Source organism: Martes martes (genome assembly GCF_963455335.1).
Source record: "Martes martes genome assembly, chromosome: 8".
Classification (NCBI taxonomy): domain Eukaryota; kingdom Metazoa; phylum Chordata; class Mammalia; order Carnivora; family Mustelidae; genus Martes; species Martes martes.
Genome location: NC_137895.1, coordinates 10,792,786 through 10,856,909, shown reverse-complemented (window position 1 = coordinate 10,856,909; position 64,124 = coordinate 10,792,786). Strand labels below are relative to the sequence as shown.

At 55.2% G+C, this 64,124-nt stretch overlaps 1 protein-coding gene across 1 annotated transcript; it reads left to right on the top strand.

The window, feature by feature from the left end:
• The first annotated feature begins 18,707 nt into the window (after positions 1-18,707).
• CYTH4 (cytohesin 4) lies at positions 18,708-48,757 on the top strand. Its single transcript, XM_080811624.1, has 13 exons — positions 18,708-18,830; positions 27,316-27,398; positions 29,007-29,071; positions 30,549-30,615; positions 32,386-32,504; positions 33,711-33,791; positions 35,350-35,462; positions 37,134-37,282; positions 42,892-43,003; positions 44,413-44,489; positions 44,836-44,907; positions 45,423-45,577; positions 46,793-48,757. Exons 1-13 carry the CDS (start codon positions 18,812-18,814, stop codon positions 46,863-46,865), a joined length of 1,185 nt encoding a protein of 394 aa, XP_080667750.1. The 5' UTR covers positions 18,708-18,811; the 3' UTR covers positions 46,866-48,757.
• Positions 48,758-64,124: the final 15,367 nt, after the last annotated feature.

Sequence of the window (64,124 nt, the reverse complement as noted above, 5' to 3'; positions counted from 1 at the left end):
CCTGGCAGGTGTCTTCCCGGGTGTGAGTCCACTCCGAGCTCTTCTGGCTGTTAGTCTACTCGTCTTCCCTGAAGCCAACACAACATTGCTTTAATTACCGAAATCCTCTGCCAGGTCTTTATATCTGGAAGGATAAAAATTCTCCTCTCTTGAACTTCTTCAAAATGGTTATCACTGACCATTTGCTCTTTCATATAAATTTGAAAATAAGCTTGTCATGTTCCAAGAAGAACCATGTCAGGATTCTAATTAGAATCTGGTTCAATTTATAGAGGAATTTGGGGAGAATTGACATCTTTGTAATATTCAGTCTTCCTACTCATTAACATGTTATATTTCCTTTTTATATCTTTCAGTAAAGTTTTATAACTTCCCCCCAGAAAGGTCATGCACATTTTCCCACCAGATTTATTCCTTGATAACTTATTACTTTCAGTGTCATCATAACGAACACCTTTTGAAATTGCATTTTCTGTTTGTTGCTTCTATGCCGGAAAAATGTCAAATTTTGCATATTGGGCTTATATATATTATACTTATATGCCATATGGATGAAATTCTTGTTATAATTTATCTAGAGATTTTGCTACTAACAAGTCTAAGACTGTCTTTGTAGATAGCCTTCATTGGTGGACAATGACAGCTTTACTTCTTCCTTCCCAAGCTTTATAATATTAACGTCTTGGGTTGTCTGGAGCCTTTACCATGGTGTTGAACAGAATCCGTGATCCTCTTTGTTTTATTTCTGATTTCTGAAAGAGAGCTTCGAGAGTTTCACCATTAAAGACGACGTAGGCTCTTGGCAGGTATTCTTACCCATTAAAGAAGTTTCCCTGTTATTGTTAGTAACGGCAATTCTGTTCTGTTTTTATCACAAGTGTTTAATTTTATCGAATGCTTTTTTCTGTGTCTATGGAGATGTGAATAACACTAATCCATTTTGCTGGTGTTCAACTACCCATGCATTCTTGCATAAACCCAACTTAGCCACTCTGGGGAATGCTGCTGAACGTCCCTCATTAGCCACTGTCTGCTTCTTCTTTCTTCTTTTTAGTAACAATTGACGGGTGGACAGAGCAACTCCTTCCGGTTCCTGCATAGACGTACCCTGCTGCTCCACTCCATTTACCTGCTCCTAGGACGCTCTCTTGGCTTTTCTCTTCACACCCTCCGGACCATCCCAGCCACTCCAGGGTTCCCACCGCCATTCCCAGACCTGCAGAAGATGCCCTCACCTGACCCCAGACATCCATCGGCCCATTCACATCAACATCCCCCCTTTCCTCCCCTCCCAGTACAACACAACCATCCCGCTCCCCTAACCTGGTACCTAGACAGCAAACATTTTTTTTTAAGTTTTGTGGTTTTATTTTAATATTTTCACATTACCCTTGAATGAGTAATACATTCACCTGGTCCCATGCAAAAGAGCTTATCATGATAAGTCAGCCTTCTGACCCACTGCCAAGCCACCCAGTCCTTCCTAGGAGGCCACCTCCATTGCTAGTTTCTTGTATGTCCTTCCGGGGATCTTCCAGCAGGAAAAAAAAAAAAAAAACATTCTTCACTTCCTTTCTCTGACCCCAAAAAGAAGACCACGCTGCCCAGTGTCCTGCCCTTTGCTGCTTTTCCTTTACTGTTTGCCTTGAAGTTTGTTCCGTGTTCGTTCAGAAAGAGCTTCCTTCTTCATTTTTGCAGCTGAATGCCATTGCTTAGGCGTGCCAGAATTATTCTGATTAGTTCCTATGAAAGGGCAGGTAGGTTCCCCCCCTACCCGCCTTTGGCTTCTCCCACGGCGATGCCCAAGTACAACAGTGCGCCTGCGCAGTTCCACCAGGTGCGAGTATCTGAAGGCCCCGCCCCCTTGGGAGGGCTGCTGGGTGACAGGGGTGTCCTTTGTGCCAAATACCTTCGGGGGGGGGGATAGTACCTATTCATTCTCCCCCCAACAGTGCCTGAAAGCTCATCTCCCACGTTCTCACCAACAGTCTTTCAGAAGACTTTCTTATTCCTGATGCTCCTGGAGGCAGTGATACTCCAACGGAGTGTCGATTTGCATTCCTCTTAGTACGAGTGAGCGTTTCTTCCGGGGGTTAAAAGCCATTTTCAATTTCCCTTTTCCGTGAACTGTGTTTTTATACCCTTTGCTCATTTTCTTGCTTGGCGTCCGGGCTTTTCATCGATTTCCATATTAGGAAAATGAGCTCTCCGTCCGTCCCATGAGTCGTGTTTCCCTCGTTCCATCGCTGGCTTCGCTCATGGCGGTTGGAGCCGTGAAGACATTTTCCTACCGATATTGTTCAGTTCATTGGCGATTCTCAGAAAGGCCTCTGCCACTCTGAAATCACATTTAAAAAACGCTCTCCCGCAGCGTATCTGCTTGCAGTGTTAAAGTTTAAATTTTCACGTTTGGGCAGTTGCTACACCGCACACAGCAGATGCAATTTGTTTTCCAGGTGGCGACCCGGTGACCAGCGGCATTTACCTGGACAGTGTTATTTTCTCCCGGCTCCCTGCGAAGCTGCCTTTACCTTCTACACATTCGTTCATGCGTTTGACTATTCCTGGGTGGGTCATGGTTCCCTCTGCTCAGTCTCCGTCCCCAGGCCCCCCTCAGGGCCCCCACGGTCCCTCCCTCCTACTGTTTGTCCACTTAAGCTCCCACTTCCAGCCCGCAGCTTTAGCTAAGAAGGCAGGCAGGGGAGTGTCGGTGCTGGGGGCTGTGGGAGGGGAGCTGGGAGCCTTCCCACCTGTGAATGGGATCCTGTTCGCCCTCGGTGTGAGGCTCACTCTCGTTCAGGGAGGGAGGGTCCCCATCCTGGTCCCCACCCCCGCACTTCTGTCCGTCTATCAGCCCTGGGCAGACCCCTGGAAGCTTCAGAGCCGCACTCAGCCTGGCCGTGCACCTGCCGTTCCCTCTGCCCCAAATCCCTGTCCTCCACGTCTGCCTGACCAGATCTTATTTCTCCCCATTGGGTGTCCCCCTCCCCGGCCCCCAGCACCCTCTGCTTACCTCCCCATTCCTTAGCCTTCTCGTGGAAGGGTAGGAACAGAGACCCCGATCCCAGCCTGTCTGGCAGCCTTCAGGCACGCACACCAAGGGCACAGAACCAGTCAAGGTGTGGACGCACCGTTGCTCTAGACAGAGCGAGGCAAGGAGTCTTGGAACCGCTTCTCCACTCCATGCATGGTGTCCTCCCCATCTTATCCAATGGGTGGGTCTTGGGTTTTGACTCTCAAAGTCCCCTTCCTCCTCCTTGGACCCAGGCCATCTGACCCCTTCGCTCCTGCCTTTCTGCCAGCTTCACTGCTGGGCGGCCCAGGGGACTCTGATGCTGAGCGGGGAGGGGAAGACACTTCCAATCCTGCGGAGGGGGCGGGGGGAGGACAGCCTCCTGCCAGCGAGTCCCCCGGGGCGGGTTAGGTTGACACGTACCTCGCATCACACCGCACATATGTAACAAGCTCGTCCTGGGTGCGAGGCCCCCGTGGACATGGCAGAGGTCAAAGCCAAGTGCCTGCCCCAGGGAGCTCACGGGCTGCTAGGGACACAAACAATACACAAGTTAATACATATAATGAGAATACAGGTGGTGAAACGTGCCGCGAAAAGCTAACAAGAGAGACGAGGAAGAAGAGAAAGAGAAGGGGAAAAGTCGACGTGATTAGAAGCCAGACTGAGCTCTGCAAAGATGGGGGAAGGGTACTGTGGGCGGACGGACCCGCCGAGGGCAAAGGCGGGAAGGAGTTCGAAGTGTTTTCAAGGGCAGCAAGAAGGCAGGTGGGGCTCAGTGAAGGGCACGCGCAGGCCGCTGGAAGGGCCTGGAAGCCCCCGTGACCACCTCGCCTTCCTTCCGTGAGCGGGGAAACGGATCCGCATCGCGAAGACGCCCCCTGGCGGCCACGTGAGGAAGAGCCCCTAGCGGGACCAGGGCAGAAGCTGGGAGAGTTTGCCCTCCCCTAGATGCTCAATCGAGAGGGCCAAAAGCCAGGACCAGGGAGGTGATGATGGAGGACAGGAGAAGTGGCAGAACCTAGGATGTATTCTGTGGGGTCTGTAGGATTTGCTGATGCAGTCAAGGATGGCACCAGTTTCATTGCGAAGATGGACGCGCCCTTTAACCAGAAAGCAGTGACTGGGAGGAGAGGGTTTGCAGGGTCAGCAATCAAGGCTTCTATTCTGGATATTTCGGTCGAGAAGCCTGTCAGACAAAGGCAGGTCGAGTGCGTTGCCTGATGAGTCTGGAGCGAGGGGAAAGATCCAAGGTAGCCATGAGCATGGAGTTGTCCCCATGTAGAGATACTCAAAGCCGCAGGAGGTCTCCTGAGGAGAAGTCCCGCTCAAGACAGGCAGGACCACCTGAAGGACGATGGGGCTGCCTCCTTCTCTGCCTTGAGCTGCATGACCAGAAGCTCCCTTCCATTGCCGGCCTCCCCATACCAGACAGAGGAACTGGGAGAAGGTAGGAGGCAGGAAAATCCCTTCTACCACACATGTCCATCTGGGGCATATCTGTGTCCCCTCCAGGTCTCCCGGCCCCGCCCTCAGCCCCTCCCTCGCCAGCTGCCCTGTCCTCTCTTTGGCCACTTGCCCAGACCCCCATCCCCCTGCACTCCCAGCCAGCAGCCCATTCTTAGATCTCTCGCCCTACTGGTCCCCACCCAGTAGCCTAGACCTCCTGATCCACCCCATCTACCCCTGTGGACACCACTTCAGGCTCAGCAAAGACCCCATGGGCTCAGCCACCCTCTTGCTGAGCCCCGAGTGCTTTCCTACACACACCCCCCTCCCCTTACCACATTCTGGAACCACTAACCTCTCCTTCAGATGAGCTCATCTTCTACCCCACCAAACCCGTCCTGAGACAGCCCTTGTCCCCCTGCACCTTCCATCTCCCGCTGGAGGCACCTGTGTGTTCACGGCCACCTCTGCTACAACCGCTCCTCAATGTGCAGCCGCCAAGAGCGGCAGGTAGACAACCCCCCTTCCCGACCTCAGTCCGCAGAGTCAAAGGCAAACCCACAACCACAGCTGGAAGGGACCCGGGAGAAATGGCGTTCTGAGCTTTCTAGGCTCTTCGGTTCAAGGTAGCACAGCAGAGGGGGAAGGGCAGAAGGCAAAGTGAGCCAACCCACAGCTTCATCTCAGGCCCCATTCTCCCAGATTCTCGGCATCGCCCGCCTAGGGGCTACGGACCCCCTTTTAAGTACTTTCAAAACTCTCATCTTGCATTGCTTTGGGTCCCTTTGCCCGGCTCTGGGTATCCGCTGACTCTCGGTCATGGCAGAATCCTGGCAGCAGAGGCCTGAACACACACTGGGTTATTGTCTCGTTCAGCAAAATGTCAGGAGGAGGCAGCCCAGGCCCGGAGCCGCAGCCCCGTGATGCCATCAGGAGCCCAGGCTCATCTTGTTTTTTGGCCCCAGCATTCCTAGCATTTGTCCCGCCTCTCACGCTTGCTGTCTTCGCTGCAAGATGGCGGCTGTGCCTCTGGGCCTCCCGCCCACGTGCCAAGTGGCAAGAAAGGGGAGGGGAAGGGGGCCCAAAGGCCTTCCCCTGAGAGAATTCCCTTCTGTTCAGGAAAGGATGACCTCCCCAGGGACTTCCTCCTTAGCCAGAATCACATGGCCACCTTGGCCACAAAGGACACTGGGAAATGATGTGGCTTTCCAGACTCTGTCGCAGAGGAAGGAAATTGGGAGACTTGAGGGAGTCAATCTTTAATATTTGTCGCAGCCATAACGGGAATTCATCGCCTTATATAATCGAGTTGCCCAGGCTTCAGGCCTTGGTGGATCCAGAAGCTCATTCAGACTCCATTTCCTGCTCTCCATCTGCCCACTCACGTCCTGTCAGGATCCCTCGGTGGTACCAGGAGCCCCAGATTTGCATCATCCTCCCCGCCGGAAGTCGCAGCTGGAAAGGAGTCTCATTTTACTGGTTGTTCCAGCAAAACCCCCACGGTTGAATCCCATTGGCCCTACCTTGGTCACTGGCCCCCCTCTTGAACCAATCACCACAGTCAGGAGATGGAATGTTACGAGCTGGATGTCCGTCTTGTCTTTCCCACCCCCTTCCTGGATCTAGGGATGGAGTTAACAACCTCATATATCCTGTGGACTGGAAGCGGAGGGGTGGCGGTCCCAAAAGACCTACCTCTGAATAAGGTAGAGGTAGATGCCCCGATGAGCATCAATGACCACCTCGAGCTCCCACCCTTGCCTTCCCTGACTAGTCTCCTCCTATCCTTCTACCTCCCCGACCTCATCTTCAGGTCTGGGTCCTTCTCGAAGCTTGGACCCCACAAGGCTGGTTTCTGTGGGGATCTGAACTTGACCATCCAAAGCTCCCATGAACAAGCACTTGCAGTCCTGTGACCTCACGGTCACCCTCACGTTGATGACCCCAGATACATTTCTCCAACCTAGATCTTGCCTTGGAGCTCCAGATCTGCCAAAGGAGCTCATTTTTACTATTTGCTGCAGCCATAAAATCACGTGACATCAAAGTTCCCGTTCTACCCATGTTACGCGGACAGTTCTTCGGTATTCGATGGAGTCATAATGTCATACAACAGGCACCGCCCTCCGTCCCCAAAGCCCTCGCCATCTTGTCAGACTGGAACTCTGTTATGACACACTAACTTCTCACTCCCTCTTTCCTCCAGCCCCTGTCACCCACCTTCCTATTTTCTGCCTCTGTGATTTTGACTAGTCTAAATATGTCATGTAAGTAGAATCATACGGTGTTGGTCGTTTTGTGGCTTCCTTCACTGAGCACCAAGAACTCCAGGTCCGTCCATGTTGTAGTGTATGGCAGGATCTCCTTCCTTTTCAAGCCTGAATAATATTCCAGTGTGAGGAGGCTGCACATTTGCTTATCCATTCGTTCACCTGTCAGGGGCACCGGGGTGGTTGGTGCATTTTAACTACCTTGGATATTGCTGTGGTGAACATGGGTGTACAGCTATCTCTCCAAGACCCCACTTTCCATTCTTTGGGGTGTAGCCCCAGAAATGGAGTTGCCAAACCATCTGGTGATTCTATTTTTCATTATTGGAGGAGCCGCCATACTGTTTCCCACAGCAGCTCCGCCATTTTACCTTCCTGCCAACAGTGCCCACAGGTTGCAATTTCTCCACATGCTTGCCAACACTTGTTTTTGGTTTGTTTGTTTGGTTTTCTTTTAAGATTTTTATTTATTTATTTGACAGACAGATCACAAGTAGGCAGACAGGCAGGCAGAGAGAGGAGGAAAGGCTCCCCGCTGAGCAGAGAGCCCGATGCAGGGCTCGATCCCAGGACCCTGGGATCATGACCTGAGCCGAAGGCAGAGGCTTTAACCCACTGAGCCACCCAGGTGCCCCAGTTTGTTTGTTTAATAAAAGTCATCCTAATGAGTGTGAGGTGGTATCTCATGGGAGTTTGGATCGGCATCTCCCTATGGTGAGCGATATTGAGCATCCCTGCATGTCCTTGTTGGCCATTTGTAGGTCTTCTCTGGAGAAACCTCTATTCAAGTCCTTTGCCCATTTTTCAATCAGGTTGGATTTGGTTTGTTTTGTTTTGAGTAGGCTCTAAGCTGGGAGCCCAACATGGGGCTTGAACTCATGACCCTGAGATCAACCTTGAGATCAAGATCTGAACTGAGATCAAGAGTCAGACACTTAACCAACTGAGCTAACCAGGTGTCCCTGTTTGTTTTTTTTTTTTTTTTAGAAGTTTTGGGTGTTCTCTGTATGTTCTAGGTGTTAATCTCTTATCAGATAAAGGATTTGTAAATATTTTCTCACATGTGGGCTGCCCTTTCACTCTGTTGATGCTGGTTGTTGTTTTTTTTTAAAGATTTTATTTATTTATTTGACAGAGAGAGAGACAGAGATGACAAGTAGGCAGAGAGGCAGGCAGAGGCAGAGAGAGAAGCAGGTTCCCCACTGAGCAAGGAGCCCCATGCGGGGCTCGATCCCAGGACCCCGAGATCATGACCCGAGCCGAAGGCAGTGGCTTAACCCACTGAGCCACCCAGGCGCCCCGATGCTGGTTTTTGATGCAGAAAATTTTTAATTTTCAGAGGTCCCCCAGGATGGGCAGCCAGGATGCAAACTCAGGCCATCTGAATGCAGAATGCAAGTTCTTAACTATGGACAAATGGACAGATGGACATGTGATGAAGGGACGGATGGTGGATGATGGAGGGAGGCTGGGAGGGGGGGACAAAGGAATAGTCAGGGGGATTCCATGAGAGCCTTCTGGAATTCCAGCTACTACCCAGCCACACCCCACCTGCCCCCTCCCCCCAACACGCTTGAGGGAGGATGAGGCGTGGAATCCCATCACCTCAGGCACAGAATCAAAGGGGAACCCAAAACTTCATGAATCAAGTGAAATAATATTTGTGAAATAATATTTTGTGATCTTTTTATAAGTCAAAGTCAAAGCAATAAATCATGGTGGACAAAATACCCACCACTTAAATAAAGATAGGATCTAAACCAGCCTTTGTGTGACCTCACCCACCTCCCCTTGGTCAGGGCCCTACCTACCAACCCTCCCCCTCCCCACCACTTCACCTCCACCCCTGCCCTGAGGCCAGCAATGGAGGGTCATGAGGGACAGAGTGGACAGGGAAAGGGAAGACAGCGTCAGGGCTGCTGGGCTCTGCTCAGCCTCCAGTCCCCGCCACAGTCACTGCCCAAAGACACCCCCCACCACCACCATCCACCCCCCACTCCCCCCCGCCCAAGGCCCAGGCTGTGGCTTCTCTGGGTGTCATCCCTGCAGCCACCACAGGGAGGAGCCCGCGAGCTGCCTTTGGTCTCCGGGTCTCCGAGGAAAGCCGAGGAAGGGGGCGACCAAAAGGACACTTACCATGCCACCCTAGGCCCCCTACCACACCCCCCAGCTGACCCCCAGAAGCTGAGGACCCAAGCCAGGCCCTCCCAGTGCCCCACGGCCAGGCCAACGCCAGCTGCCTTTAGTGTATTCCTCCATGAAACCCCTCACACCCATCCCCATAGGAAATGTCATTTCCTCCAGTTTTGTGGAAAAGGAAACCGAAGCCCAGAGAAGGTAGAGGACAAGCATTCTGGGCATGTCTAAGGGCTAAGGGAGCAAAAGTCCCACCTTGCAGAGTTGGAGATCAAGGCTGAGCATGGCCAAGTGACCCAGCTCCCATCACGTGGCCAGGAGGGACAGAGCCAGGGAGGGAAGGCTGGCTTAGCCTGAGAGCAAGCCCCGTGCTCTTTCTGTGCCCTCACGCTCCCCAGTGGGACCCCCACCTGCAAGGCCCCAAGTCTTGGCCTCAAAAGTCAGGTCCAAATAGAAGGCTCTAGCAAGTGGAAGTCAGGAGTCCTTTCTCTCCCCTCCCCCCAGGTGCTGACACTGGGCAAGGTGCGTCCCCCATCTGTGCCAGGCCTGTCTCAGGACCCCCACAGACTTGGGGTCACACGGAGAAACCAGACGTGGCCTCCTCCCCAGCACACGGAGCCTGAGGAGCCGCTGGGGGGATAGAAAAGGCAGTAGGAAAAAGAATGAAAATGACCCTCAGAGTGCTCGGGCTTCCAGCCTCCCGCCCCTGCCACGGTTTTCTCTTCATTGGGGGAGAGACCTCAGACACCCCTGAGGACCTTCCAGCAGAATGTTTGGGGACTCAGGGGTCACGAGCTCACAAGCTGGGCTATGTCACCCAGCTTCTGGACAACTAACAGTTCGATGAAGAGTTGCCCTGCCCATATGGGAAGGGCCGACCTCAGAGCAAAGATGAGGGCCCCAGCTCAACGCTGGAAATGGCTGGAAACTGCTGATAGACTCTGCTCTCACTTTTTTCCAGAGCTGCGCTGGGAGGGAGTGTTACCACCTGACTCAGGTCAGCAGTGGGGAAGACACCCCGACCCCAGCCTGCTGGGCAGCTGGCTGCCTTAGTTAGATGGCACTTGACTGCCGCTGGCCATTGTCAGTCAGGGATCCACAGGCCCTTAGAGCTGATGTGAGATATCCCTGGCCCCCCACCCCTGCTATTATTCATTCAACAATGGCACCGCAGGCCCATCAGACAGACCCAGCCTCATCCTTCAGGGTGTTCATGCTCCAGTGATGAAAACCAATTTTAAGCAGGCAGTTAGGGTGCTGGGTTCTAGGATTCTGGCAGAGTATACAGGAGCCATGAGCATTTGGGTTAGGACACAATGCCCAGAGAAAGCACAGTTTAAGCCAAAACCTAAAGCGTGGGTAAGAGTTGGCCAGAGATGGGGAGGAGATGGGTAAGTCAGGTGGAAGGAGTAGCATATACAAAGGCCCTGGGGCATGAGAACATGGACTGATCAAGACAAAGGAGGATGGTCCCTAGTGCTGCAGCACAGGGCAGCGGGCAGCAATCGACTTCCAGAGGGTTTTGCCGGTCATGTTGTGAAGTCTCGATGCCATCTGGAGGGTGGCAGGAAACCCCTGATGGTCTTTAAGCAGAATAATGTGACCAGTTGGCTTTCAAAGCAGGATGTCCCAGGGAGCCCCAGCACTACCCAGAGATGACCCCAAAGTGGCAGGAAGTATCAACAGATCATTTTGTTAAAGTCTATAATCGCACTTTCGAGCAAAAAAAAAAAAAAAAAAATCCTCCGAGGTAGACTGAACCTGCCATAAGTTTAAATCCTCACATATCAGATTCCAATCTTTGAAGGACTGACAAAAACTCTAGAGAAGTGGCTTCCCAAATAACTCGAATTGTTGTCCCAGAAATATGACTCAGCCGTAACCACAAGAACACACAAGTCAGAACCAAGGCTGGGCCGGTTGGCACAGCTGCGTGTTTGCACAGCCCCTCTGACCTTCTGCGTCTAAGTCTGTAAAGACACTGGAGATGCCCTTGGGCCAGGAGAATCTTCTGGCCTTTCCTGTTGGGCTGACCACCCCCCGCTCCGGGCCCTCCACCCCTCCTGCCAGCGGCCCTTGACTCCAGGAGAGTCGCTCCTTCTTAAGAACACCCTGCCCACCGCCACCCCCGCTCCTGGGGACCCCACCTTTTGATCTGTTCTCAACATCGCATCTCTCTGCCTCCACTTCCTCAGCTCCCCCTGCCTTACCACCTCCCACCCCGAGCTGCTAACGTACCGGACGCCCAGACACCTTCACTTCCCCAACACCCACCGGAGGCACGGCTGACCACTTCTTCAAAGGTCCTCATCTCGGGGTCTCCGACCTGCTTGGTTTCCTCCTGGGCCTCCACCTTCTCCCTCCTCCCCACCCCCATCCCCTCACCCTGTCCCTGCGGTAGCATTTCCTTCCAGGGCCCCATAGGCTAACACCTTGGTTGCCACCAGCCGCCCCCTCCATCCCCCCTCCCTGGCTGGGGAAGCGCGCCTCCCACCTGCTGCTGCAAATGCCAGATGCTCCGTTTCCCAGGATCCCTGGCCTCCAGGTGTCAGCAGGGACCTGCCTGGGCCAAGGGGGACGAGGAGCAGCAGAGCCCTGGTGGGTGTTGCCATCTGGCAACTGGGAGGGGAGCCCAGTGCAGGGAGACGCTGTCCCCTGTTTGCCCCACCTTGGCCCCATCCCACCCCACAGCACAGACCTGGACCTTTCTGTGGTCCTGGAGGGAAATAGGAAAGGGCCAGGACTTGGCCCCATCCCACCCCACAGCACAGACCTGCTTTCTGTGGCCCCAAAGCTCAGAATTCCTCACCTGCTGGACATAGTTGACTTGAGGGCAAGAGAGCTGGAAAGAGCTTAGGGAAGGTCTAAATCAATGTCCTGGACCTTTCCAGACCACCTCCACCGAGGCGCACTGGAGGCTTCTGCTTCTTCCGGGCCCCACTTCAGTGAGCTTTCGAGGAGGGAGAGCCCGGGGCCACCTCCTGTGTGCACGTGACATGCACGTGTACATATGCTTGATGTGCAAATGTGTATTCCTGTCCCCAGCAGAAACTACAGTCCCAGCCCAAAACGCCTGCCGCCTGTGTTGGAAAGGGGAAGTGGGAGTCAGGGAGCCGCTGAGTGGAGGGTAGAGTCGGGGGAGGGGGAGACCTGAGGCAGAACTAGGGCCTGGTATCTGGATTCCTCCCAATCCCACCCTTCTCCCCATCTCAAGCCTCTGAGCCTTTTCTCATGCTGTTCCTTCAACTTGGAACCCTTCCCACCTCCCACCTCCCCTGAAGCACATGCTCTGGCTTGACCTTCCATAGGATTTTTTTCCTTTCTTTAACAGATATCCAAGACTCTGCATGGGCATCCCTGCTCCGGGAGGCCTCACTGAATGGGCCGGCCATGGCTGTTGAGTTTTCTGTCCCCAACACCCAGCGCTCGGGGTCACACTCAGGAAATCCTGGCCGCCTACTCAGTGTGAAAGGATGACTCTCACCTAACATCTCCCCTCTCCTCGAAATTCCATCCTGCAAGTCCCATGCTCAGACTCAAACATTTGGGGAGGGCCCACATTCTCAGACAGCTGAGCTGGGGGGGCACCGCTAGATATAGGCTGGTGCTTTATCCCAAATACACCTGTACTCTGAATCCTGCCCCACGACCCTTACGCGTTTTGCTTTTGCAATCTCCTCCTCCACACAGAAGGAGGAGGCATTCTTACCTTCCCTTTGCCTGTAAGGAAGCTGACTCGCAGGGTCAGGTCACGTGCCCCGGACCACCCCAGGCTAGAGCTGGGATCTGAGTTCAAGCCTCAGACAAACACAAAATGCACAGAAAGTTCAAACCACCTTAAATCCCACAACCCAGAGGCAATCTATCTGTTAACATTTTGGTGAATATCTCCATCATGTGTTGGTAGCCAAGGCATCAAACAGGTAAGCCATGAGTCAGAGACACCCGTTGGGTTGGCTTTCACCTTGCTCTCCAGCTCAGCATTTTGTAAAATTTTTTTTAAAGATTTTTTATTTATTTAGTTGACAGACAGAGATCACGAGTAGGCAGAGAGGCAGACAGAGAGAGAGGGAGAAGCAGGCTCCCTGCTAAGCAGAGAGTCCAATGCGGGGCTTGATCCCAGGACCCTGGGATCATGACCTGAGCAGAAGGCAGAGGCTTTAACCCACTGAGCCACCCAGGTGCCCCTTGTAAATTTTTTAAAAAACTAATTGCTTATTAATATCACACCCAAATTTATAAATCCTGTGATCCTTGAAAACAGAGATCCGGTCATCCCAGGCTCTTATCTTTTCAAGGCAACAGCTGGCTGGTCCTAAGGACCAGCTGCCCACTTCATATGGGACAAACCTCTCTATTTTGCCACAAGCCCCACCATTCCCTGTTGTGCCCTCATTTAGCTTGCCATCCTGCCCCTTGTCAGGCTGACAACCTCTCTCTAGGCATCTACAACAGCTAACATTTATTGAAAACCTACAACAGGCCAATCCACCTCTCAAATGCACTTGACATGGGTTAACTTCTTTCATTCTCAAAGTGATGACATGAAGTAGGCATTATTATTATGCCCATTTTGCAGATGAGGCAACTGGGGATGAATTGCCCAAGACCACGGTGAGAGCCAGGCATCCTGGCTCCAGAGTCTGCCGCTGACCCCCGTTCTATCTGTAAACACTCCCACACTCAGCCCTAGGTTGTTCCATAGCAATCCGTATAGTCTAGGATCATCTGTATCATAAAAAACAAGAGAAACTAAAAAGTCTAAACTTTTTTGAGTGGACATTTGTTGCCTTTTCTATCCAGTTTTCCTTCCTTCAAGGAACTGCCCTTCTTCTGGCAGTTCTGGTGGGACTATCCTCCCCCTCTCACCTCCCTCCTTACCGGGAGGCTGGGCATGTGACCCAGCCCTGGCCAATCATGGCATTCCTCCTATGATATTACAGGAATTGGTCCAGAGATGGGCACGTGACCCAGGTCTAGCCAAACAGAGACTTTCCCTGTTGTTTTTTTGTTTTGTTTTGTTTTTTTGTTTTTTTGTAAGCTGTCTTTCCAAAGTCAAAGGTGATCTGATGTGAGCCTGGCACTGTTTTTGGCTGGGCTGGCTGCCCTATGGACAAAACCCATCTTAGAAGGAAATAGCTCAGACAGACTGAAAGAATTGGAAGAGAATGAGAGAGAGAGAGGGAGACATCTTAAGTCTCTGATGTCTATATCTGCAAGGTCATCCACATCCCTGACTCTCCAGGAATTGAGCCAGTAAATCCCAGTTTAAGCCAGACTGAGTTACATTTACTGAAAACCAAAAGATGCTTGAATTCTACATCCTCATTATTCTCTTCAATGACTCACACAGGCCCATCATCTGGACTCAGCACAATTTATTAACCATTCAGTCCCTGATGAGTGTTTGACTCTTCCCAAATTCCCCTGTCACCAATGGATTGCTGGGAAGAACCTTCATGGGCTCATCCTCTTCCACATGTGTGCAATTATCTTGCTAGGGGCAATTTCTAGATATGAACTTGGACATCAAAGTGTGTTCTTCTGCCCTTGACCTTCACTCCTGCCTTTGACTTACTGAGCCATGGACCATTCCCCAGATCCAGCTTCCTCCTGTCCCTCTGCGCTACAGGCTCCCAGTAAGTCTTGTGGCCAAACCTAGACAAGGAATGACAGGTCAGGGGGATATCAGGTATGTTTGGAAAGCTCCCTCCAAAGCCCCACGTGCAGCTGGGGTCTCACAGCCCAGAGCCTCAATAGTCCCAAGATTCAGGGGTGCTCCATCTGCCAGGCAGAACTAGAGAGTTCCAAGTCATGAGAAAGAATGAGAAATCAGAGAAAATTATGAAAGGGAGGGACTTGAGAGATGATTCATCCCAGACACACACCCTACCCACTACCTGCCACGTCCCACCCAGCCCAGATGACTCAACCATGTGCCCCATGTGGCCCAAGATTTTTGTCTATCTTGTGCTAATGCCAAGAACAGCACGTGGCACGTAGTGGATGTACATACATCTACTGAATGGATGGATGGATGATGGGATCGATGGAAGGTTTACTCCAACTGTGCAGCCAGTTGTGGGTTCAAGGGCAGGTTCTGCCCCTTACTCACTCTGTTAAGACCCTCTCTCTGCAGATCTCCTGACCCACATGTAAAGGAGGTCATTGATTTAGACCTTCCCTAAGCTCTTTCCAGCTCTCTTGCCCTCAAGTCAACTATGTCCAGCAGATGAGGAATTCTGAGCTTTGGGGCCACAGAAAGCAATACCTACGCGGTTTTACTACAGTTGAATCCAAGTCCTGGACCTTTCCTATTTCTCACCCGAAGGGTGGGCAGGTCATTAAACTTCTTTCCAAATATTTGAAATGATGCTTGCCTAAGTTTAGAGTGGGAATGAAGTCAGACAATGCAGAATCTGAGCTTGCCTCTTCCTGGCTGTGTGATCTTGAGCAAGTAACTTAACCCCTCTGAATTCAGCTTCCACATCTGTAAAACAGGGATAGTAATACACATTGTGCGGCTCTGGAAAAGGTTCAATGAAAGGATGTGCAAGCACTTAGCACAGTGCCTGGCATGTAGTGAGCGCTCCATGAATGCTGGTGGTGGAGGTTGTCTAAAGACCTCCCAGATCCCATGTCTGGAGACTGCTGTGTCTGGTCCCATAAGCAACTACGGACTCCACATAGTTCACATGGAAGAAGCAGAGACCCATTTCAGGGAAAAGGGCTGACCTCAGGCCAGAAAGAGCCTCAGGGAGAAGGCTTTTAAAGAAGCTCTTCCCATCTTCATCCTTCTTCCTACCCAAAATTCAGGCACAATGGCTGTAGATCAGGCAGCCACTTTGGGCCATGAGGAGACCTTGAGGATAGAAGCAAAAAGTTAGAGGGAGCCTGGATCCCTGATTCCCAGGCTTCTGTGAAAACAGTCCTATATTACCTACCTCGAGCTTCTTTCTCATAAGAGATAAATATATCTCTAATTTCTTTAAACCACTGTTATTTGGGTTTTCTCTTTCTTATAAAGAAATACAATTTTATCTGTCCCCATTCTGCAGATGACCAAAAAACAAAAAATCAAAAACAAAAAACAAAAACACCAGGCTCAGATGGGAGAAATTCATAGAGTTAGCCAGTACTGACTTGGGATTTGAATCCAGGGCCTCATGGATCCTCTCCTATTAAATCTACCAAACCCATTGCCACCCACAATGAGAGGGTCCTTCCTTCCCAGACTACTTGTATACAAGCTGTTAGACATGAACAGGGCTGGAGCGGCAGAGGATGGAGAGATGCAGCCACAGAAGGCTTCACAGAGAAAGTAGTGTTTGAGTTGAGTCTTAGAGAATGAGTTAGTCATAATAACTGAACCATTCAGCCAGCCCTTCAGACAGAACGAGAAGCCCCAGATGCCAGCCTGTGTCCCAAGGCAAGGTACATCCACTGAGGCTGGCTGCAGCATTAGGACACATTTCAGGGGTCCCCAAGACCACCCTCAGTGTCAGTCATTCACGTGGAGGACTCACAGAACTCCGCACGAAGTCCTACCTACAGCTCCGATCTATGACACCGAAAGGGTAGATGGCAAACCCAGCAAAAGTGCCTGGGGTGAGGTCCGCAGGAAGCTGGCACGAGGGTCCAAGAGACCCCTCCCGATGGAGTCACACAGGAGACACCAAATCCTCCAGTAGCAAAGCGTGCAAACGCATGGGGGATGCCGTCAACCCGGGAGGCTCAGAAGAAACTCAGCCCCCCAGGTTTTCACTGGGGGCTGGTCATGTAGGCACCCTCTGCCCAACATACACCCAACTTGCAAACTCCCAGAAGGAAAGCAGGTGTTTGCCATAACCCACGGTGTCTGCACAGTTTAGGTTCAGCGAGCCTCTCTCCTCAGGGAACAGCAGGAACCCTCCAGAAACCCAAGTTCCCAGACAGCAGCCAAAGGCCAAACCTGCAAGCGGGACTTGTAATGGATCACAGTCCCGGTCCTGCTGTGTTAACTCTTCTACATGGGGAATGACACCTTCCTTCCCATTTCTGTTTTTGAAGTGACCCAGGAAATGAGTTTTCATGTCTCAGACCCAGACGTGGAGAGAAAAATCTAGTTTCCTATGGAGACTGTTTCAACAAGTTTCTTCAAGAATGACCTTGAGTTAGGCATGAGCCCAAGGGTAGTAGGGGGATTGGTTCCAAGAGCCAGGTGAGAGCACAGGACTGGCGGGTCTGGTCCTGAGCAGGCCACTAATTCAAGTTCCAACTCAGTCAAGCATATCCAAAAATGAGCCTCAGTTTCCACCTCAATAAAATGAAGGCATTGAATCTCACCTGTATCAGTGAGCTTTTGCTGTATAACAAACCACCCCAAGAGTTGGGGGTTCAGAACAGCAAACGACTGTTATTTCTCACAGTGCTACAGGACAACCCTGCCTGAGGGCTGGGCTCCACTCAGCGGTCCTTCTCCCAGTGTTGGCCAGGCTCACTCATGAGGCTGCAACCAGACAGCAGTCCGGACAGCTGGGCCATTCTCCGCCTGGCCTCCCATCCTCCAGCGAGGTAGCCCAGGCTGGTTCCCATAGCAGCCAGGCAGGCAGGTGGCCAGAGAGAGACACAGCCCAGATTCAAGGGAAAGAGAAACAGACCCTACCCCATGACGGGAAGAGTGTCACATGCGAAGTAGCCTTGCAGAGGGGGGTGCACACAGGGAAGGGTAGAAAGGGTAGCCAACTTTGGCATCAACCACACTGTCTCCCCTATGTTCTTTTCACTCATTCATTCATTCATTCATCTGTTCATTCATTGCTCTTACCAGACACAGAGACATGGAGGTGACCTTGTCCTCATGGGACCTCCAGCCTCGTAGGGAAACAGATGAATGAATCTATGGGTGCCACAAAGTTACACCATGTGAGCATTTATTTTATAGATATTTCTTCACAGAAACTTTGTTCCATCAAGAAGTTGAATCAACCTGCCAGAAAGGCACAAGAAATAAAGTTGGGAATTTTAACCAGAAAGGAAAAGGAAACCAAAAGGAAAGGGAGACCATGCTCATGGAGTACCCACTCTGTCCCAAGTGTCTTATGCACATTCTCTCCTACCATCTTTTCTATAACCCCGAGGTGAGGATTTTTATTCCCCCTTTACATGGAAGTAAACTGAGGCTCACGGCAGATAAGTGACCTTGCCTAAGTCCTCACTGGTCCCAAGTGGCCAAACTGAGAGTCACACAGCTGAGTCTGGCCCCAAAGTCGAACAGCTGTAAAGGAGCTTCAGATTTGACTTTGAGTTTCCTAGCAGCCTGAGGGAAGAGGGAAACTTCCAGTTGGTCACTGGACAGGAAAAAGCCAGACGTGTCCTTGAGGGGAAGCAAAGCTCTTCTTAGCTCTGAATCCATTTTCCTTTTCCCAGGGGAGAGCAGACAAAAGAGCTTGTAGAGTAGAATTTGGGGGGCCCAGCTGTCCAAAGGTGACCCTTCAGCTTCTATCTAGGGAAGATGCTAAGTAAACGGCCCATTGTTCCCCTGGAGAAGACTGTATCCCCCAACAGTCAGCAGCCACGATGTGCGCATGTGTGCGCATGCGTGTGTGTGTGTGTGTGTGTGTGTGTGTGTGTGTGGTCTGTCTCTCTCACTTTCTCTTTTTATCCCCCAACCCCTCCCTTTGTTTGTCTCCACTGTCTCTAAATCTCCCTTGCCCACACCCAAAAATGCAAAGAGTCCCAGCAACACGAAACTCGGTTGGTTTTAGGAAGTGCTGCTGCGTCAAGAGCCTACAGACCAGATCATAGCAGACGGGACTGACTTCCTCCCCACGCGGCTCTGGGCGGGGCCTCCCGGAAGGGGCCTGCTGTGAGCCGAGGTGACACATCTCTGCCCGGCCAGCTCCAACGGCAGCTGGGTCAGCAGGCAGCGGCAGCACGGGCCACCCCTCCTGAGGACCTCAGAATGGACCTGTGCCACCCAGGTAAGCACCTGGGTCCAACCTCTCTGGGCCTCAGTTTCCTCCTCTGTAAGATGGGGACAATCGTGCCTGCTTTCACAGGATCCTGGAAGGAATCGGTATAGAAATAGATCTAAGACAGGTGGGAAACTCAGAAGCAAGCCACAAATGTTTATGAGCTCAGGCTGGCTGCCTAGCTGTGCTCCAGGAGCTGGGGATCGGGTGAACAAAGCGGGCCGGGCCCCTGCCCGCCTGAGCTCATGCTATAGGGGGGCAGACAGACAGTAAAGGTATTTATGGAATATGTCAGGAGGAGACAAGCAAGAGAAGGAAGAGCCAAGTAGGGGAAGGACGATGGGAGAAGGTGGTCGAGAAGGTCAGGAGGACATAGCATTTGGGCAGAGACCTGGAGGAAGGAAGGAGTGACCCATATGGGTTTCTGGGGAAGGAATATTCCAGGGGGAAAGGAACCGTCAGTGCAAGAAAGATTGCTCAAGTTGCAGATGACGGCGTTGGTGACAATGGCTTTCTGGGCAGCACAAGGGCCCTGAAGTTCCCGTTTGGCCTCTAGGAGTTGGGGGTAAGGACAGCCTTTGGGGAGGCTGAGACCACCGCATAGATCGCCGCTGAAGGGGGCCTGGGGAGGAGCCGCAGAGAAACCTGGCTGAGACCCTCCCCAGTGAGCAGGACCGTGTGTCAGGGGGAAAGAGGAGAGGCACAGTCTGCACAGTCAGTGGGGGAGACAACAGGTGGTGCTGGGTTTCTGCAAGGCAGGGAGAAGGAACGGGACAATGCGTCCGTGCCCTGTACTCAGAATACCCCAGCATTGCCTGGAAGTCCGGAGGACGAGGGTTGCCAGGAGCTGTCCAGTCCCCGGGTTCAGAGGACATCTACCCTGTGAGCAATAGAACCATTTTTCTTCAAACAAAACCTCACAGAGCGGGGCCTGACCCCGCCCACCGGGCCTCCCGCGGGCTCTGGGGAGCACAGTGAGGGAAGCACACATCCCTTTCAACAGTCCCTGGGCTTTGGGTGTCATGTGGCTCACAGACTGGACAGGCTCCTGGGCATATGTCTTAGGTCGCGCCTAGAAGACAAGCGGGGACACAGGGAGGAGGCGTGGGGCTCCAGGTCACTCAGCAGTTAGGAGGCCGTCAGAGGCAGGGAGGTCACGCCCGCACACACGGCCCATCACCCCGCCATTAGCACTTTGTTCTTTGAGGGCTTCACAGACTGAGATCCTTCAGAACAGGGACGGCTGTCTCTCTAAGGGGGAAACGGAGGCTCCGGACATGAACTGGAGGGGAGGGCTGACTTGCTCGAAGTCAGGCGGCCAGAGCGGGGACAAGACCCTGAGAGGAGACAGAGCCACCGGTTCGCCTGGGCTGTGAGAGGCGGGAGGCCAGAAGCTATTCTCTTGAGGCTGGCCCTGGGTGGAGAGAGGATTGAGTAAAGTCAGTGCGGGCGGCGCGCTGACGGGTTTGAGATCTCCGTGGACTGTTGGTTCATTCACTCATTCACGCCATCCGCAGTCCTCCCGTGTGCAGGGCCTGTGCTGGGCAGTGCTAGGGACAGTGACCGGCCGTGGGGAAGCTGCTGGTCCAGGAGGTGGGGGAGGAGGGGGACAGATCCTGCAGTTCAATGACCCAGGGCAGATGAGGAAGCGACTCCTTCCACCTGGGAGCGGGGAGATCTGGGAAAACTTCCTGGAGGAGTCAGAGGGAGGGAAGGAAGGTCATCCTCCCTTACCCAGAGTGGGTCTTAATCAATGCCCCTCCACAGCCGGGTGACTTCCCCTCTCCGAGCTCAGATTCATCATCTGTCAGTGGACACCGTCCCCCCACCCCAGCCTGAGCTGGGAAAGTGAATAAGTAGGGATTGGGGGTCAGCCCCACCCAGCTCGGGTCCCAGCTCTGCACCCACCCGCCGGTGGTTGTGATGGGCCTTTTCCTTCTGTGGGCTCCAGTTCCCCGTCTGCACCATTGACAGGATGGTGGCCAAGGTCCCCCAGGACAGCCTCCCCCCCTGCCCTGTGTTCTGCCCAGAAGCAGATCAGTCCCCCTTCGCCAGGACCTGCTGGGAAGGTGAGAGGTCCAGGCAGCTAAAGCCTCTACGTGACCAAAGACAGCACCTTTGGGCTGGTGCAGGGAGGCCGGGTGCAATTAAAAATAGACACAGCTTGGCCCGGGGGTGGGGAGGAAGCCACACGACACCCACAAAGCCTCGGGGGCTGGGCCGGGGAGCAGCGCCACCGGACACCCCCTTCTGCCCCAGTGCCCCTCACGCCGAGACTCTGAGAAGCCTCTGCCCTCGGGGGGCCCCAGGATCGCACCCTCCTCTTGCCCTGGAAAGGGGAAGCAAGGCCAGCTGTCCTGGAAGAGGGTCTGCAAGCAGAACGATTTCTAAAAATACGATGGGAAAGAGGAAGGACAAAGGGGAAGTTGGGAGGAGCTGGGGAACGGGTTGGGGTGGGCACCGGGGCACCCCCAACTGGCCTAGGCGCGGGCACAGAGGGCGGCCCCAGCCTGCAGCATCGGTGGGGCCCATCCTCCAAGGGCAGCCCTGGGGAGGTATGAAACTCAGAGCCAAGGGAGGAGCCAACGGAGGTCATGGTGATGGCTATGGTCCTTCTTTCATTATCTGTTTGTTTTATTACTACTGTTAGCAAATTGCACCTCCATGAGCTGCTCCGGTGTTCGAAACTCTAGCATCACTGGGCTCTCGCTCTATGTCCTTGTCACCCTCCCCCAAATATCTCTGCCCTCAGCTCTGAAATGCAGAGAAGTCCCCGCTTTGAAACACAGAGCTGAAGGGTTGGAAGGTTGGGTGCTTCCCGTGGCCATTGGGACAGCACAGGTGTCAGAATCCTGTTGGGGTCAGAATCCTGCCAGGAGGGGACAGGGGACGGAGAGGATCCAGGAGCTTGCCCGTCAAACCACAGAAGAGGCTCTGTGAGGAAAAAATGCACAACACCCCACCTCTCAGGCCCTCCCACAGTCCCGAGAACTTTCTACCCATACCTGTGTCTCAGTCTCCCCAGCTCGAAGAAGTTGGCTGGCCTTCTGTCTCAGCCCTCCCAGAAGGGGAAAGAGGAACAAAGTGTGGGCATCTCTGAGCATCTGGCCTTCATTCTCGAACAAGTCGTCATGGTCAGCATTTCCAAGTCGGAACCACCGGGGCTGGGGTCGGCTGGGGTTTTGATGATTTGCATGAAAACATCTGGCGTCAGAGGATCCAAATCAAGGCGGTGGCCTCGGAGTCCCAGCTGGGCCTGGGTGTGACCATCTTCCAGCTGGGTCTCCTCGAGCGGGTCACTGGACCTCTCTGAGCCCCAGGCGCCTCATCTCTAGAGTGAGAGCAGACAGACCTTCCTCCAGAGCTGTCATGAGGACCCCCTGGGATAGAGGACGGTGAGAGCCCAGAGCCCACAGGGCCTGGCACGTAGTAGGTGCCCCCGCAGCATGCCGCCCCCCAACAGACGGCTCCGCTTGTTTATTGAGCAAGACCTCAGAGCGGTCCACGCAGATCCTGGAACTGCTGTGGGGACAGGAGGAACAGACACCGCATAGGAGGGCCCCTGAGAGGGGAGAGGATGAGTGGGAGCTGCCAGGCAGAGGGGAGAAGGACGGGCATTGCTGGTGTGGGGAAGAGCCAGCACACAGGTCCGTGGGGAAGGCACACGTGGAAGCAAGCCAAGGACGTCCGGGTCAGGGGCGGCGCAGTGTGAGCTGGGGATGGGGGCATGTGTGTGGGACTGGTGGGCCTGAGCCAGATTCGGGGTCTTCTCTCCAGGACACGGGGATGCTTTAGGAGACTGGATTGGAGGTGCAGAGTGGAGGCAGGGAGACACAGGGAGGTCCTGCCGTTATCCGGTGCGGAGCCTATGGTCGGCGTGGGGTCGGGTGGGGCCGTGGGAACAAAGGAGATGCACAGGGCGTGGGGGTGGGGAGACTTGAGGGTGAGAGAAGGAGCTGCATGTCAACGTGCCTCTTGGGGTCCTGGCCTCTTCCAGGGGCTCTAAGGATTAAAAGGCATAATTTATACAGAGCTGCTGGCCTACAGTAGGTGTTTTTGAGCTGAAGGTTAATGGGACGCTTGCTTCGTCCCCTGGTATAAGGGCCACCTCCCCCCCTCCTCTCTGGAAACCAGGGTCTCTAGGCCTGTGGAGCTCAGAGTTGCAAGGATGGAAAGGAAGGCTCCCCGGTGGGGGTCACCAGGAGGAGGGTACGTGGAGTCACTCCTCCTCTTTGGGCCTGGATCCGTGTCGGTGACCTGTTGGGGACAGAGCACCTTCTAACGGTGCATCCAGGTGGATAGTGCCCATCCAAGCAGGATGTCGGCTCCAAGCTGACACCTCAGCTGCACCTTCGAAAAGCCACGCCATTGGTCCACTGGGCCGGCAGCTGCTGGTGGCGAACTGGTGGAGAGGACCAGCGGGCCCCGGGCCATACGCACCTCCCACACCTGCTTCACTGTAAAGAGAATCCTTTGGTCCAGTGTGATGTTGGGCGGTACTCGGAGTGAGTGGGCTGATCAAGCAGTCTGGAAGCCTCCAGAAAGGGGCCCGGACTGAGTATCTGTGGGAAGGAAGGGCCACTGCGTGACCAGGGCATGTGTGGCTTTCGGTCAAGACAGACTGCTGGCCTTTGAGAGTAGAAGGGATCCGACGTTATCAACCTGTCGCCAAGTTGCGGGTTGGCCTTCCCGGGAAACCATCGGGAACATGCAGCAGTGGCCGGAGCTGGGGAAGCCTGGGTCAGTGGCTCCAGACGCAGCCTCCGCCCGGGCCCTGTGGCGGCGTCACCCACGGACAGTTGTACCAGCATGGGGTTGGCTTGTCAGAGACAGGCTGATGTCACTGGCCGATCATGCTGTCTGCTTGGTGGTGCAGGCTTTCTTCTGTGCTGGATGGTTGCCAGGGAGCATTAGGGTGTCTCGAAAAAGCCCTCACCCTCGGGGCGCCTGGGTGGCTCAGTCCGGTAAGCATCCGACTCTTGATTTCTGCTCAGGTCATGATCTCAGGGTTTGGGGATCGAGCCCCGCATTAGGCTCATACTCTGTGGGGAGTCTGCTTGAGGTTCCCTCTCCCACTCTCTCCCCTTCCACCACCCCCCACTTGCACTCTTTCTCTTTCTCTCTCTCTCTCTCAAATAAATAAATAAAATCTTTAAAAAAAAAAAATCCTCACCCTCCGTGTCCACTCCTAGGGGACCATCCTTTCTCTTCCTCAGATCTCTCTGTTCCCAATCTTCCAACCTTCCCTCTTTCCAGCCTCAGACCAAGCCATCCTCTCCTGGTCATTGTTAACCTTAAAAAATAAAACTGCCAGTTACTTAACCAGCAAAGAGGGGTTTATTCCAGAATAGTGTAGAACTACAATCCACGACAAGCGAGCTAGGGCCAAACCCTGGGCAAGTGCGCAGGACAAAGGACAGGAGGCTCTTTTATAGAGGAGAGGGGAGTCGGAAAATGAATCCCCAGTTACCTGGGAGCTCAAGAGAAGGTGGCTTTTCATCACTGAGTTGTAACTTTCTCATCCACTGGGCTGTTGCTAAGGGAAGAGAAAAGCCTCCTTCCTCCTGCTGGGAGAGTGAAGGAGGAGCTAAAATCTTTCCCACTTGCAAGGGTGTGTCTCCTCCAGTGGGGTCTGCAATTGAGGAGGGGGTGAGAGCTCCCCCTGCTGGCCTCCTGACTCCAGTCTAGATTTCCTCTTGGGAATTTTCACACTCTATCTGCATGTGTATTCCTGCTTCGTGCCCCTGCTCTTTGCCCATGAAACGATGACCAGGAGCCCTGCCGCAGTTCTGTCCACTGGGAGGACTTCTCACACTGTCTCTCCCGGACACCTTTGAGCAGGGCTATATAGTTCAACAGTTATCTAGTTTTTAACGGGTCCCCAGACACTAAGCCACCCATTCTGGAACCAAGTTCAGGTGTTTTGCTCCAATTGCCAGAAAGATCTCGAGGGACCCACCCAAGCAGACATAGTGTGACCCACCCAAGCAGACATAGTGTGCAACCACAGTGGGTGACCCGGGGACCTGGGTGACCTGTCCATGGAGCTTACTGGAGCCCTCTGTTCACTGAAGGAACCACTTATGAAGGGCAGTCATTATCAGTGCATTATTATCATATGTAATTGACCCAGCGTTGTAGGACCCTTCCTTCTGGGGACCTTCTCCTCAGTCAGCAGAGTCTAGGTCTGAATACTGGTTCAGGTCCAGAAACTAGGCAAAAGGTCTTGGCTTTTTATGCAGTGGCTGTACCTTGGGAGGGACAGCTCCATCCGGCTGAGTTGGGCTCCTGGGGAGGAACACAGCTGGGACAGCAATAGGCTATGCCCCCACCCCACCCCTGTGGCCACTGAGAAAATGGGTGCCCTGGTCCCGCAGGAGGGAGCAGATGGCACAATGTAGCACCCATTATACATGTGTTGGACACTTGCCCTATATTGACTACTTGCTTGGTGCCTCCCCATCCCAGTACCCAGTTGCCATCTCAAAGTCCAAGATGGCTGCTCAGTCAATGGGAGGGAGAGATAAGGAAAGGGATCCCTTAATATTCTCTCTGCTTGCCAAACTATGGAAAGAGCATAGATGTCCTTTTTTTTTTTAAAGGATTTTATTTATTTATTTGACAGACAGAGATCACAAGTAGGCAGAGAGGCAGGCAGAGAGAGAGGAGGAAGCAGGCTCCCTGCTGAGCAGAGAGCCCGATGTGGGGCTTGATCCCAGGCCCCTGGGATCATGACCTGAGCTGAAAGCAGAGGCTTTAACCCAGTGAGCCACCCAGGTGCCCCCAGATGTCCTTTGATAGATGAATGGATAAAGATGTGAGATACACTTACAATGGAACGTTACTCAGCCATTAAAAAAATGAAATCTTGCCATTTGCAATGATGTGGACAGAACTAGAGGGTGTTATGCTAAGCAAAATAAGCCCATCAGAAAAAGACAATTCTCATATGATTTCACTCGTATGTGGAATTTAAGAAACAAAACAGAGGAGCACAGAGGAAGGGAGGGAAAAATAGAACAAGGCGAAACTAGAAAGGGAGACAAGCCATAAGAAACTCTTAACCATAGGAAACAGACTGAGGGTTGCTGGAGGGGCGGGGGTTGGGAGATGGGGTAACTGGGTGATGGGCATTAAGAAGGGCACGTGATGTCCTGAGCGCTGGGTGTTCTATGCAACTGGTGAATCACTGAGCTCTACCTCTGAAACCAATTGTACACAATATGTTCATTGAATTTTTTAAAATTTTTAAAATATTCTCTCTGCTTTCATTTGGGAGATATAATGACTGTCCTTGCAAAACCTTAAAGAAAGGTGACCCCCCCCAAAAAAAGAAAGAAAGAAAGGAAAAGAAAAGTGACCAGGTTCCCTAAAAGAGTCCAGGAGTGTATGGGCAGGAGGACAGGAAATGGCAACCCAGGGTGGAGGAGCTTCATGGGCAAAAGTGGGGAAGTAAGACCGAGAGACAGGTTGGGGACAGTGAGGAGCTGGCAGGCGGGACTGCCAGACTCTTACTGAGAATAGTGGGGAATAAGGCTGGCGGGGGAGGCCAGGACCAGGATGAGAAGTTTTCTCTCTGAGTAATGAGGAGCCTGTGGAGATTTTGACAAGGCAAGTGCTGTGGATGGAACAGGATGCACAACGTGTTGAGGAGGGGGGAGTCGCTGACGCCGATGTGGCACCTGGCACAGAATACCAGCACACACATGTCTCCCTTCATTCATTTCCAGGTGAGGAGGAAGGAACTCAGGCTTTGTAGCCAGCCCAATCCAAGTCCCACTCTGGCTCAGCGGCTTCTCCCTATGGAACCGTGGCCAGGTCACCTCATCTCTCTGAGCCTCAGTATCTAGAGCAAGGACTGTGAATTGTACCCCAAAACCCCGTCACCCCATCTTACATAGCAAGGGCATCAGGACCGCCACACTAAAGACTCATTTCCCAGCTTCCCTTGTGGCTAGGTGTGGTCATGTGACTGCTTCTGGCCAATGGCATGTGAGGCTAAAGGATACACCACTTCCTGGTTGCCCAAATAAGTAAGGGGTTGAGTGATAAACCCGGGATATGGGAAAGGGGTAAATGAAAGTTCTGAGGAAGGACAAAGGTATTCGGCAAGTGTTCTGAGTACCTGCTATGTGTCAAGCTCTTTCTGGGGGCTAAGGATGCAACAGTGAGCAAAATTCTTGACGTGTCTGCTCTCCCGGTGCTGGGAGTATGAGCAGAACAGAAAACATGCAAATCAACAAAATGACTTCAGGGAGTCTGTACCAAGAGGGTACAAAGCTGGGTCGGAAGGGACAGTGGAGTGTGTAGTCACTGCTTTAGAGTGTGTAGTCAGGGAAGGCCTCCTGGAGGAGGTGACATCAGGGCTAAAGCCCTGAGTGACCCTGGAAGAAAGAGGGCCCTGGGGAAGCAAGAGCTAGCCTGTGTGGCTGAGCGGAGTGATGGAAGGGATGGTGGTGATTGGGCCAGTGACCGCTGGTTCTTCTCTGTCCAGACCCAGCAGAGCTGAGCAGCGGGGAGACCCAGGAGCTGCAGCAGATCAAGTGGCACCGAAAGCAGCTTCTGGAAGACATCCAGGTGTGTGCACACTCACACTCACACACGCGCATGCACATGTCCACACACACGCTCGTGCTGACACACCCTCCAAGCCCACTCACCCACAAGCAGACCCTCGCACACTCACTCCTGACCTCAGCCTGGTCAGACGGCGGGGCTGGACTCCAGCCCACGCATGGCCTCGGCCCTGGCCCCCAGGAGTGGGGTGACCAGAATCCCAGAGGGACTCCCCATTGCCAGTCCCCAGCTGCCAGGACTCAGAGGAGCCAGGAGCGTGGGGGAGGAAAGAGGGGACAATCAGCTAAGCACTTACTGTGTGCCGTGCTCTCCACACTTCATGGGACGGCAGGCTCTACTCCCATCCATGTGGCTCTCATCAGGTCTCATCTCCACGCTGAGCCTCAATTTCAGCCCCTCTAAAACTTAAACCATTTCGGGGCACCTGGGTGGCTCAGTGGGTTAAAGCCTCTGCCTTCGGCTCAGGTCATGATCCTAGGGTCCTGGGATCGAGCCCCGCATCGGGCTCTCTGCTCAGCAGGGAACCTACTTCCACCTCTCTCTCTGCCTGCCTCTCTGCCTACTTGTGATCTCTGTCTGTCAAATAAATAAATAAAATCTTAAAAAAAAAAAAAAACTTAAACCATTTCATCAAGATAACACCAGTGTGTGCCCGGCACTCGCCAATGAACCAGTTCCTCAGCCGTTCACTCCTCTGATTTTAGGCTACTTCTGAGGCAGGCCCTGGTTCTGTTCCTGGAATGTGCCAGGCTCCATCCTGCCCCTGGGCCTTTGCACTCACAGTTCCCGCAGACTGGGACTCTCCCAAGCTCTCCTCGTGGCACCTCCTTCTCGTTACATTAATTAGGGAGTCCTCTACCCCCGGGTACCTCCTGCAGGGTCAAGACGAAAAAGGCTGTAGGGGAGCGGGGAAAGCACAGACTTGGAATCGGGACTTGGACATGTCACACCACCTCTCTGCACCTCAGTGTCCTCTTCTGTAAATTCCACTGGGATTACTAGGTCCTTGAGAAGAGGGCTTGCACTTTCTGGTACCCTGGTGTACCTGTAACTCCTGGCCCATAGTAGGCACAGAGTCAAGGACGAATGACAAAGTCAATGGATGGGTGACGGAAGCCAGAGAGGAGTCGGGGCCTGGTCCTAGGGTGGGAATTCATGCTTCATGCTGGGAGGCAGTAGGGAGCCACAAAAGGTGTTGGGGGAAGGTAGGTGCCAGGTTGTCCTTCAGGAAGCTGGCAGCTGGGTGAAGGAGGGCTTTCGGGTAGGCTTGGCTAAAAGGCAGGAGATGCCACAGCTGCAGAGGGGAGATGGGAAGGCTGAAAATAGAATGGGGTGAAGGGTGGGAACTTGGGGACTGCCTCCCCCAAGACAGGAGCCCTTGGGGAATTGGGCATCAACGGGCAATAGGTTGGCTTGGGATTGTGAGGATAAGAAGCATCTGGGAAAGGGATCTGGTCAGGGGTCGGGACCCTCAGTGGCGGCTCAGCGGAGTCAGGGGTCACACCCAGGGGTGAAAGTGGTTGTGGAAGGAGGGGGTTCAGGAATCTTTTTCCATCCCAGCCTCCGTCCCTGACTTTGCACCCTGTCACACCCCCTACCACCCTCCAGAAGCTGAAAGATGAGATCGCAGATGTGTTTGCCCAGATTGACTGCTTCGAGACCGCGGAGGAGAGGTGAGGGGCCGGGCCAGGGGACACTGAGAAGCTGCCGGGGTGGCTTCCCAAGGATGTCACACCCCAGGAATGAGCATGAGGGAGCAGGGGCCATGCCTGGGTCTGAGGTCCTTGTGAAATCAGGGGGTCTGCCTGGAGGAAGCAGCAGTGGAGGTGAGATAGGAACAGGGAGGACCCTAGACTCCATCGTGTGGTGTGGTCTGGTCCTTACTTCCAACAGACCTCTCTTGAGAGACACCCCTACCCTCAGCCCCCTCCACCAAAGTCTCCCCAACCTACCCTGACCCAGCCCCTGATCATTCGCTGGCCAGGAGCATCATGGGATGGGCCGGGAGAAGGAGAGTTCAGCCCCAAGGAGGAGGACCAGGAACCAAGGACCTCACAAGTACAAGAGCCTGACCAGGGCAAGGCCAAGGCTGGCCCACCTCACCCCTCCCACAGGGTGTCATCCACCCGCACCTCCTATGGGAAGACCCCCACTGGCTTTGTGACCTGGGGCTGGTCCCTGCCCCTCCCTGGGCCTCAGTTTCGCCACTTGTGGTGAATAAGAATCTTGGTTCCAGGGCGCCTGGGTGGCTCAGTCTGTTTAGCGTCTGCCTTCAGCTCAGGACATGATCCCAGAATCCAGGGATTGAGCCCCAGTTTGAGGCTCCCTGCTCAGTAGGGAGTTTGCGTCTCCCTGTCCCTCTCCCTCTGCCCATTCTACCCCCACCCCCACTGCTCATGATTGAGAGTGTTGGTCCCTACAAAATCCCCTAGGGCCTCAGGCAGGGACACCGACATCTGTGTCCCAGGAAATCCTCACCCTCCCCCCGCCACCCCTTGGTCTCTGATGCCTCTAGTCACCATTCTAGCCCCACACACAAGTCACACGGGCAAGCATGGGCACATACGCGTCTACCCTGGGTCTCCAGGCGCCCTGTTCCAGCTCCAACAATAGCATCCCATTCACAGAGCACCTACCACTGAGCTATTTTGAACATTTCCCCCTCTCCACAGTGCTGGGAGGCAGGTGATGGTGTCATCCCCATTTTACAGATGAGAAAACTGAGTCCCAGAGAGATAAAGTGATTCAGCTTCTGTGGCTCAGCCAACAAAACAGTGGTGGGATTTGCACCAGGAGCCTGTGCCCTCACCTCCAGCCTCCCTGCTGTCCTGCCCCCACTTTGATCACAGTACCCCACCCCCACCCCGCCACCAACGCTCTCCCTGGAGCAACTCTGGGCTCTCAAGGCCATGGCTCCAGAGCTGGTTAAAATGCTGATGCTGGGCCCATCAGAAGAACCTCCTTTAGCAGGTCTGGAAGGGGCCCAGACCCTGTGTTTCTCACGCTCTCCCAGGTGACTCCAGGCAGAGTGTGAGAACCTCACTGGAGGCTCTTGGGAAATATTGGCTCTAGTGAGCAAAGCATCCTTGGGGCTTGGAGGGACGGCCCTGGGGGCCCAGGGTGGTCCCGCTGACATCCTTGTGTCTACAGCCGGTTGGCCCAGAAAGAGAAGGAGCTATGCATCGGGCGTAAGAAGTTCAACATGGACCCCGTGAAGGTAGGCATTTGTGGGGGGCTCAGGTGGTCACGGGGCCAGGGGTGCTGTATGCCAGACACCTTCACAATGTCCTTTTGTTCCCCTCAACTGACAATTACTCACCGTACAGAGGAGGAAGCAGGCCCAGCAGAGCTCAGCACCTTGCCCAACATCCCACGGCCCATCGAGGCTGAAGGGGTCTGTCACCCCACAGCATAGCATGAGGGGGGAGCCGTGGCGGAGGATGTGGGGACCTTGCGTGAGGTCCACGGGCCTGGACTCTGCTGCTTCCTCCTTTGTGAGACAGTGGGGCCCTTAGATCTCGGGGCTCAGTCTCCAGAAGTGTCTTCCAGCCTCTCCGTCTGGGGGCACTGGCACGGAGAAACCCAGGGCTCAGGGACCGGCCACGCTCTCGCCCCTTCCCCCCCATCCCCCACCCCTCCGCCCAACCTCCTAGCAACCCCAGCCCCACCTCTCACCCAGCTAGGTGGCAGCGGGTTCCCTTCCTGCTTGAACAAAGGCGGGAGGAAGCCACAGGCTGACAGACGGAGGTGGGGTCAGGCAGCCCAGGCGTCCCTGGAAATTTCCCGCTCACCCTGAGAAGGCTGCTCTATCCCATCACAGGGACACAGGCTCACAGTGTTACACACCCATGCACCTCCTGCAGCCACAGGAATTGGACCCCAGCCCCATCCACACGGGACACACACACACACACACACACACACACACACACACAGACGTACACGTGCACACAAGTGCACTAATTCATCCTCCCACCAGAGCACAGGGAGGGACCCCCGAGGGAGTCCCATGACCCTCTGCCGGTCAGTGAGAACCTCCCCGCAGCCTGACCCCCCATCTTCCAGCAAACTCTTCCCCGACAGGAACAGGGACAGGAAGGAGCCCTCCCGGAAAACCAGAGACAGACCCTTCAAACTCCCCAAATTAGAAGGACGAATTCTGAGTGCTGGGGGGTGGGGGAAGAGGTGTGTGTGACATCGTCAGATCAGAAAAAGCAGTTTCATGTAGAAAGGGAAGGAAAGGCACCACAATGGACAGTGTCTCCCTCTGAGTGCTGGGACTTGGCAATTTCCTCTTCTTTTGATTTAGCTGGTTTTTTCTAATTTTTATACAATGAACATAAATTACTTGTGAGAAAAAAAATGAAACACTATTTTTATTTTTTTTTTTATATTTTTTTAAGATTATTTATTTATTTATTTATTTGACAGACAGAGATCACGAGTAGGCAGAGAGGCAGGCAGAGAGAGAGGGAGAAGCAGGCTCCCCGCTGAGCAGAGAGCCCGATGCGGGGCTCGATCCCAGGACCCTGGGATCATGACCTGAGCCGAAGGCAGAGGCTTTAACCCACTGAGCCACCCAGGCGCCCCTGAAACACTATTTTTAAATAAATGAGTTTTAAGGGGACAAAAGGAAAGTCTGAATCATGGAATCTTAAAGTTATAAATTCATAGAATCATTGAAGCCTATAATCCAAGAGTTCAGACTGAAGGGAACCTGAGGAGCCCATGGCGTGAACCTGGTTCATTGCAGGAATGCTATCTCTCTTTGTATGCCTCCGGTGATGGCAGACTCACCACCTGATAAAGGCAGCTTCTCTTAAGGAAGGACAGAGCTTCGCAGGACAGTCTGTGCCTACATCAGAATGCCAGGCCCCAATGCCCCACCACCTGTCTTGCAGTCTGGTCACAGGCCATCCCCTTCCCTTCCTCCTCTCCGGCTGACAACTGTGTCGGGGCTGATCATGGTTCTGTGTACCCCCCACAGGGCATCCAGTATCTCATTGAGCACAAATTGCTGACCCCCAACGTCCAGGACATCGCCCAGTTCCTGTACAAAGGCGAGGGCCTCAACAAGACAGCTATTGGCACCTACCTGGGAGAGAGGTAAGGTGGGGTATGGACTTAGGGAGATAGGGAGTGTGGGTGTGCAGGTGTGCATAGGTGTGTGCGTATGTGGGCAGGTAAATGAGGGAGTGAATTATGTTAGGGAAGTCATGACTTTTGGGCTTGAAAGGGCTAACTGATCACTTCTCCCCAACTTCTGAACCCAAGCCTGGGTTCCTTCCTTCCTTCATTCACTTATTTGTTCAATAAATAGATATTTTTTAGTATTTACCGTGTGCCAGGCAGTGTCAAACTGCTGGATTTAGCCTAGTGAACAAGACAAACAAAAATCCTGTCCTTAGGGAGATACATTCTAGCGCAAAAGACAGATCCCAAAATACGTAAAATATGTTAGAAAATTGTAAGTTCTTTGGAATGCAAATAAAGCAGGGACAGGAGATGAGAACCACTGAGAACCACGGGTCAAAGGCTGTGACGTCAGATATTGTGGATGGCAAAAGTCTTGTGGAGGAAGTGTCTCATGGAGAAATTGATGCTTGACACTTAAAGGGGTTGAGCAGTGAAGACATCTGGGGGAGGAGCATTCCAGACAAAGGGAACAGCACGTGCCAAGGTCCTGGGGCAGAAGCATGTTCAAGCAGGCTGGTGACATTAGAAGAGACCAAGGGAGAAAAGAAGTAGGAGGTGACAAGGCAGAGCTCCGTGGGAGGGTTCAGGGCAGAGGAGTGGTGAGAAGAGACCCCTCTGGCTGTTGGGGGTGGCAGGTGGGCTGTAAGTGACAAGCGGGGAGCTAGACCAGCAATGCTTCTCCCAGATTCCCCGGTGAACACGTTCCTTCTCCTAAGAGAGCAGAGGATGCAGATGGCAGAAAGGGCAGAGCTTCCAGTTTTGAGCTGGGAAGAGGGAAGAAATAGGAGTAGGCATGGTTCTCTCTATTTTACAGATGGGGACACGGGGGCTTGGGAAGGTCCAGTGGCTTAAGTAGGGTCATCCAGGCAGGAAATGACAGAGGAAGGACTTGACCCAGGGCAGGCTGCTCTGAAGCCAGAACTCCCCTCCCAGGCAAACACCGGAGGGGATGTGGGGGGGGATGATGTGGGCTTAGACAGAGGTGAGCAGAGCAGAAGGTGGCTGGATCCGGAAGGACGCGGGTCCCCTCCTCTCCCTCCCCCGCCTCAACCCCCTCTGGGAGGTGGATGCCCACAAGTTCCCAAGTGCGTGTGCCCTCCTTCCTGCCCTCTCCAGGGATCCCTTCAACCTGCAGGTCCTCCAGGCCTTCGTGGACTGCCACGAGTTTGCCAACCTTAACCTCGTGCAGGCCCTCAGGTGAGTGGTCCGAAGAGTGGGGCTCAGCCCCCGGGGGTAGCCCAGCCTGGGGGGCGGGGAGGGGGTCCAGGAGCCACACTAATGGCACAAACACAGCCTTGCCCTTGGTCTCTGATGCCTCTGATCACCTTCCTGTGCCTCCACGACTCCTCATGCTCACACATTACATTATTACAGCTGTATTTCAATATCATGATGACTGTTACCATTACTTCTGCCATCCCCGCTACCTTTGAGATTAGTGTTTCATTTGTTTTATTAATACAGCATAGTAGGTACTCCCTCTGTCATCTATATGAAACTCTGGAACCAGACTGCCCGGTTTGTATCCCAGCTCTGCCACTCACCCCCAGGGCAAGTCTCTGTGCCTAAGTTTCTTCTACAAAATGGGAATAATAATAGTACCAATTAGGGGTGCCTGGGTGACGCTGTTGGTTGGGCATCCAACTCTTGGTGTCAACTCAGGTCATGATCTCGGGGTCCTGGGATGGAGCCCCACGTCAGGTTCGGCCCTCAACAGGAAACTGGCTTGAGATTTTTTCCCTCTCACTTTCTGTCCCACCACCCACTCGCTCCCTCTGTCAAATAAACAAATAAATCTTTAGAAAAATGATAATAATATGGGCACCTAGGTGGCTCAGTCCATTAAGGGTCTGTCTTCGGCTAAGGTCATGATCCCAGCGTCCTGGGATCAGGACCTGTGTCTGGCTCCCGGCGCAGCAGAGAGTCTGCTTCTCCCTCTGCCTCTGCCCACCCCCTCCTGCTTGTGCTCTCTCTCGCTCTCTTTCTTGCTCTCTCTCAAATTAATTCATTATTTAATTAATGATTTAAAAATAAATAAGTATAATAATAATAGTACCAAATTCATAGGGCTACAACAAGTAAACAGAAAGTACTTAGAATTGGCTTAGTAAGTCTTGCTGCTTTGGGTAATGCTGGGAAATCGGCTCCTGAATGGGGGCATTTGATCGGGGCTTTGAAGGATGATTAGGAGTTTGTGAGGCAGAAAAGGAAGAAGCCACTACCATCCAAGCAATGTGGCCTTCCCTTCGATTCCCGTGCTCTTTAAGGGAGTGGGGTAGGTGGTTGGGAGTCTCCAATATTCATTCCTTCCTTCTTTCATTCGTTACTGAACAGTTCCTGGGCATTCAGGCCAAGGTGAGGCCCAGGGGGCGGTGTGAGAGGAGCAGCACAGACAGCCCTTGACCTTGGGGAACTAAGTTTGAGGCTCTGGAAGGACTTAGGTTCAAAGAACAGGAAGCCCGGCCAAGAGAATGCACCTGCCCAGGGGTCCCCTGTCCGATCCCAGGGCAGACAGAGCCCCCCCACCCCAGGCTGAGGCGGAGGAGGCCACAAAGTGTTCTGGAACCAGAAGGGCAGAGGGGAGCACACACTCTGCTCCTGTACTTTGAGAGAAAACCATCTCCCCCTGAGCCTAAAGGACAGGGGCAGACACTTCCATTTACAGGATAAAGACTTAGGTAAGACAGGCAGAGCAGCCTCTCCGGGGTCCCCAGCCATCCCCACCCACCCACCCACAGCCCCATTCCTCCCCCAGACAGTTTCTGTGGAGCTTCCGGCTGCCAGGCGAGGCCCAGAAGATCGACAGGATGATGGAGACGTTTGCCACCCGATACTGTCTCTGCAACCCAGGCGTCTTCCAGTCCACAGGTGCCCGCGTGGGAGAGGATCTGGGGCTGTGGGACCCCTCCATGACTGCAGGCGCATGGCCGCCTCACCCCCTAAGTTCCCCTCCACCCCCCACCCCGAGCATCCGGGCCCTGGGAGTCCAGACTTCTTCACTGAGTGCCAACTCTGGGCCAGGCCCTCTGCTGGGCGCTTGTCGGCCAGAGCTGCCTCGGGGCCCAGTCCTTGGGAGAGGACGCAGGAAATAATGCACAGTTCCCCTGGCTGAGGGCAGCGATGGCAGAGTCAGCCTATCCAGGACGGCTTCCCAGAGGCAGTGAGGTCTGAAAAGGGCTTTAAAGGATGAGTAAGAGTTCTCCAGGAGGTCAAGGTGGAGAAAGGACTTTTCAGGCAGGAGTTTTCATCAGAGCAAAGGCCAGTGGCAAGAAACACACTGGGCAGGAAGCCAGGGGTGAGGGGGTCTAGAAAGATCTCAGCGAAGATCAGTACTGCAACCGACCATCCCGCCCCTAGCAGGGCGGACAAGAAGTCATCGCGGCAAGCTTGTCCTGGCTCCTCTGTACCTGAAGTTCCCGCAACAACAATAACGAGTTCGATTTCTTGAGCCTTACCTGGGCAACATCAGGTGATCCTGGTGTCCGCTCTCTGAAGTCAGCAGTGTTCTCCTTTCTGCATCAAATACAGATACAGTCTGTCCTCTGTCACCTCCACTAGTCTAAGTATTCTACGGTGGGGGCATGTCAGATTTATTCACCAGCGAATCCCCCGTCCACAGCACTGGTGGGTGCACACTACATACTTGCAGGAAGGATGGAATTTTAAAGCCCCAGACTTGAATCTAACAGTCTAACCGCTTCGTTTTGTGACGGTGCATGTAACTGGCCCCCCTTGTGCCTCAGTTTCCTGCTCTGTGCAGTGGGGTTAGTAAGGGTACGTGCCTCACGGGGCTGTAATGGGGACGGGCAGTCACTAGTTGGTTCTGCGGGGTGCAGCTGTTTTCAGAGGTGAAATCCTCAGTGTTCCAGAGCATGAAGACACTTCGGTTTAAACCTCCCGATGTCACAGATGGAGAAGGGGAGGAGGTCAGGCACATCCCTAAGGTCCACCAGGGCACTGGGGACACAGCTGGACGGCCCTGGCTCAGGACCCGGGGCTTCAAAACGCCCCAGAGGAGCAAACACCTCCCTCCCAAATGCTTAGCCCCTGAAAGTCTGAAGAATGGAACAGCAGCTGGGGCGTCAGGAGCCCCGCCGTGCCGGCAAGCCGGCCAAGCAGCCCATGACTAAGCCTTGAACCGCGTAGCCAACAATAAGTGTTCTCCGGGTTCCGAGGAGGCAGAGAACAGAGTGGGCAGGGGGGCTGGAAGGGCTCAGGGAGAGGCTGGAGCTGGAGTTGAAAGGGGAGGGTTGAAATGGGTAGCAAAGGGAAGGGGAGGGCGTGCCCGGCAGGGCCCCACCCCACCTCCCTTCGGGAGCCCAAGCGCAGGGGTGGGAAGGTGTGGGAGGGGCTCAGCCGCTGAAGTTTGGAGCAGGGAGGCCCGCAAGAGTGGGGAGGAGGCCGGGCCTCGAATGCCAAGCTAGGACAGCGTGGGCCTTGGGGCGTTGAGACGGGTGATGCTTGGCCCCTCGAAGAGGTCAGGGCAGAGGAGGGGTGAGTGACCGGGGCCAGGACTGTAACCACTGTCCCATCTCGCAGATACCTGCTATGTCCTGTCCTTCTCCATCATCATGCTCAACACCAGCCTCCACAACCCCAATGTCCGGGACAAGCCACCCTTCGAGCGCTTCGTGTCCATGAACCGCGGCATCAATGGCGGCGGTGACTTGCCCGAGGAGCAGCTGCGGGTAAGAGGGGTGCGGCACCCTCTTGGGTCCCCAGGCACCCAAGAAGGGCCCACCCCTGGATGGATAGCCCAAGAGGGGGCTCCTCTGAGATGGACCCCCCCCACCTTGGCATCTCTCTTGAGATGGGCCACCATGAAAGGGGTCAGTCCTGAGATGGGCACGTTCAAGGGGCCCCTTTCTTAAGAAGGATGTCTGCTATAGACCACCCAGGAGGTCCTCCCAGACCCCATCCTTTGGGGGACCCTGGGCACCCATCATTCATTCGCACTTTCTAGAAAGGGTGCTTCACACAACGCAGCTGTATTGCTTGGAATCCCAGATTCTTAGACTCTCAGCATGTCAGAGCTAAAAAATCTGTCTCAGCTCAAAGCCTTCCCTCCTCCAGAGAGGGGGAAACTGAGGTCTTCCATAAGGCAGCTTGCGAGCCAAGCAGAATGCGGGCCTCCTCTCTCTTCCTCAAACAGACCCCACCCCAGCCACACTGCACCAGGCCCTGTGCCAAGCACGGGGCACCCAGGGGTGAATCAGCCACAGACCAAGCCTAGGCCAAGTTCAGGGTCTGGTGGGAAGATGATGCATATATGAATTATAGCCCTGTGAATTAGTATTCATGCTGTACTAACTACAGGAACATAGCTACAGAGACACAGAGGACACTACTGTCCCTCTCCTGGGGGCAGAGGAAGGGGGTCATCCTGGAAGACTTCACAGAGGAGGTGACTTTTGAACTGGGCCTTGAAGGTTGAATGGGAGTTTTCACAGAGGGAAACAGAGAAAGGACAGTCCAGAAAGGGGAAACTGCCAGAACCCAGGCCTCACCTGGCTAGGAACGGGAGAAGGGTCCAGAGTGGCTGGCTGGGGTGGTGGGTGTGAATGGACAGGGACAGGTGGCAAGGTGGGGCCAGAGCCCCTCGGAAGGAGGCTTCGAATGACAGCCTCAGGGGTTTGCCAGGGAGTTATGGGCAACATGGTGCTGGGAACAACCATGTCGTAAACACAGAAGTGAGCTTCAGAGCCTGGTGCAGCAAAAACGAACTGACAGCTAATTTCCAAGACCAAGGATGCCCCAGAGCTCAATAAAGTTCCCGTCGCCTCCCGGTGACAGCCTGGCAGGAGGGGAGGAGAAGGTGCGAACCTTCCCTCCCAGCTTAGCACCCTGCCAAGTCTGGGGCGAAGCCTGAGTCTGGAAGGACTTGGGTGCCCCTCCCTGTTTGAAAGCTACCTTGCCCTTAGCCCACCACCCTCCTTGGTCCTCAAAGGGGAAAGTTTATCATGAGGGCAAGGGTTGGGGGGGGGACCCCAACCAGGATGAGGCCTTGAGAGCTGGTTTGAGCTCAAGTCAAATCCCGTCTCCCCCATTTGCCGGTCTGTGACCTTGGGGAATGACTCACCACCGCCCCCCTCCAAGCCACCATTCTTTCAACCAGGATAATGATGCCTGCGTCACCCAGCTGCTGGGAGTAGCAATTTGTAAAGATGTAAAGGCCAGAGCCCCTGCCAGGTACAGAGCATAGGTTCTAAATGGTGGCTTAGGTCGCGATGAAGAAGAATTAATAATAACTTTAAAACCCCAGCACTTAGTGAAATGTCCGAAATCTCAAAGGCATTTGGGAATCGGTAAGTCATCTCATTGTGGTACCAGTGGCAGGAGGCTGGGCGCACCTGGTCTGGCAGATAATGAGTTAATGACATGCCAGCATTATTGCCTCAGCCCCCTAACGGCCCCCCTAGAGCCTTCTTGAGCACCTCCTTCTGGCATTTTTCCCAATTCAAGCCTTTTGTTAATAACAATGAGCTACATTTGTACAGAGCTTGTAACTTTCTCCTCCTAGGGCTTGAGGGTCTAGTACCTCAATTTAGCTTCACACTCTGCCTGGGAGGTCTGGGAAGGGTTTATTATCCTCCTCTGCAGCCAAGAGAAGCAAGCCCAGAGGGGAGGGGGGAGGAAGAGAGTGTTGGAGTCACAGCCTCATCCCGGTCCCTGCTCCCCCACTCTCTGGTTGTGCGACATTTGGTAAGTGGCTTGACCTCTCTGAGCTCCCAGCTCGTGGGATTTGTGTAGAAATGTAAGGTATTTAGCCCAAGTGCCTGAGTCGTTCCAGTCGCTAATGAATCCAGAGGCTTCCCTGGATTAAAAAAGGGAAACCACACAAGGGAATCCACACAAAGGGAGCCACACAAGCCTGGTCCTCGCTGTTCAAGGGCTTTTATTGCAAAATTCTGGGGAGGGGGGCGGCGGGAGCCCCGGGTGCTGTGCGGTTTGGGGGGCATCTGCCTGCCTTCTCTCTGGGCCTCATCTTCCCTATGTGTAAAAGCAAGAACTCACCTTTAATACCGTCAAATAGTCAAAGGCTGCCACTTTGTGGAAGGAGTACCCCATCATGGTCCAGGGGCTTGGGCCCTGCTGAAGACACAGAATGCTTTTAAGCTGGGCAAGGCTTCAGAGGGGTGCACTATGGGAGGCGGGGGACAGGCGACAGGAGCATGTCTTGCCCTGGCTATACTGATAGGGTTGAAGCAGAATGACTAAGAGACTCAGGGTGTGGACTCAGGATAGGAGATCAAATGCCAGCTCTGCCCTTTATGGCTATGTGACCTTGAGTGTAAGCCTCAGTTTCTTTGTCCGCAAAGTGGGCAGATGGTGGTGCCCTCAGGTGGCTCTCCTGAGAAGCAGGGTTAATACACTTCAAGCTCGGGGCGCCTGGGTGGCTCACTGGGTTAAAGCCTCTGCCTTCAGCTCAGGTCATGATCCTAGGGTCCTGGGATCGAGCCCCGCATCGGGCTCTCTGCTCAGTGGGGAGCCTGCTTCCTCCTCTCTCTCCGCCTGCCTCTCTGCCTACTTGTGATCTCTGTCTGTCAAATAAATAAAATCCTAAAAAACAACAACAAAAACACTTCAAGCTCCTGGCCCTTGGTAGGTACCCAAGAAATGCCAAGAAGGGGACCACTCCCCTGAGAGAGCTGCCCAGAGAGGGAGCTTAGGTGGGAGAGGGGGAGAAGGAGGGCTCTCCAGCCTCTGGTGTTATAGGTGGAGATACTGAGGCTCAGGCAGGGGAACAATCTCCCAGTTCAGGGCATCCTCTGCTGGACCTCCTGGGTCCTTGTCCAAACATCTCCATCTCCATTAGAACTGACCATATACCAGGCCTAGTTCTGGTCCATCTATGTTCTCATTAACTTCTCCTGACACCCTTAAGCAGTGGGCACCCTTCCCAGTTTACAGCAAAGAAAACCGAACTCCAAGAGTGGTAGCTGGCCAGGGGTCTCATAGTTTGTGAGGACACCAGATTCGAACCCATGTCTGTCTGACTCTAGGGCCCTTCCTTCTGCAGAGACCAGAAGGCAGGATTTGGGGATGAAGGACTTGGCTGTGCTACCCAGCTACCAGTTGCTTCCTGGCTAAAGGAATCTCAGTTCATGTAATGGAAAAGATCGAGGATCGATTTGGCTTCAGATTTGTCAGCTTCAGGCTCGGCTAGATCCAGGTGCTCAGTGAGGTCAGGACTCAATCTGGTCTCCCCATCTCTCGGCAGCCTTCTCCTCTATGTTAGCTTCCCTCCTAAACAGCCTCTCTTCAAGTCGCGGCAGAGTTGGCAGAGATGGCCCAGGCAGCTTCAGTGTTCGTTCTGGCTTAGCAGTTAAAACTAAAGTCCCAGAATTAAGGGTTATTGGCTGACTTGGGTCACATGTCCTCCCTAAAAACCAGTCACGGTGGCCAGATCGGAGTCAGTCCCTCCTTCCTGGAGCCTGGGGCGGGAGAAGGGTATCAACCCCCCTCAGCAACCTGGACAGAGTGTTTCTGGGCAGGGGAGGCCCCAGAGGAAAGCCAGGGGCAGAGAGAGAAGAGACAAGACCAGCAGAGCCTCTGGAATGTGGCAGTTCTCTTTCTAATCAGGTCTATCCAGCCAGGTCTGGTGGCCGCCTCTGCTGTGCAGGGGTGTTTACTTATGGGGGAGGGCTGGTGTTTACAAGGTGCTGGGACAGTAGATGAACCCAGCCGTTTCCTCTGCGGGGACAGAATGTGCAAGCTGACAGGCCACCCGCAGAAGCTGCCAGGGGCCCCTTGTGGGTATCACACAAGGAGGATGAGGCCCCCCTGTCTGGCCCCCTGCTTGGTCTTGGGCCTCCCAAATGTTTGTCTGTGCTGACAGCTTTGCTGAAGAGGCCTTTCTGCCACTGGCCTTTGTTCGATCAGCCAGCACCACCGCTCAAATTCCCAGGGCTGGGCCTGGGCAGGAGGGGCAACAGAGCTGCCCAGCTGCTCTAGAGGTGCGGAGGTTCCAAAAAAGGGCGGATGGTCCCTGCTCCTCCCTTCACCCACCAGCACAGCCAGGCTGAGCCAAGGACTCTGGAGACAGTCCAAAGCCACCTCCATCAAGCCTAGGAAAAGCTGTTTCTGGCAGGATTATAACCCCAGAACTATCAGGTCAGCAAAGACCTTTTAAAAACCAGAAAACACCATTTCTAAAACTTTGGGGGAATCAGACAGTACTTATGAAATTTTTCATTTAAAATCTCAAGGAAACCATCAGAACAGCACCATACACAAAGGCAACAGAAGGAAGTGATTTAATTATCTTCAAGATGGAGATCCAGCCCTGTGTCTGGTTTTAATAAGCAGAAACAGTCGAGAATGTTTTTCCAAACACTTGGAAATAAGGGCAGGTTGATTATAGAACACAAGTTCAAAACACACTGAGAAGATCCACTGCAGACATCCACAACTCCCCCACGGGGAGGTCTCAGCCCTGGCTTGCATACCTCCAGTGACGAGGAACTCATTATCATACCAGGTTGCTCCATCCATATTCCAGCAGCTCTAGCTGCTAGAAGGTCCTGCGTGGAGAACTGAAATCTGTTTTCGGGGAACTCCCACCAGGTCCCTGCCCTTGAGAGCCAAGTTGGGCATCCTACCTTAAGCGTGTCCTTGGGCCGGGCCTCCCGACAGGGACAGTCAAACTCCAACCCTTTGGTCGCTCCTCTGTGTCCCCCTAACTAAGGTACACCTGGAAGTCTCTGCTACAGCAGCTAAGCAAAAAGGGGGCCCCCTCCCCTCTTGGATGTTACCTAAGGAGGCCCTGCCCCTGGCTGCTGTCCCCTCAGTCGTATGCGAGTGTGTCTGAGCATTTATATGTGTGCATGCACAGGTGGACATGTGTAGGGGTCTACAGGTCCCAGCTGAGTGTCCTTGTCTGCAATGGGGGCCAGGGTGGGGATGCTGGGAGAGGTGGGGGGGGGGGACCATTAACCACCTGATTGGTAAAGAGTGGCCAAGTGGTTTGAGGCCAGGCCCTGGAGAAGTCCTAGGGGTTGTGACACCCAGGTGTGCTCTGGGGGAGCACCCCACCCAGTGGGGGAGACCCAGCCCAGCAAGCAGACAGGCACGGGCGAGGCAGCTGGGCCCGATCTCTCTGGGGAGCAGCCTCCACACGTGCTGCTCTGGCCCCAGAGCCCAGGGCGGGGGGACCTGGCAGGCAGTGGGGTTTGGGGGCCCCAGCCATCTGGGGGAAGCAGGGAGGGTTTCCAGGCCACAGGGGCCCAGCAGGGTCCAGGCTCCGGACTGGGATGGACATCACAGCATGCTCTTTGCCTCCCTTCTCTGGGGACAGAACCTCTTTGACAGCATCAAGAGCGAACCCTTCTCCATCCCTGAGGACGACGGTAACGACCTCACTCATACCTTCTTCAACCCCGACCGCGAGGGCTGGCTGCTCAAACTGGGTGAGGCGCACACTCGGGCACACTAGGGCACACTCGGGCACGTGGCAGGCACACTCAGGCACACACCGGACACATGCACACATTGACATGAAGCCTCAGGGGTGTAGTCAGGGAACCCAGCCCGCCAGCCATCCACCTGCCCCATCCCTCCATCTGTCTGTCCTGGGACAGTGGGGACCGGGGAGGACGAGCAGGAAGAGGAGGCGAGAGGCCAACAGACCCCTAGACACCAACCGCACGCCTGTCTCTCTTCCTGGAGGGCTTCTGAGGAAGCCACGCCCAGAGAGGTTACGGGACCTGTCTGAGGCCACACAGCCAACAAGTGGGTGCGCAGAGGGTTGGGTGTCCCTGAAGGATGGGGGAGTAAGTGGGACAGGATGTGGCTCAGGGGAGCTTCCCTTCAGCATAACGAGGAGGCTGGGAGGACCTCCAGCCCGCAGAGAGGAGCCACAGGTGAGGGCTGGGGGGAAAGGCTGCTGCAGCCCAGACAGGCTGCCGAACCTGGTAAGGCCCAGCCCCTGGCCCCAGGCACACTCCCGGATGCGTCCCCAGCAGAGACAGCCCAGCCAGGGACAGTGGCGTTTGGAGGCAGGTAAGGACAGACCCCTCGTGTTGGAGCAGAGACCTGGGCTGGGGGGTGCCTGCCCAAGCCCTCCATGTCCCCATACCCAGATTCCAGCCCTTCTGCAGACCACAGGGAATCTTTCCTTGCCCACTGGACCCCTCCCAGCCCTAAGGAGACTCTGAGTCACAGATCCCAGCTCCTTCACGCATGTGCCAGTGGTCGGGTTCCTCAGCCTCCATTTCCACCACTGTGAAATGGGGGTCACCCCCATTTCACCCATCACCAAGAGGGTTCAATGTGCGGCAAAATGGCCAAGCACTTGGGCTCTGGAGCTAGGACACCGGGCTTGAATCTGAGCTCTGCTGCAGGACTTTGAGCCCACGACTGAGCCTCCCTGTGCCTTGGCCTCTTCATCTGTAAAATGGGCTTAATTACAGGTCCTCCCGCTAGGTGGTTCTAGGGATTAATAAGCAAATATTTTCTAAAAACATCTAGGACATTGTCTGGCAAGTGAAAGATGAAATGCTTAGCCGGGTGCCAGTCAGGGAGTAGGCCAAGGGATGAACTGAGGGGGAAGGGCGACCGCTGGTCCTGGGGCCTGATTGTGGAGGAGCCTTGAATGCCCAGTCAAGTGGCCAGGGCTAGCCTGGAGTGATGAGCGCCACTAGGGTATTTGAGAGACAAAGCGATGGGTCTGGGGGAAAGTGTGGTGAGCTGGGGTTTGGGAGGTTTGAGGGGAGGGGACAGAGGAAAGCTCTCTAGGCCCCGCTCCCATGCAAGGACCTGTCCGTGGAAGAGAACAGGGAGAGGAAGTCTGGCTGACTGTGCCATTGGCTTCTTGCAGGAGGCCGCGTGAAGACGTGGAAACGGCGATGGTTCATCCTGACGGACAACTGTCTCTACTACTTCGAGTTCACCACGGTGAGCCGGGGTCTCCTGAGCCTGCCCCTGCCCCTTCCCCTCCTCCCACTAAGCGGTCCACTCACAGAGCGTGGGGCCCCTTTGAGATCATTCACCCCTCTCTGTACCCATTTCACAGGGGGGGAAACTGAGCCAAGGCCAGACCAAGCTTACAGTCCAGCCTCCTAACTCCCAGCCCAGGCTCTCCATGCGTTGCTCCCCGCCCCGCCCCCCCCCCAGGGCTGGACTGAATCTGGGAAGATAAGTGCGCTCCTCTATGAGTTTGGGGAGCCCCACAAGTTCACTCCCTGCCCTGGGTGTCAAGGCTGCATTTGCTGATCCTGGCCTTCCCCCGCCCCTCCTGCAGGACAAGGAGCCCCGGGGAATCATACCTCTTGAGAACCTCTCCGTGCAGAAGGTGGATGACCCCAAGAAGCCAGTAGGTGGCGCAGTGGGGTCCTGAGAGCCCCAGCCGCGCGGGGAATTCCTGAACCCCGGGTGGGAGGAGAGGGCGGCCGGCCTGGGCCCTCCAGCAGGCCCTCGGTGGGGTTTGGGGTTGCCTCAGGCTCCCTCCTGAGGCCGTGGATCCTGGGGGCAGGTCAATGGCATCAAGAAGGCATGGGTTCATTGTCTCTCCGAGCCTGCTTCTGACACTAGCTGATGACTTCGAGTAAGCTTTGCTGCTTCCTGAGCCTCAGTTTCCCGAGCACTGAGCTGGGTGTTTTAGGGAAAATGGTGGACTTAGGTCGAGCCTGGCACATAGTAAGTTCTCAACGTGAGAAGGAGCAGCTCTGCACCCCTGGCCTGGCCCGGGAAGCCAGCCCCGGGTGGGGTGTATCCCGCTGTCTGTCCAAGCCCCAAGTGGCTGGTCCTCGCTGAACGCCCCAGAAAGCCTGGCCCAACTGCCGTCTCCTCCCAGCCCTGCCTGGCCCTCACCCAGCCACCTCCCCGCAGTTCTGCCTGGAGCTCTACAACCCCAGCTGCCGGGGCCAGAAGATCAAGGCGTGTAAGACGGACGGCGAGGGCAAGGTGGTGGAGGGCAAGCACGAGTCGTATCGAATCTCGGCCTCCAGTGCAGAGGAGCGTGACCAATGGATCGAGGCCATCCGGTAAGGGCTGTCTGGGCCTCCTGCCCCTTCCGGAGGCTCCTGCTTCTCTCTTGGCTTTGTCTCCTTGCCTGTAAATGGGCCTAATCTGGAGTCTCCCTCCTGTCTCTGGCATACAAGATCTTCTGCCCAGATTCCGTAGCCAGGCCCCGGGGAAAAGGGAGCGAGGTCCCAGCGTCATGGGCTGGGGGGGACAATCCCGCAAGATGTTGCACGAAAAGCTCTTTGCCGGGTGCCTGGCACGTGGTCAGTGCTCTTGAATGGTGCACTCGTTAGCACCGGGACCCAGAGGGAGCCTGGAAAGACCTGGTGGAGACGGAGGGAAGGGCTCTGTAGGGGGAAGGACCGGTGCTGGTGAAGACAGAGAGCAGGTCGATGGGCGGCCTTCCTGGACAGCAGCCCGGAGTCCTGGGGGTGCTGGTGCCGGGCAGTATGGGGGATGGGGCACGTGGCTCTGCGGGGACCGGGCAGTGGGAGACCAGGCTGCGTGGAATAGCGAGACCTTGGTTGCCATGGCAACTAGTGTGGGTTTCTCCTGGGGGCACGGGAAACAGAGAAGGGGTGTGGCCAGGTGAAGCAGGCATGGTGTAGGGGCTGATTTCGAGGTTCCAAGATGGGCAGTGGAGGGACAGGTAGAAGGGAGGCAGGTGAGGGGCGGGAGCCAATGGGGAGACATGGGAGACGGTGGGTCCCATCAGCCAGAGGAAGACACCAGAGTGGTCGCTGGGCCGGGGGGGCTGTGTCCCAGGGACTTGTGGGGTCTGTGCCCTCGAGCTGTGCTGTAGTCCTGTGAAGCAACCCAGCAGGACCCACGGGGACCTCCATTTCACAGATGAGGCCCTGACCACCTCCCCCAGCCCCCTCGGGGGAGGGACCTGCTCCGCCGCACAGCCAGTGGCGGCGGCGACAGGTCTGCTGGCCCCACTTGGGCTCCTGCTACCTCCTCTGGGAGTCTGAAGAGGGGTCCAAAAAACTTGGGGGGCAGAATTCCCGAGGCTGTCCACTCTCAGCCTGACCCTCTCCCGCCTTGCCCGTGGGACTCCGGGCAGGGCTGACGCTCTAGGGCCTGGTTCTTGGTGGGGACATCGGGCCTTTCTCCCGCAGCAGGGCAGGCCTTGCTGTCCCTGGGAGACCCACCCCCTGCTACAAGCCTGGGGAGCTGCGAGCCCGCTGGCGGCCAGCTCAGCCCTGCCGTCCTCTCACCTGCTCTCATTTCAGAGCCAGCATCACCCGAGTCCCCTTCTATGACCTGGTCTCTGCTCGGAAGAAGAAGATTGCCAGCAAGCACTGAGCGACCTAGGAGGTGGTGCAGGGGGGCGGGCGTCGCAGGAACCCCGTGACCTGTGGTTCCTGGAGACATACGTCCCTCCACTGGGTACCCTTTCCTGGCCCACAGACTTCACCCCCGCCCCCATGACTTTGAGCTATCAGGAGCGGGGTGGGGGGGCAAGGCTCAGGAGGATGGGTGGGAAACCCCGAAAGGCCCCCACCCCCTGCCCCACGTCACTGCAACAAGGATCGAGGACAGCAGCTAAAGAGGCACCTGCTCCAGAACCCAGCACCCTGTCCTCCCTTTGGGCCTCAGTTTCCTCTTCTGTGAAACATCTCCTGTACTCTGAAATGCTGTTGGCCCTTGGGGGAGGAGGAGCCGCGGGGATCCTGAGGGCTTCCTGCCCTTGGCCATGGCAATGCCTCCTTCTTCTGCTCAAGGGGGTTCTCAGCCAGCCCCTCCCCTGTCTTCAGCTGAGGCTTGGCCGTCCCTGCCTGAGGGACACACACAGAGCTCAGACCCACAGACAGGACCGCTGGGGGTTGCTAGGAGTGCTGGACCAGGAGCACTGGACTCAGCACCCGCAGTCTCCGTCACAGCTCTGTCTCCAACTTGCCGTGTGTCCTCTGCCAAGTCACAGTCCTCTGGTTCTCGAGACACTGGGGGTTTGGATAGAAACTTCTCAGCCCCTCTGTGTCTGTACCTCCCACCCCAGTGATGGTAACAGCCGTGGGGCAGGTCCCGGCAGTGCTCCAGCTGCCGCCTCCCTCCTCAGGAACCACTTCCTTCAGGTGGAAGGACAAGATTATAGTGGATCCGCCCAAGGATCTGGCTGGAGATGGCTGGTCTTGTTGCCTGAGCTGGAGGGACTCTGACCGAAGGCTGCCGGGAAGCCAAGAGCAGAGTGGGCTCCAATCGCAAAGCTGTCCATTTTGGAGGAGGGACAAGTGGGACTCCTCAAGAAAATGGCAGAGAGCATCCCAGACAGACGTCTTCAAACAGGGCTGGCGGTACAGCCAAGAAGCTAAGAAGAGAGAGCCTTGTGAACTGTGGTTACCAGGAAGGCTGCCTGGAGGCAGCGCCCATGCTGCCGAGGGACATAGAAGCTTGGGGCAGAGTCCCAGCCCTGAGCAGGGGTCCTGTGAGGGGCTGCCCCAGCGGGGTCCTGGCATCTGAGACCCAAGGTAGCGCCGCCAAGAGTGGAGCTGACTTCCCCACACACAGGCAGGTAGCTCCGCCTCCAGGGAGGCCCAGTCTGGAGGAGGATTCCGTGAACAGGCTCCTTCTCAGAAGCTCTGCTCACCCCCTCACAGGGGCCCCAGGGGAGTCTCTGGAGGGAAGTTCCCTGGCAGGAAAGCCGGAGATGCCATTGCCTCTGCCCCACCGCCAGCCTGAGTGGGCGAGCCAGAGCGAGGCGCATTCCCCAGGGGAGGGAAGTCAGTCTCTCCTCCCCTCCGCCCCCACTGACACGCGCGTACACCTTTCGTGGAGTCAGGAGAGAGGAGCTGTCTTGTGAGTAGTGAGATCCCCATCTCTGGAGATGTGCGAGTGCCTGGTAATGACACGGTGCTGAAGAGGGTCTGAGTTGGGCATCTGCGGGGGGCCTTGGCGGACATTTGAGGACTTCCACAGACCCCATGGCAGCCTGGAGGCTGCCACCTCCTTTGACCCCTGAAGGGGCAGTGAGAGGTCAGAGAAGGAAGACTGGGCTGTGAGGAGCATGGGCTCCGAGGTCCTCTCCAGCCACTGGTATACGCTGGCTGTGTGGCCTCTGCCACCTCCCCCCCTTTCCCTCTCTGGTCTTCACCTGCCTCTGTCATCATCGAGAGGATGGAAGCCGTGATTTCCCAGGCATGAGCAGCTGTCCTGGGACTCATTCCGAAGACAGAATAAAGCTCATGATCCATCTCGGGAGTGGGGTCGGTCCCCTCTGTGACCCCACCTGCCGTCCTTGACGCCCCCTTTCAGGCCCTTCACCCTCGTTCCTTTCCCAGCTGAAGGCAGGAGGGTCAGACAGGGAAGAGTCGCCCCTCAGAGGGCCCTAGACCCTCGTCCTCCGGGCAGCACGGCGGCCACCCAGACAGATGTCCCCAGAGGCTGGATTTGCGACAGAGGTCCCCTCAGAGCAGGGCAGGGGTACAGCAAGCCCTGCCAAGGCCAGGAAAAAGGCAAAAGAACTTCCCAACAGGCAGTGCTGGCCGAAGAGAGAGTGAGCGATGGCATCGGGAAGCAGATGTCCAGCTGCCTCAGCACAGGGTGACACCAGCAGTCACTGCAGAGGGAGGGGGTTCCTGAGCTGGAATTCAGTAACCTCCACTTATTGGTGCTTTCCACAATGTTTAAGTAGCGACAGTGTTCCAGGCACGGGGGGAGGGGGAAACAAGCCCACATGGGGTTTACAATCAGGTGATCCTGAATTCCGGGGTTCTAGGCAGCCCCTCTGGATGTGTTGGGCACGGAAGTGGCTCCCACGCCCTTCCCACCCGCGCCCTGCCTGAGATTCCACCATCAAGTTGCTCCTTGAAGACAGAAGGTGCTGAACTGATCAATTTCTCCCTACGTTCTTTGCTCCGCCCCCAGCACCTACCACGTACCAGGGTCCATGCCTGCAACCAGGCATCCAAAGATGATGGAGAAAAAGCCATGGCCCTCAAAAGAAGCTGGGTGCTGCTGGGGGGACCCAGTGTGGAGGGGCAGGGACAGCCTAGACCAACCCGTGCTGCTGTGGCCGGGGACACGGGCCAGTGAAGGGCTGGGCTGGGCAGAGAGGCTTCTCAGAGGAGCTGTGCACGAGGGTTCATGGCCAGCCGGGTTGGGGGAAAGACACACATCTGACCTTGCAGTAAGTTCACCTCGTGTCTGCTGCACCCACCCCCACACACACCGACTGTGAACTCCTCCCAGGCCAGACTGTCCCTGCTCGGTGCCGGGCACACAGCAGGTGCACAATAATTCCTTCTTAAAATGAAACCGTCTCCAAAGGTCCTCTGGGCCTCAGCCTTGGCAGGTGCAGGTGGGTAGAGACACAGGGAACTGGGAGAAAGCTGGTGCTGCTGTGGGTGGGGGGTTTGGCCAGAGAGGTGGACAGGCAGGGGAGGGCCACATCACAATCAGGAAGGGCCAGTGGGCTGGGACTTGCTGACCCAGGCCCCTGGACCCTCCCCCCCGGGGGTCTCTGCTAATCTCCCTGCCGGCCCGCCACTTCTCGCTGCGGGCAGCAGGGGGCTCCCGCCACACAGGAATGTGAGGTTCTGCTGTGTAGCCGAGGGGCAGCGGAAGACCAGAGCTGCCCTTTGCCGGAGGGGAAGCTGCCCCGAGTAGAACTTGGGCCTGGGCATCCCGGAAGGGGAAGCAGGTGGATCTGCAGGCTCGAGCAGCCCTCAGAGGCACCGATGAGCACGGGCCTGCACTCTCCCCTGCTGCGGGACCCAGGGGCTCCTGCTGAGCCCAGGAGTCAGACACCTTGGCTCTCTCCCTCTCTGGCTCTACCGGCCTTGCCTGCCTAGATGCCATCTTCCTCCTTGAAGGGTTGAGCCACGTGAGTTCCATGACACGGACCTTTAATAAGGACTTCCCTGTACAAGGGGGTCTCAGACATGGGCACAACGCAGCCCCGGCCCTGGGATAAGTTGGGACAGTTTGGGAGGGGTGCGAGGGGCGGGGAGCGGATGAGAAGGTGCCAGAAAAGCCACTCACTGTGAAGAGCCACAGGGGGGCAGTAGTGAGAGCCACCCAGAGGCCCTAGGTTCAAGGCTTAACTCTACCCAGTGCCTGAAGCAAGTTCCTAAGCGATCCGAGTCTCAGTTTCCCATCTATAAAATGGGAATAATTCAATATGTTCAAAACACTTAGAAGAGTGTTGGGTACCTACTCGGAGTTATGTTAAGTGCTATCATTATCACTACAAAGCAAACCATGCACGTGCTTTCTTTTTTTTTTTTAAGTTTTTATTTTAATTCTCATTAGTTAATATACAATGTTATATTAGTTTCAGGTGTACAATATAGTGATTCAACATTTCCATACAACACTTATCATGCACGCGCTTTCATGGTACAAAACAGGCTGGAGCCATTGGAACAGGAAAGATCCATGGGGGAAGAGAGTTGAAGATCTGGGAAGCCTTCTTGGAAGAGGCGCCCATGAAAGATAAGCTAAGTGGAGACCAGGAGGAGCTAGAACAAGGAGGTGTGACAAGGCCAGGTACTTCTGAGATTCCCTTGGGCCCCAAACACAAGCCCCAGCAGGTCGAGAAGATACAAGTCTGAGGGAGGCTGGGCCCTAGCAGGGGCCGAGGAGCAACACAAGACTCCCTCGAGTCTCTGAGACCATAGTGCCCCTCGTCATGAAGCTCTGACTGGGGATCCGGGGACGTGGCTGCTGAACAGAGGCCATCCCCGAGCAAGGGAGGACAGGCTTGGCACAGGACGCCCTGGGATGGAGTGGGAAAAAGCAAGGGGGCTCTGGGAAGTAAGGAGGGGTCTGCCCCATGCCTGGGGAGTGGGAGCCCTTCTGGCCTGGTAGCCTGGAACTGGCCCTGGGGGCCTGGGCCCGGATGCCAGCAGGCAGGAGATGGGGGGCGGGTAGCCAGGAGTGGAGTGGCAGGTGTGAGAGACCTGGAGAAATTGATTTATTAGGGACAACCAGAGAAGCTAAATATGTTTGCTGGCTCAGCGATGACTCAGGCGTTCCCCAGGGGTCCGCAAAGTGTGAGCATCAAAGGATCACAGAGAGGCCTCCTCCCACCCTGGCTGCCAGCTTTGAGCCCCTGCTTCCCCTCCATGAAAGGCCCACCCCCCACCCCAATGCCCCGAGGGCCTGGCCTCCAGAGGGGCAGCAGACACCCCACTATTCCACCCAGCCTGCATCCATCCCCCCACCCTGTCAGACCTCCCCAGGATGGCTGAAGAAGTAAGACACATCTAGGTCAAAGTTCCGGCCTTGCCCCAAATTTCTGTGTGATCTTGGACAAGAGGCTGACCCTCTCTGGGACGCACAGTCACCAGAGAAGACCAATCCCCAGCAACAGCCCTTCCCCCTCACCCCGTCTGGCACTGTCAGTACCGCCCCATCCAGCTTCTTCTAGGCAGCTGCGCGCACGGCCTCCTCTTCCTAAAATCCAACTTCCCTCCAGGAGAAGAGCCAGATTCCACAGAGGCTCCTTGGGGGAGAACATGCTCTTCCGGTACCTGGTTCCAGGCCAGCCCTGGGCTCTGGGAGAAACATGGATGCGTCAGAGGCTGAGGCCAGAGGCCAGGAAGAGAGAGGAGGGACAAATGACCTCTCCGAGGGGCAAAGCACTGGGAGCTGCAGGGAGGAACGGGGGAGAAGGGCCCATAGGAGTAGGGAGCGACACCTGCTAGACAGGTGGGGAGAGGACAGTCCTGATGGGTTTCTCCAAGTCCGGCCCCAGTGCTAGTGTGCGGGCTGATCACAAGGACAGTGAGCCCAGTCCAACATGTCCCCTCCACAGATGTTAGCTGACACTCTTAGATTCTTGATGGGGCTTCCTTACAAGACCGAGAGCAAGGGTACCCTTACAGGTGCCAGGAGCTGCCCATGCCCTTCTTGCAAGACCAGCTAAAGCCCTCCTCCTACAGGAAGTCCTCCCTGACCACCCCAGCTCCTTTAAGACTCCAGAGATGTCAGAAAACAGGTGTTCTAGCCCCAAGCCTCCAAAGGAGACCCAGCACCTGCGTTTGTCCTGATCTTAAGTGCTCACAGTTTTGGCTTTTGGCGTGCGGGTCTTGTGGTCTGGGGCTGCAAATCTCAAGGTGGGCGGGGGGGGGGGGGTGTTGGGTATCAGCTCAGTTCTGCTGCTGGGCTCCAAGGTCCCCAAGCCCTCTCCTCCCCATCTTCAGCTTCTGCCCAGGGACTTCCAGCCTCGTCAAGGGGATGCCTGGGCCTGTAAAACCATCTTTCTCCTTCCTCGCGAGGAAACTGAGGAAACTGAGGCTCACGGAGCTTAAGGGACATGGCCAAGGGGTACCCCACCGTGGAGGCTCCACGAGGAAGACAGAGGCAGAAGGTACCAACACGTACTGAGCATGCCTCCTCTCACTCGCTTCTCTCGGTAACCCTCGAGGTAGGCAAGGTCATTCCCATCCAACGGATGAGAATGTGGAGGCTCAGCAAGCTTGTGACTTGCCCAGAGTCACATGGCCCACAAGTAGCATCTGCTCCACTTGTTTATTGAGGCTAGGAGGACCAGTGATCCAGCAGGGAGTTTGCGGCTGCCCAAGAGGATTAACTCCTTGACCTTAACAGTCCCTTTGATCCTCTGAAGCGAAAGCTTAATTCCCTTCTCTTCCTCCTCCGGATTTTCATTTAATGAATAAGAGCCCAGAGAGGACCCCGCTTTGACCCCAAGAAAGTATTTTTTAATAAAATGTCCCCTATTTAAAAAATACTAAAACAAACTCATTATAGAAAAGTTGGATAATGCGATGATCGGGAAGACAATAACTTAGCTCAAAAATTCCTCCCCCGATCAGTCTAAACACTTCTGATTATTGCCAGGACACCTACAAGGTTTGTGTGTTACATCTGTCCAATGCTGCAGCAATTACAGGTCTGTAACATGTGTCTTCCTAAAACCACGGGCTTCACATTCCCCCCACGTGTAGCAGTCAGGGCAGGCTAGGTTATGCCACGTAACAGATAACCCAAAAATGTCAGTGGCTTCCCACGCAAGAATTTATGCCTTGCTCGCACGGTCTGCCCAGTGAGGAGATGGGGGTTGGCCAGGGACCTCTGCTTCTCAGTCACACAGGAATCAGGATGAAGTAGTCCCATCCCCGCCCAGGCTTCCAGAAGCATCAGCTGGTCATGACACATCATTTTGGCTCACATTTCACGGGCCAAAGCAAGTCATATAACCACCTAACTTCAAGGGGGATGAGAAGGACCATCCTCCTACCTGCCCTTTGAGAAGAGAGAACAGAAATTCTTTGACTGCAGAACAGGTCCCAGCTGCAACTAGGATGGCCGGCAGTCCGCAGGCCTCGGGGCCAGTGGGTTTGCTAGAATACGGGACTGTCGGCTAAAACTGAGAATGTCCTGGGCAAACCAGAACACGCCGCTTGCCCTCACTGTTCCATGCCTCCCAGGCTTCACAAACTCACTTCTCAATGACCACAGACCATCTAGCGTTGGACTCCAAGTTTTTCTCCCCTAATCCCCTACTGTTGGAGACTTACATTGTTTCCAGCTTTACACATGGTTACGTTGTCTAAAAAGCATCAGGAATGAAACCTTGTCCAATTACGGGCCATTTACAGGCTCGAAACAACTGCTGTCCATGGGTATTTCAAAAGGGTGGGGCCCGTCTAACTTGTCTTCTGTAACTGGAGCTAGTGCCCCCTTCTGGCTGCTCACCTGGAGCCCGGAGCCCAGAACACTAATTCTTTTTTTTTTTTTTTTTAAGATTTTTATTATTTATTTGACAGACAGAGATCACAAGTAGGCAGAGAGGCAGGCAGAGAGAGAGGAAGGGAAACAGGCTCCCTGCTGAGCAGAGAGCCCGATTCTCGGGGCTCGATCCCAGGACCCTGAGATCCTGACCTGTAGGCAGAGGCTAAACCCACTGAGTCACCCAGGCGCCCCAGAACACTAATTCTTGAATCACAGCATCACAATCACCTGGAGGGCTTGTTAAAATGCGAAGAGTTGGGCCCCACCCCCAAAGTCTGAGTCAGTAGCTCTGACATGAGGCCTGAACCCCAGCATTTGTACTAAGTCCCCAGGTAATACCAATGCCTCTGACCTGGGACCGCACTCTGAGAACCCCTGGCCTGGGGGTTAAATGTCCCTGCTTGGCAGTGGGACAGGGGATTCTGCTCAGCTACTCTGCAGCTGTGTAACCAGGGCAAATTACCTAATGGACTGCTCTCACCCTCAGTTTCCTCCTCTGTGAGGACTGAGCTCAGCTAACATTCGCAGAGCTCTGAAAGGCGCGACACTAGAGTTCGGTTAAAGAGAGTTTGATTCGGCGGGGGATTCAATAACTTCATGTTTCAAAATATTGGTGAATTTGAATGGAATTGCATTTATTAAAGTTTGCATGCCTCTCATGTCTCTGAGTGGGAATGGATTTCTTTCCATGCGATGGTTAAGCACCTGTGTTTCTTTTGGGTGTGAATTGTCTGCTCCTGCCCTTAGCCCGTGTACCTGTGGGTTTCTCCACCTCATTACAGAGTGAGACAGCAGACGCCATAGCTGTTCTTCTTTGCTACAACGATTTTTCCAAGGCTGCTGCCTGCCTTTCTACAGGGGTCATTTTTCTGGCGTACAGAGTGGCCAAATCCATCTGACTTTCCTAGTTTTATTTCTCCGTCACTTTTAAGCCGAGATGGGCTCCCTTCTCCAGAATGTGAAACATATAAAGGAATTGGATTTTGAGTGATGGGAGGAGGATGTCCTCCCCGCTCACCTCAAACCCTCTGCTCACCGCACAGGGCATAGGCAGGAACTGGGGGCCTCAGCACTACCTATCCGGCCCCCAGCCTCAGCCCTGCCCCGCAGACACATAGGCAGAGTGTCTGTCTCCCCATCCACAGAGGCCCCCACTGGAGAGACGTGGGGAGTTCAGGATGGGAAGGGGTCCCTGGAAGTTCAAGTGACCCATCCCCACCCCACCCCCACCCCGCCGGAGACAGAAGGACCAAGGGCGAGATGACCGGCCCCAGGCCTTAGTAGCCTCGGGTTCAGATTTTTCAGGTGTTTGCCCACCGGGTTCAGATTTTTCAGGTGTTTGCCCTGTGGGCTTTGCCTTCGTGGGTCTCTATCTTCTCATCTGTAAAATGGGAGTGATAAGGGCCACATCAATGGAAAATTTTAAATAGATCAAGAACCTCAGTGTGCTGAGCAGAGTGCTGGGTGCCAGATGCACACTGAATAAAATAAGGGGTGGTTATGCCCCGTTCTACTCCCACAAGCAGGGCGTGCCCCCAACCTTTTCCTCCCTTCGGACTGAAAATAACCCGCACGTCGGCCCCCAGTCCCCAGCACCTCAAAGCGCAGACCCTCCAGCTGCAGCTCCTTCCGTCAGCCCAGGCTCCCAGGAACCTCTCCCCCTCCCCGCCCGCCCCGCGGACTCGGCGAGGATAGGGCGCGCTTACGTTTGGGGTAGCAGTGCTGAAGGGACTGGACACCCCAGCCTACCTCCCCCACACGGGGTCCCAGCGCCCAGCCAGCAGCAGGCGCTCACCCCGGGCTCCCAGCTCCCGCGCCGCGGGGACTCCCGGCTCCCGCGCCACCCGGCCTGCCGCTGGGGCCTGATTTCCATAATAATCAGCCACAGATCTTCCCTGCCAAAGGCCTGGAGCCCGCCCCCCTACCGCTGCCGCCCCCCCCCCAATCAGGGAAGCTCCCCCGGGCGGCGCCCACGCTCCCGACCACCCCCGCGGCCCCGGAGGGAGCCTCATTTTTAAAAGCTTTCGAGAAACCAAGAAACCGAGAAACCGTTGGCGCTGGTGGCAGCTGGGAGACACCCGCGTGAAGGAGGGGGGCTGAGGATGCGGGAGGCGCAGGGGCAGAGGCGCGGAGCAGTGGAGACCAGGGTCGGAGACCCCGGGGGGAGAAGGGAAACTGAGGCCGCCAAGGGAGGAGGCGCCTTTCCAGGCCTGCTCTCACGGTAGCCTCACTGTGACCCTAACAATGGAATATTTTACTCTACAGATGGGGAAACTGAGGCCCGGAGAGGTTTAAGGTCTTCCCACCTGGTGAGGGGCTGGGCGGGGACCCCCTTCCAGAATGGCCGATCCAGAGTTCATGGCCTACCCGCCCTGCCTCCTCCCCCAAGACTAGCCGCCTGGGAGCGGAGTGCATCCTGGAATCCTGGAGGACTGGACCACGGGACAGACTGAGCAGAGTCCGAGGGAGGGAGGCGGAGGTGGGGGTGCAGCACGTGGAGCTGGAGGTCCCCAGACTTGCAGATCCAGATCGGAAACCAGGCTCTACCACCTCCCAACCACGGTGGCCAATCTAAGCCCACAAGCCAACAACTGTTTTGGGACAACCTGGAACCGAGCATGGTTTTTACATTTTTGAATATTAAACAAATTGCTTATTAAAATAGTCTCCAAAATGAATGTTAAATAAATATATATGTATATATCAATATATATTTATAATATTTCTAATAAATAAATATTCAAAAATATTCCAAATTAATGTTCAAAATAAATATTCATCATTTGAATATTTAAAAAATCAAAAGAAGAAGAATATTTCCTGACACATGAAAGCTATATGAAATTCAAATCCCAATGCTCATACAGCTTTATTAGAACACAGCCGTACTCATTCATTTTTGCTCCTGAATTCAGCTGCCTTTTCCACCACAAGGGCAGGCTTGAGTCTGGTTGACAGAGAGGTATGGGCCCAAAAGCTGGAAATATTTCCTACTTAGCACCTTCCAGAAAATGTTCGCCCACCTCTACACTTAGGGGACGAGTGATGAAGTCTCTGAGGTTCCGTTTCCTCATCCGGAAAAGTGGGAACGATATTAAATGAAAATTAAATGAGAAGACCAGCAAAGCACCATGCGTGCCATTAGTCCTTTCTACTCCCCCATTGGAAATATCTTTTATTTTCTCCTAGCCCTGCTCCTTACCGCCTCCCCCATCCCCAGTCACAGCGCCTGGATGGATGCTCCTTGAGCTCAAAGTGTCCCTCCCCACCCCCTAATTCTATGCTTGCTTCATTCCACGCTCACCAAGCTGAGCCCCCAGCTGCCTACCCAGTCAGTGAGCGAGCCTGCTGGTTCCATGTCCGGTGCCCAGCACAGTCCCAGGCACACAGCAGGTGTTCAGCAAACATTTTCTAGACGGATGGATGGGTGGATATACCTCGAAGTCTTCTCCTTTCTCCCATCCCCTCGGCTCTGACCTTCACCATCACCTGCCCGGTCTCTCTGTCCCCCTGGAGTTCTCTCCATTTTATCTCCTACCCTGCAGAACAGGGTGACCAGCCTCTGTCATGCCTCTCCACCCCCCTGCTCCTTGCTCCTCTCACAACCCTCTCCATTCAGGCCACGCTGCTCCCTGCAGTCTTACCGGAAACCCAAACCACTAGCAATCGCCTGAATCCAAGATCAAGCCTCCCTCCAGGCGGGGGCTCATGCTGTTCCCTCTTGCCTAGAATTTTCTTTTTTATCTCCAGTCCAGGGGGCCTGGCATCCTCTACTGGACCCTCCCAAGACCCGTTCAGACCCTGACTCTATGAAACGTTTCCGGATCTCTCACCCCTCCTCTACTGCCCCCAGTATACCAAAGCTCTCCTCGCACCAGTGGGCCTTCAGGGCAAGGCATTACGAATATGCATGAGCGTGAATCCATGAATATGCATTCTCCTGGTGAGCCCTGGAGCCTCTAGAGAACCGAGAGTGTGACTGGTATTTCTGTATCACCAGTCCCAGCAAAGGCACAGCCAGAGAAGGCACTAAGTACGTGTTTTATAAATGAACCAAGGAAGGAAGGAATCGGTACAGATGGCATCCAGCCGGTTGTCCCTTGCTCAACAACCAGTGGCTCTCCAGTTCCCTATAAGGCCCGGCCTCCGTGCCAGGTCTCCAAGTCCCCAAGTCCTATATTAAATGCCTCTGATCCATTGCCTGGCCTTGTCCCAAGCTGCATCCCCCAGGCCTAGCCTCCCTAAAGGGCCCCAGTCTCCAAGCACTTGCTCATTGCATTTCCTTCCCCTTTCCTTCCCCCTCTTCATTCACCCCCTTTTGTGCCTATGGGAACCCTGACCATCCTTGGAGATCTCACAGAGCTCGGGGGCCAGGAGCGCCTGAAGTAGGGGGCCAATGACTCTCACGTTGCCCAACCCCACAGCAAAAGACAGTGCGCAGGGGCTCTGGCAGGAGGACTTGGGTCCAGGGTGAATAAAGCCCGTCGATGTCTGCCACAGACATATTGGTTCACCTCTCCAAGTGAAATGGAGAATAACACCAGCCCCAGCGGGCCACCGGGGAGGTTAGAGACGCTGCTGTCTGAGGTTTCCAGCCCCTAGTAGGTGTTTGATAAAAAGCAGCTACGTCCAGTCCTGCTTGGAGCCCCCGCTGCCCAGAGAGGAGGTGCCGGGAGCAGACCTAGACCTCCCCCCAACCTGCAGCCCCGACCTCTGTCTTTCTCGTTCTCTCCCTCACCCCGACAGCGCCTGCAGCCAGCGACGGGTGCGGCTGTGGACAGAATGCCAATGAGGCCCGTACCTAAGCAAGCCCATCGGAGAAGCCAAGGCTGGGAAAAGGCTCCCAATGAAAGCAGGGCTGGACAGGGACAGGGGCAGGCAGGATGGAGGCAGAGACAGGAGAGGGGCAGTGGCTGGGGGAAGAGTCCTGGGAGAAGAAGAGGCGGCTAGATAGGAGAGGGGCTGGGGCTGCGCAGGGTCGGGGGTAGGCACTGGGGAGGAGCCAGGCCGGGGCAGGAATCTTCGACTGGAGCGGGAGGGCTGGGTTTAGGATGGAGATAGCGCTGTGGCAGGGATCAGGACAAAATCACCTCCAATCCATTCCAGCCCTGACTTCCCCCAGCAGCAACCAGTCTCTCCCTCGCCCTCAGGTCTCAACATCGCAAGTTCCCTTCCAGTGGTCCAAGGTCCAAGGGTTCATGCTGGGGTGCCTACCCCCATCGATGAGTTGAGTCCTCACCAACATCACGGGGAACCGTCATAACCTGGTGGTTAAGCTCTTGAGCTTGGGACTCTACTGGACCAGGTTTGAGTCCCAGGAGCTCCGTTTTCATAGGGTCGGTGCTTCCTAGCCCCGCCCCCACCCCCGCCCCTTCCCATTGCATTGTAGCTCAGGACACACACAGAACAGGGACCCAACCATGGCCCCGGGGCTGAGCTGAGGGGCCCTCCTGTTCCCTGCGGGGCCCCTCAGGTCTGAGAGGAGTCCTAGATATCTCCCCTGCCTGGGCTTCCCAGCCCAAACCCGGAGCTGTCCAGCTTGGGAGAAAGGCCCATTGCTCATTCCCCTTGAGTCTCTGCGAGTCGGGCAATCAATCGGTCACCATAGAAACCAGCCCTCCAATCAGAGGCAGGCGCTTCCTGATCGCGCCAGCGCCACCCACCCACCCATTCAGGCCAGGCTGTGCGGGTGTCTCACCTAGGACCGCTCTGGGGTGGGGGGGGTGGGGGGACGAGGGGAGACCTGGCGTGATCTGCGGGCACCTGCCTGCATCCCGAACATTCCGGGGTCCCAAAGAAAGAATATTTTCTTGAGGTGGGGAGAGGGACCACTCTAGCTGACCTCCTGATTTTTACAAGCTTCACTCCCATACCTACCTGACTGCTCTCAATGCTCAGAACAGACCTGTTCTGAGCAGGGGATCATTAGCCAGATCTGGTGGGGATCGTTAGCCCACTGGGCAGAAGGGAAAGCTGAGGGAAGCCCTGAAGGGCAGCTGGGCGTACACCTCCCCCCGAGCCCCACATCTCCACCCCTTCCTTCCAGGCCAGAGGAGTGGGAGCAGGAAAGGGGTAGGCAGAACTCTTGGCCCCATTACGGCCAGAGCCAGCCTTCCCATTAGATCCACGCCTGCCACTCACAGTGCCCATTAGTTCCAGGCCCACCTGGAACCATTAGCAAGAATCTATGGGCCTGCCCACCCACGCCCGGCTGCAGCCTCCAGCCCCAGGACCTCCTCCGGTGTCTGCCGGCTTGGACAGAGCCCAGACTCTGAGTCAGAGAGCCCCAAGGCCAACAACTGGTCCGTCGCTAGTGAGCCTGAGCATGCCAGGTCAGCTCTCTGAGCCTCAGTTTCTGTTTGGAGAATGGGAATGATTACCCCTGTCTTATAGGGGAGTGGTAGGGTCAAACCAAGGACCTAGAAACCTTAGCACAAGGTGTGGTGTGTGACTCATACCCAGTAAATGGAGAGAGGCCCCTGTCTCCACCCCTGTTGTCCCCTCTTGGTGCCCCAAACCATCCCTTGATGCTGAGCTAAGGCTTCCCAGGGCCCCCCTTGCTAAGAAGAGGAAGGAGACAAATATTACAATCATTAATAACCAGCCCAGGCAAGTGGAAGTTACAGGTGAGATTTGCAGATGGCAAATACATGTTCCCCAGACACAGCGAGGAAGAGGCAGGATTTGAACCCGGGTCTGGCTGACTCAGACCTGAGTCCTGTCTGTGTTCACACACACCCTCCTGGCCAGGCCAGCCGCAACCAGAGCCCGTCACCCTGTGCCACTGTTGCCCAGCTCCCCCCAGTGCTCACCGGGGCTTAAAAACTGGCTGCATTCCTGGCGCCTGAGGCACCTGCCCCCACATCCGGCCGCGAGGGGTGTTCGCAGAGCTACAAGGGGCAACAAGGAGATGTTGAGATGCAAGGGGGCACCTGACCTGGTATCATGATGGGGAAAGTTCTGGAAGGAAGGAAGAGGTTATTTTCCCTCTTCAGGCTGAGGTCCTGACACCACACAGTCACTCCTGCTGCCCACTGTTTGGAGTTTTCACCTTTTGCCAGAAATGCCGCTTTACTGTGCCCTGTCTGCTAACACCCAAGGATGCTGTGCTGAGAACCCTCTGGCCCAGTGTCCCAAGCCCCGCTCTGCAAGGCCACTGTTTCAGTTTCATTTCCTCCCTCCCAAACCCAGTGTTCTCGCTCCCGTCACTTTCACTGAGCACCTACTATGTGCCAGGCATGGCAGGACACACATCTACTAATGGCCCAGCCCCCCTGCTGGGTTATGTCTCTCTTAGAGACCAGGAAGGAGACAGAGGCACAGAGAGGTTAAGCAGATTTCTCAAGGTCACCCACCTGATAAATGCTAGAACCAGGATTTGAACTCAGATCTTCAAGTCTTCAAAGGCCATGATGTCAGCGTGCTACCTGAAGGAAGGACGTGGGACCTCCTTGATGGCATCTGTCTCTTTTCTCTGCACACTTTCCTAATGATTCCTGTAGGACAGGACGGAGCAACGTGATTCCGGCTGTTATCATATTTCTGCTTCCCTTTTTCCTCTTCCCCCCTCCAGAAAACAAATTGATTCATCAAATTATACCTTTAATCTGTCCTGGGGAAGGGGCAGGATGAGCCTCAGTCCCCCCAAGGAGGAAGCAGGGCTGATAATCAGCCCACCCAGCCATGCACTGGGAACGTTTCCCTATGCTCTACCCTCCCATGATTAAACACTAATTGCCGCCATGCTCTCAAATTGAGGACTTTAATTTCCCGAAACGAAAAGTACATTTCAATCAGTTCCTCTCCGAAACCGTCCCTCCTAAGAGGAGCCAGGACCAGAACACAAGCTCTTGGAGAAGGAAGACAGATGAGCCTACTTCCTGCATGCCTGCCACCTCCCAACAGCACCTCCATGTTTGTCCTTCCCAGGTGCCCCTGAAGGAGGAGGGGGACCCTGGGGGGGGACCCGAAGTGTTCAAGGAACACCCAAGAGATTCTTGGAATTGTGGGCTCAGACAAATGAGGCAGGGCCCCTGGCCCCGGGGTCAGAATGAGGATGGCCCAAGAGGGCACAAGGATGGTCGGCCACGGGCAGGGTGGCAGCTGCCCTCCTCCCCTCCCCCCCCCAGTTCCCCCCAGATCAGTCTGGTCCTTGGTGCTTCATCTCAGCTCAAGAGAGTGTGTGGAGGCTGGGCAGGAGCTCAGTAGGAAAAGAGACTGAGAGGGGAGACAGATGGCCTCCCCTTTCTGGGTCTCTGTGTCCTTATCCATCCCAGAGGGGGTTGCAGAGGGGCTCAGAGTCAGGAGATCAAAGACCCTTTGGTCTGTGCCTCCCAGGACCAGGAGGACTAGGCCAGGTGCAGATTCCCCAGTTCAGACCCTGGAGGAGCTGTCTTACCAGGTGTGCAAAGTTTATTAAGGGCTCTCTAAATGACTCTAGTGCACGACTGGGGTTGGCAACTGCTAGCTAGCCCAACCCCCCCAACCAGCTATGAAAGCGGGCCCAGAGAAGGTAAGTGTCTAGCTCAAGGTCACAGAGTGAGCCGGAGGGTTAGGCCAGACGACCCAACTGCCCTTCCAGTTAAAATATTTCAAGCAAGGAAGTAAAGACAAAGAGTGAAGGGGGGCTCAGGTGCAGCGCCCACTGTCGGGGAGAGGAAGTGTGACTGAGCAGTGGGAGGCCAGAACCCTCAAATTTCCCTTTGGGAACCACATTCCCTCAGCAGTGTTGGTTTTAGACTTAAGCAAGTTACTCCTTTATTCCTGAATGTAGAGGGGGCTGGGGATTTGCACACGGTCTCTCTATGGTCCATTCTGGCTCCAGAATCCTCCAGCCAGGCCATGGGGAATCGCCATCGCCATCACCATCATCATCCTGCCACACGTTTATTGGGCATTCACTGAGTCAGGCGCTAAGCAAAGAAATCGCCCTGGCTTGCTCTTTTCTACTCTCGCAAACATCCTAAGATCTTATCCTCCTTCCCCACCGCACCCCCAGCTCTTCCAGGAGCCAAGTGAGGCTCAGGGACAATCAAGCAGAGATAGGGCGCTGGGGACTCGAACTCCACTGTGTTTCACTGGAGGCAACGCTCCAGGACCGGGCGGTGCACGGGAGACCCAGGGGAGGCGCGCACCCCGGGCTCAGCACGCAGCAGCGAGCGCCGCGGGTGGCCTTCACCAAAGCTCAGCGAGGCAGAGGCTGCCCACGGCCACCCAGCCCGGGCACTCCCCCACCGACCTGCAGCGTCAGGCATAGATCCGCTGGGAAGCAGGGGGAGGGCTGCAGGGTCCCCAACGTTCGTGGACCGCCTCTCCTCCGAGCTTGGGGAGTGGGGGGAAGGGGCGCGAGTGCACTGGGACGAGGCGGCAGGGGGACACCAAATAGGAGACAGGCGGGGCCCCTAAGGAGAGTAGCTCCAGAACATCCAAGGGGGAAGGAAAGGCTAGTTTGTCACCTGGACCACTTCCCGTCTTCCCTTGTTTGCGCCCCGGGACACACACACACACACCCCCACCCCATGTCGCAGGCGGCTGGTTGCTCTCCAGCGGGTTCCCAGCCCGAATCCAGAGGCTGGAAAGGGGTGGGGAGCAGGGGAAGGCGGGGACCTGACGGCCCCTAGTGCAGGATTTGGAAGGGGGCAGAGGAGGACATCCAGGACGGCGCCCCCACCCGCTCCCCTCGCCCCCGCTCTCCCCGCTCCCCCCAGCTCCACCCGCTCCACCCGCAGCGGAGGCGGCAGGAGACGGAGCCTCGCCCGCTCCAGCGCCTCCGCCGCCTCCCGCGCCCGCCCGGGCTGGCGCCTCCGCGCTCCCCTGTCCCCCCTCGCTGCTGTCGCGTCTCCGCTGGCTGCCCGCTCCGGGACAGCT

What these genes read in the sequence shown, in the direction of transcription:
- CYTH4 (XM_080811624.1), top strand. An exon ending in AACCTCGTGCAGGCCCTCAG is followed by an intron (nt 33,792 to 35,349) that starts GTGAGTGGTCCG and finishes TTCCTCCCCCAG; the next exon opens with ACAGTTTCTGTGGAGCTTCC. An exon ending in AGGCGTCTTCCAGTCCACAG is followed by an intron (nt 35,463 to 37,133) that starts GTGCCCGCGTGG and finishes CCCATCTCGCAG; the next exon opens with ATACCTGCTATGTCCTGTCC.